This window comes from Brachyistius frenatus, unplaced genomic scaffold (assembly GCF_029030835.1).
Source record: "Brachyistius frenatus isolate BFR_SWC_R1_liver_20210118 unplaced genomic scaffold, ASM2903083v1 Contig_96, whole genome shotgun sequence".
Taxonomy (NCBI): domain Eukaryota; kingdom Metazoa; phylum Chordata; class Actinopteri; family Embiotocidae; genus Brachyistius; species Brachyistius frenatus.
This window is the reverse complement of record NW_027210695.1, coordinates 920443-983673: the sequence shown is the minus strand read 5'-3', so window position 1 is coordinate 983673 and position 63231 is coordinate 920443. Positions and strand designations below refer to the sequence as shown.

The 63231-nt window shown below is 42.4% G+C and overlaps 5 protein-coding genes across 12 annotated transcripts; 3 read left to right on the top strand and 2 right to left on the bottom strand.

Annotated features, from left to right (window-relative positions):
- The first annotated feature begins 20926 nt into the window (after nucleotides 1–20926).
- Nucleotides 20927–25933, top strand: LOC138628170 (cystine/glutamate transporter). The gene is made up of 11 exons (XM_069711043.1): nucleotides 20927–21203; nucleotides 22176–22302; nucleotides 22378–22493; nucleotides 22596–22721; nucleotides 23168–23267; nucleotides 23466–23510; nucleotides 23621–23744; nucleotides 23835–24035; nucleotides 24626–24775; nucleotides 24877–25054; nucleotides 25531–25933. The coding sequence occupies exons 1-11, from the start codon at nucleotides 20975–20977 to the stop codon at nucleotides 25593–25595; spliced, it is 1461 nt and encodes a 486-aa protein (XP_069567144.1). The 5' UTR covers nucleotides 20927–20974; the 3' UTR covers nucleotides 25596–25933.
- A 757-nt stretch (nucleotides 25934–26690) lies between these two features.
- On the bottom strand, nucleotides 26691–32273 carry foxm1 (forkhead box M1). 3 transcript variants are annotated; one of them, XM_069711039.1, is made up of 9 exons: nucleotides 32029–32273; nucleotides 30283–30770; nucleotides 30020–30165; nucleotides 29542–29733; nucleotides 29303–29431; nucleotides 29050–29109; nucleotides 28579–28627; nucleotides 28275–28447; nucleotides 26691–28109 (listed from the first exon to the last, which is right to left on the bottom strand). In XM_069711039.1, exons 2-9 carry the CDS (start codon nucleotides 30728–30730, stop codon nucleotides 27285–27287), a joined length of 2022 nt encoding a protein of 673 aa, XP_069567140.1. In that variant the 5' UTR covers nucleotides 30731–30770; nucleotides 32029–32273; the 3' UTR covers nucleotides 26691–27284. The 3 variants fall into 3 exon arrangements, with proteins under 3 accessions (XP_069567140.1, XP_069567141.1, XP_069567143.1); XM_069711040.1 differs by lacking the exon at nucleotides 32029–32273 and adding an exon at nucleotides 31369–31675; XM_069711042.1 differs by lacking the exon at nucleotides 29050–29109.
- Nucleotides 32274–32349: 76 nt separating this feature from the next.
- rhno1 (RAD9-HUS1-RAD1 interacting nuclear orphan 1) lies at nucleotides 32350–34490 on the top strand. Of its 2 annotated transcripts, XM_069711044.1 has the most exons (3): nucleotides 32397–32476; nucleotides 32633–32820; nucleotides 33014–34490. In XM_069711044.1, exons 2-3 carry the CDS (start codon nucleotides 32656–32658, stop codon nucleotides 33740–33742), a joined length of 894 nt encoding a protein of 297 aa, XP_069567145.1. In that variant the 5' UTR covers nucleotides 32397–32476; nucleotides 32633–32655; the 3' UTR covers nucleotides 33743–34490. The 2 variants fall into 2 exon arrangements, with proteins under 2 accessions (XP_069567146.1, XP_069567145.1); XM_069711045.1 differs by lacking the exon at nucleotides 32633–32820 and having other exon boundaries at nucleotides 32350–32476.
- Nucleotides 34491–35412: 922 nt separating this feature from the next.
- Nucleotides 35413–54120, top strand: tulp3 (TUB like protein 3). Of its 4 annotated transcripts, none has more exons than XM_069710994.1 (12): nucleotides 35413–35463; nucleotides 41462–41503; nucleotides 43447–43498; nucleotides 48040–48202; nucleotides 48494–48715; nucleotides 51388–51533; nucleotides 51639–51830; nucleotides 52561–52673; nucleotides 53009–53126; nucleotides 53213–53311; nucleotides 53496–53667; nucleotides 53864–54120. In XM_069710994.1, exons 1-12 carry the CDS (start codon nucleotides 35444–35446, stop codon nucleotides 53995–53997), a joined length of 1473 nt encoding a protein of 490 aa, XP_069567095.1. In that variant the 5' UTR covers nucleotides 35413–35443; the 3' UTR covers nucleotides 53998–54120. The 4 variants fall into 4 exon arrangements, with proteins under 4 accessions (XP_069567095.1, XP_069567096.1, XP_069567094.1 ...); XM_069710995.1 differs by lacking the exon at nucleotides 35413–35463 and adding an exon at nucleotides 37068–37087; XM_069710993.1 differs by lacking the exon at nucleotides 35413–35463 and adding an exon at nucleotides 38789–39075 and having other exon boundaries at nucleotides 51388–51521.
- A 1819-nt stretch (nucleotides 54121–55939) lies between these two features.
- Nucleotides 55940–59069, bottom strand: trim35-14 (tripartite motif containing 35-14). 2 transcript variants are annotated; one of them, XM_069710991.1, is made up of 7 exons: nucleotides 59019–59069; nucleotides 58335–58778; nucleotides 58109–58204; nucleotides 57754–57984; nucleotides 57620–57642; nucleotides 57401–57519; nucleotides 55940–57197 (listed from the first exon to the last, which is right to left on the bottom strand). In XM_069710991.1, exons 2-7 carry the CDS (start codon nucleotides 58755–58757, stop codon nucleotides 56665–56667), a joined length of 1425 nt encoding a protein of 474 aa, XP_069567092.1. In that variant the 5' UTR covers nucleotides 58758–58778; nucleotides 59019–59069; the 3' UTR covers nucleotides 55940–56664. The 2 variants fall into 2 exon arrangements, with proteins under 2 accessions (XP_069567092.1, XP_069567093.1); XM_069710992.1 differs by lacking the exon at nucleotides 59019–59069 and having other exon boundaries at nucleotides 58335–59002.
- Nucleotides 59070–63231: the final 4162 nt, after the last annotated feature.

Here is a 63231-nt window from a genome sequence, read left to right as displayed (position 1 = left end):
GTCTGCCCTTGAAGGGAATGACACTGAAGCAAAATCAATCGAATTGGAGGACAACTCGGTCTCTCTCTCGCTCGCTCTCTCTTTTATGTGTCAAGGAGAGAACTCCTGTTGCATCCGGTCCTGATTGGCCAAGCGAGGTCCCAGTTGCCAGGCAACCATCCAGCGGCGTATGGGGCCTAGCTGACAGACAGCTGCTAATGAAGCCGGGGCGGCGGGTAGAGGGAGCACGCTGCAGAAAAAGGGCCATCCAACCCTCCTTCCTAATGCTTCACATCCCCGGGTCCCACTACGACGGAGGTGCACCCCCAACCCACCACCACAAGCAACAATGCTCATACAGTATACACTCAATTACTCCCTTCCTGCAGTGAAGGGTTCCCCCACAGGGGCCAGAGTCAGTCACACAGACAACCCCCCCCACCTCTCACACCATCAGCCACCCTTTCCCCTCCTTACCCCTCACATACAAATAATATTTACACAGCAAAAGAAAGAGCTGGCATCCGTAACCACTCTGCAGGTTCAGAAGGTTTCAGAGAGATCAAGTGAAGTCTCTTTTATTCTGGAAGTGTAAAGACACAGATGGCAGACACGGCAACCACGGAGCAGAGTGTTGATTGCTTGCGCATGAGTCACGCTCAGGTCACACATACAGATCCCGCGCAACGAGCGTCTCACCCGATCTGTTAGGACACACTGGAAATACAATAGGAGTAGAAGCCACAGCATCGCAGTATTTGGCCAATTGATGTTTCCATTGTGATTTTACGCATAATTGTGCTTGTAAAGACAAACCTTCCGCCCCAAAGTGTTTTCTTAGTGTTTTTAAGCCTCGTGACACTTCATGCATGTAGCGTTCCCGTAATGATGCAGTGTTGTACTTTCCCGCCTCTTTATTGTCTGTCTCGATGTTCTCTGAATGTCGCTGTCAAACATTTTGGGGACGCCTGATAAAACACACCCATTCGTGCGCTCTTAATGGAGCCTCACTATGTCCCTCCGCAGAGCACTTTGGCAGCCACTCTGTGCTGCCACTGGAACAGCAGCGCCGAGCCGCCGGGCCCCCCTGTGACTCGCTGCCTCGCCTGCTCATGGTGCAAATGGAGCAAAGCTCAGATCTCACTTTACCATAGAGATTTTTTTTTTTTTTCTGGATAGATGGCATATTTCTAAATACTGGAAACACTGGGAGGATGTCTGGCAGTTTATCAAGAATAAAAAAAATGTTTGGAAAACAAACACTTGTAACCCATGAGAATGAAAACGTATCTACAATTTGTCACCAACAACCATTTGTGAGTCTAAGATTTGTAATCAGTCTTTTTGCAGCGCTCAGAAATTGAATTTGTTATAAAAACAGACCGACTGTTACAATTTCACTAATGCAGCTGTCATCCTCAATAGTTTTAGTGGCAGTGTGCTGAGTTGTCCTTGCAAAATCAACATCGTGAACAGAACAGTGACACAAACAATGAAGCGCTGCACCACATGACCGTGATCATAAAGTAAATGTTATGGGAGGAATTTCTGTCACAGAATTTGCACCAATTTTCTGCTAAATGTAGTTTTTTGGACGGTTAACAATCGTATTGTCAGGATGCTGCTTTTATTCTGAAAAATGTGGATCAGGACTCTTGTTGCCACTGGTGGAATTTTTAAGGGAAAACAAAAGCGTCTTTATTTGCACCCATATAAAATGTTTTCCTCCTCCTCTGTGGCGCCTTTGATTATAAATAAAATAAATGCTACTAATACATTAACAAGCGCAACATGAAATAATTAGAACACATGAATAAATGTGACTCATCCGCTTTAATCTTTACGGGGGAGCTCCACAGATTTAACACCTCAAAGTCTGTGTGCAGGTCTTGGTGAGTTTTACTACAAATGTGAGCAAAGTGGTGTCGATTCATTTGTGGCTCCAGAGAGAGTGATGTCACTTCAGGCAGCATCATTTAAATGTGAAAAATCTGGAGGTGTGGATTCAGAAAAAAGCGAGCCACTTCTTGAATCTGCTTGAAGCTAGGTGCTCGAGGCTACCCCGATCTCAGACTAAACTCGTTGTGGTCAAGTTGCATCCAGGTCATCTCTCTAGGTCCTTAGTGTTTTTTTTTTTTCTTAATAAAAGCAAAATATCTTCAAAAAATAGATGAAAAAACACCACTCTTTGGTGTTTTTATACACTACAGTATGTCTATATGTCCATTTGACCAGTCCCCTTCCTCGTTTTGAAACCTGCACCTGCAGACGTCCAGCTCGTTGCATCATGTCTGACATTGTCCATATGCAGTGAATCTTGTTATGTGGGATAAACAAGATTCTCGTGTCTCTAGATAGATCGGGGCCTCCCCTCAAGGTCTTTGAGCCGTCTCTCCGGGCGACGGCTGATTGATGGCGCTCCACAAAGGTTTCATGAGGCCAATGTCAAAGGGCCTTGTACTCTCACCTGCAGCGATTCCTGTGTTTCGTGGAGAATGATGTACCACCTATCACCACCTGGTCTATCATGGGAGTATGCAGCAATAGTTACTCACTCACGTCACATCATATTTTTGAGTAACAGGTATTTCTTTTATCAGAAATCCATGCAATGTCTTACAGCAAAAATGAGCCCCCTGATTGCCTTAAAGTGACAGGAACGTTTCAAAGTGTATAAAATAGCCCCCGTCCTGCTGTCTTCCAAACAATGCATTATTTCCTCCTGAATGTTGTGTGCTCTCTGTTTCATAGGCAAAGTGTCTCGGCCCTGCGGGGAGGCCAAATAGGCAGCGTGCATGAATAATTCAAGGTAGCGGTAGCGAAGGCAGGATACACATCGAGTCCTGGGAGACTGAAAAACCAGCAAAATCTCACCAGTGCTAGACTGGTTATTCAGCCTGATGCGGGGAGGCGGGGAAGACGCTTCAGCCTTCTTCCTCTGAGCCTTTTGGGAGGTCTCGACGGAGGACAGTTTTCTGGTTGGAAATAATACAGAGGAAAATCCCAGGAGCGTCAGCGGAATAAGAGCTATGGCTGCATTTGAGGTAGTAATTGGCTGGGGTTAAAGACCTGGATGGAGTATACTGTAGTTTACCACAAACAGAAGAAAAAAAAAAAAAAGTAGCAGCCTGCAGCAGGGTTATTACTTATGTGAGTGAGAGTGCTGTTTGAGTGGAAATAGGTGCAATGTTTTGATGTGAAGCGTGTCATTCACGAACCCCCTGAAATTAACTGCCTCTTTTTGTTCCCGAGGGACGGATGAAAATGGTTTTAAATGAAGGTGGGTCAAGACATCAAAACATTTCAATGAGATCTGGGCAAAAAGCATGAAAAAAGAAGAATTGGCAAACATAAGAAAAAAAAAGAAAAAACCTGATGGAGCAATGAATGAATCACTGGATTAATTAATGAGTAGATAATTAGGACTCATCTATAATGCCAGGGAAGCATTCCTTGAATCCGCTGCCAAGGAACCTCCATTCCCCTCCAACGGACCTCCAAAAAGTACATCCCTCCTACAGCATGAGCAGCGCTGGACGCTCTATTTTTGTACTCGCAGCAGAAGTATAAATAACACGCCCAGGCAGACTGATTAAGTTTTCTGGGGACTGGAAAAGTTTCGAATTAAACAGAAATGCTAATTAGCTAAAGCCTTCGGGCATGAAATGAGAGCGAAGCCCTGTACAATCTGTGACTCCGCACATGCCTGCATACGAAACTGCTGTCGACATGTAATCAAGAGATATCGGCGCAGACGGTGATCAGCACTGGCAGTGAGCAAACAAGCAAGTCACTGCTTATTGATGTTTAATCCGTAGAGCCCTGTCGACTTCCAGGTGAATATCAGAGCCATTTTTCAATTTTTATTGGTTAAATTTGTTTCAAATGTGTCAACATTTGACCTTTGTAGAGGGAGAAAGTGGGATAAGTGATCTGAATTTTGTTTGTGGTGAAAGATTACAGCCATCAGATCCCACTGTGAACAGTTTTCATTGACCACCGTTGACAAAAAAAAAAAGGTGCTACACTGCACTTTCCAAGCTCAAGAGAAAGCTGACATGACTCAGAGACAGTCAGCTGAAAGTCCATATGGTTTAAGTGAAACAAGTACACTACAAGGCAAAAGAAATCAGGCAAAAATCAAGTTCCGGATTCGCAGGCCGAGGTCAGAAACTGGCCTGAACGAATCAGGACAACGAAGGACTGGGAAGCGCAGTGTGCTTGAGATTTCAAGGATAAGGACTTTTATCAAGGATGGTCTGAATAATGATCATCAAAGGAGTGTCAGCATGATAGTTTTGAGGCAAATTTGTGGAGGGGATTTAAGACTTTTCAGGTAAACATAGCACATGTATATGCTTTAGATTAGTATGTTTGTTTTCATAAAAGATTGACTGAGACAGCAGATGTGCAGATATGAAAATGGGCTTCACAAAAAGTAATTACCGGTCAAGTTGTGCATTACCAGAAAAACAGAAAAGGTTTTTTTTTTTGTTAAATATCAGTTCTAAATTTGCGAATATTTCTTTCGGTTAAAAATGTAAAATTATGCTTATGAAGTTGCCACTTCCTGAAAACAGATGTTACAAAAAAAAAACCTCTTGGTAAATCTGATTATAAATGAATCAACAACAATGTAAAATGGTGTTTATCTGCAAACAGGCAGTACCTGTATATTTTGTTTTATTTCCCCAAACCTCATCATGCACCAAAGCCGTCTGGCTGACAACTGTGATTCTCTTTTTCCAGCTGTCTCTGGAGCTCTCCTTGCTGTCTGTGCCAAGAATCTGACAGATACCCTGGGTTTAGATTACTGCCTAGGACTCCATGCTATCAGTCACTTCCCAGTCTAAACCCCCAGTGTCCCTCTGCCATCAGCCTCGTCTGGCTCTGCGGAAGATTTTTGACGTTTGATTCAATAAGGGAAATCGACTTTTGAGCTGCTGCTGTTCTCAACACAGTCACAACCGTGTGATTTCAAAACCCTTTTAAAACAGATAAATCCCCCAAAAATAGATCATTTGAATATGTCTCAGCCCATGTTTATTGATGCTGAACATATTCAACAGCGTTACAGAAGACCGAATCACAAACCAAGTGTCCCCGTGGGGGGAAATGATTCAGAGGGAAGATCCGGGTTAAAGCAGAGCGTGACAGTCCAATAAAAGGTTATGACACACATACATGTAGTTGTGAGACTGTAACTGTATGTTTCCTCACCCAGTCACAAGCTGCATCACATTTTTCTAACCTCGTCCGTGAGCTTCGTCTCACCTTCCTCACACACCAGGCAATTCAAGTCTCTACTTTTCATGTAGTGCCCCTGGAGGACAAGTCTTCTCCTTCCCCTTCCTTTTCTCTCACTTGTGTGATCAAACAGGGAGGTGGGTATATGTGCCAGGATGTGGAAGCGGCCGGAGGCTACGTTTACGCTTTTGTTGAACTATAGGAACCAAAGATGCTGCAGCAGGCTACCAGCTGACGGTATTACATGGCTTTGAACGCACCAAAAACAGACAGTTTCATCAACAAATGAGTTATATTTTTTCTTCAAGGAATGTTTTTGTAATCCACCTTTTTCACTTGGATGAAAGTTAATGGAGGCAGCTGGCGAGGCAGTGAGACAGCTAGCTGACTGTGCAAAGGAAAATCTGCCTACCAGCATGTCTTATACTTAGTAAATAATACATATCTCATTTGTTTTATTTATTTATTTAAATTTTTTTTTGGGAAAATGAGTTAGGTCAGACTATGTTCCTCGTCTCTGTGATGAAATAAGCTAAGCTAAGCGGTCTTTGGTGGTAGCTTCATATTTAGAATCCAGACATGAGAACAGGAAATTGAAAAAAGCATTTAATAATGACTGAATATGCATTTAGCACCCAGTAAATGCCGAGCTAATCCGCAGAGGGGCAAGAAAAAGCAAATGTGAATCAATGGATCAATCAGGAATGCTATGATTTCCAATGATGGACTTGCGAGGTTTATATAGCGCCGAATCCTCAGGACGACACTGAAGGCTGCAAAGACTTCTCCAGAGGTGGAAGGTCGTTCAGCGGTGCCTCCCTCGAGAGCGTCCAGGAACACAGCAGGCAGGAATGCTAAATGCATTTTAAATTCTTCAACATTTTCCCTTAATCATGGCAGGTCAGACCCCATCGACCCGTGGTGGCATTTCACCAGGGTCAAGCTCATTCCAGTGCATTTACAAGCTGAGCTATTGACTTGTAACTCCCAGTCAGTCCGCCTTGACCGGACCATATATTACATGATCAAGGTGGTATTGACAAAGCAGTTGTATTCATAGCTTAATCACATATCTTATTGTCATGATACACAGAAACGCATTTGAGCACCTGTATGGAATTGGTAGAAAAAAAGAAAAAAAAAGTCACCAAAGCATTTAGTTTCTAGTGCACACATTAAATTATCCACCTCTTGATCTCCTGGCCGACACACTTCCCTGACTGTGCGCTGATCCAAACGGCTGGCTGCAGCTGCGGTCCGTGCTTTCAGGCCAACATTGTGCCGAGATCGCAGCTCGCCGAGTGAAAACACGTAGCTCTGGGAGTGGGATGAAATCAACTTCCTTCCTCATTAACAGCAGAATAACGTATGGAGAAGCAAAGGTCAGCTGCAGTGGCCAAGCTGAATGTCAATAATCCGCCAGCGTACTCCAGCGCCACATCGACACTCCCGGTGAAGCCTGTTGAACAGAACTGTACAGCACGCCCGGTGAGTTTGCCTCAAACGGCAAGAGCAAACCTTTAAAGGCAACTGTTTCAGTCAGCCCCTCGCAGTCAGATCAGAGGTGACTCCATTGAAACTGTGCAACCTTCTGGGACGTCCATGCTCTGAGTGTGTACAGTAGAAAAAGATAAAGCCAGATCTTGTGCTATCTCTTCACCTGTAGATATTTGAGTCCTCATTTCAATTTTTCTTTCATGCTTTGCTGCAGCATGATTTATTCATGACTACTTTCTGGTCGAGCCATCCTCACAGGAAGGCCTAAAGGAGAATCAATAGAGGCTGGCATGAAGAAAAGCTCTCTTTTTTTCTCTCCAAATGTATTCTCCTCTCTTTCCTGTGGATGACTTATTCTATTATGATGGCTTATCAGAATCAGAAAGGTATCCCCTGCAGGTGAGGGCTATTTAGCCAGTTTCATGAAAAACTTGTAAGTGTCAAGTGAAGAGAGAGAGAGAGAGAGAGAGAGAGAGAGAGAGAGAGAGAGAGAGAGAGAGAGAGAGAGAGAGAGAGAGAGAGAGAGAGAGAGAGAGAGAGAGAGAGAGAGAGAGAGAGAGAGAGAGAGAGAGAGAGAGAGAGAGAGAGAGAGAGAGAGAGAGAGAGAGAGAGAGAGAGAGAGAGAGAGAGAGAGAGAGAGAGAGAGAGAGAGAGAGAGAGAGAGAGAGAGAGAGAGAGAGAGAGAGAGAGAGAGAGAGAGAGAGAGAGAGAGAGAGAGAGAGAGAGAGAGAGAGAGAGAGAGAGAGAGAGAGAGAGAGAGAGAGAGAGAGAGAGAGAGAGAGAGAGAGAGAGAGAGAGAGAGAGAGAGAGAGAGAGAGAGAGAGAGAGAGAGAGAGAGAGAGAGCGTTGAAAAAATCCCATGACTGAACATTAGATGTGATTTTTAGCTTTAAGGTAACATACATTGAGCTTTAGGTTGGTTTAAGATAGTTGTGTCTGCTATTTCAGATTATTTGATGCACAATTCTGAGTCAAGACTGACTTCCGAAACTCCTTACCTCCACCTTACCCAGAAATGCATTTACACTACAGCTTTATTTCAGGATATTTTTTTGTTTTCAAAATAAATAGATACATTTCCAATTTGAAAAAATGGGAACAAGAAATAATGAATGTATTTATCTCATAAAAGTCTGTGTTGCAGCAGATTCTTTGTGGAAAAAAGCAGGACACTCCTGATTTTTTTTGGGTCTCCCCAGTGCAACTCTTTCAGAATTACTGACTGTCAACGTGCATTCATACTCATAATTTTATAATTTGTCAATAAGGCGATCAAACCAGTTCATTTTACCTCCACCTCACGTTAAGTATTGATTGTGGATATGTCTCACCGTCCGCCTTTAAGCCTATGTTCTGCTGTATTTCCCCAGACTGAGTACGGACAGGTAGGCCGAGACAGAGCAGACAGAGATGGAGTTCAAACAGCTGTGTTATTGATCTGAGATTGTGGAGGTCGGTGACAGGTTGTCAACTTGTGAGACTATATCTGAGATGGACAGCAAGGACAATGTATTTTCAGTGTGTTGTTAAAGGATGCTTGTCACAATAAAAAAAACTTCCCATTCACTCATATTTTTTCCTCTTACATGACTATTTTAATGGCATTTTTTTTTTTTTTTTTATGTTATCCCATGTATCTTGCAATTGGATGATTTAGGATATGAACCACATTCACAGAGATTTTGCAGAATGAGTCCATTTGACTTGCTGGACTGTCTCGTCTGGGTGAAAAAGGATACTTTGGCACCTTTTATTTGACTGGGCGTTCTGCCAGTAACCTAGAACATATTTTATTTTTTGCAGCCCAACACCAAACACCAGCAGCACACCCTCACAATATCACATGCCAGTTTGTAATGCACAGTGCTTGCAATAGTTTTAGAGTCTTCACATGCATATATTAGACTATTTTTGTTAAATAAGGAGAGTTTTCAGTTTATAGTCCCATTTTCTGTGTGCAGAACGTGGCGATTCTGTAATAAAGAGGCTCTGTGAAAGAGTGAGTCAGCACACTGGGTCAGGGTAAGAAAGCAGGCTTTAATCTGCGTAGGCTGAGGGGCAGGCTGAAAGAATTGGAGACACGACAAAACTAGAATTAGCAATGAGCTTTTGTCTACATCACACCGAAACTTGGTGCAGAGCGAGGGTCAATTTTTCATCTCTTTAAGGATGCTACAGAGGAATGAATGCACAGAAATCATGTTTTTCAAGAAATATTGCATTATTCAGTCACTCTGAAAAAAATCACCCTGTCAGAAATTATCATCTTTCTTTTGAACAACCACAACCCGCTGAAATTTTATTTACGTAATCCATCTTTATGATTTTATTACATCTATCAGTCTGTATGGGGGAAAAAAAGTATTGATTACTATGATTAGCAAAAATTGATCAATTTATTTAAAAAAATTAGGCTCAAAATGTTCCTACTTTTCAGAAATATCCTGTACTAAAACTTGGTCTTCACAAAGATATAATACCTCCAACACATTTGGCCCTATTTTCTGTACTAATGTATTGTAACTAAATATAAATAAAGTTCTCACCAATTTATACTCGTGTTCTTTTCCTTTCACACGTTCCTATCCTCCTTTCATGGAAACCAAAGATCACAAACAAAATGTTAACACCTTTGATTCATGAGAACAAACACAATATGCACTCAACGTGCCTCATTACGACACTAATCAGCTCCTGAAGCTTTCTTCTGTAATTGAGGTTTCTATAGTCATTCTATCTGCAGAAAAACATAGTCGTTTATTTCTAATTTTGTATTATTTGGATGATGACATCGTCTGCCTGGACCCATGCAGCGGTGGTGACTTTGAGTTTGAAGATAGTTCACAAAATAAATGTTTATGTGAAAAAAGTTGGATAAAAATCACATTTGCCCAGGGATTTGATATCAATCTGTGTTTATTATGGTTTATGGACGTATCAGGCTCTAATTTTGTGGATTAACACAAAGGCTGTAAACGTGGGTCAAACACAGCAGAAAGGCTAAATACTGTTCTCCTGTTGATGAATTGATTTCTGGGCTTTATTGAAGGTGATGTGGACGACTGCAACTTGCGTGAAGTCATTGTTTTCTTGCTGTGGGCTTCACTACAGCGACGGTGATTTAATCTCTGTTATGAAGCGTGTGTTTGATAAAGGTGCTCCGTGGCTTTTATGAACCGAGTCCTCCACACCGCCAACATATTTCATAAACAATATCTGAGGTGTCTCGTCCACGTAAAAAATGATTCAGCCCCTGTCGCCCGTCAGTGTGATCAAGATAAGGGGCTGCGGTGGGAATATGGTGTTAATAAATATGATCTATACTGCACACCACGCTCGAAGATCAATTGTCCCGTCTAGCTCTAACGTGGTTGGATGTCATTCGATCTCCACTGTGCGAGCCACACAGCAGTAAAAACCGTGGTAAAGAAATGCAAGGCAACACAGAAAAACATTTAAGTTGAATTACCAGCGAACCACAGCAGAAGGGTGGTGTTGGGAAACAGTGTCTTTGCAGGGTGACGACTGAATCGAGAGGTCGCATACATGACGACAACAACAGCCCACTTGTGCATCTTCCCCTACTGCCCAAATGCACTCTTTGGGCGAGTTGACTTCAGACCAAGAAAACTGCAGGAAGAGCTTTTGACTACAGTTAAGCCAGCAGATAGAGTAAACCTCCACTTCACACCACAGCGTGGCGATAGAGGAAACTGTGTACAAGCTCACAGAGACACGCAAGCGACGGGATTTATGTATGGTGGCCCTTCTGAAAATAATTCCGGAATTAAAGATATTGGCTCCGAAAACCGAGACGGCCAAAATGCCAGACTCATTAGAGAAAGCAATAGTTTAAAAAAACTGAAAGCAAACAAGGAACGAAAAAACTGAAAAACTTACAGGGGATGAAGCTCACAGATTATATACACGAGGGCGGGCAGACATTTGGATGAAGGTGCACATAATCAGGGCGGGGCGATGCAATCACAGACGGGAAACACACGAGGGCAGGAAGTGAAGACTTCTGAAACGAGACGGAGAATGAGTCACCAAAATAAAAGCGGAAATGAAATACTGAAAATGATCAATAAATAATATTTATACAAAAAGGGGTTTACAGTATAAAGTACTTGTATATAAACCAAGTCTGTTTTATTGTTACATACTCTCTCTCTCACACACACACACACACGCACGCACACACACACAAACCCACACTTTTACAATGGGCTACTCAGACATCCACTGGCCAGGGAGGAGCTGTCTCCTAGCAACTGGTTCTCAGATAAAGCATTTGGCCAGCCAGCTTTTTTTTTTTCTGGAGCAGAGTACACTGGCACAGCACTGTGGTGGGTCTGATGAACTGAGATTAATTCAACACATGCGAGGGGGGCAAAAAAAAAAAAAAGAAAAAGAAAGATTGTTAAATTTAAACCAGGAAACACAAAGCAATAAAAGCCAACAAAGCCATCGACAGACTGAACAAATTGCACTGTTTTGAATGAATTACGTCTTACATATTAGTCTTGGCGATGAGTTGAAATGGTGCCGCTGATTACATCACAGCCTTGTCAAATTAATGCAGTAAAGCAAAGCACTTCATCGTGTAGGACATAAAATCCCCCGCTGGACAGATTTACATTGATTGAGCACAGTGAGATGAGCGGAACACACCCCTTTAGGTAATAAAGTGCCACAGTCAATCACCCATCAGACTCACATCACAGCTGTATCCCTGCCAACGCGGCCTGACGGGCAAGTTCCTCCACAAGCTGTCCAGCAATATGTGGGGGGGCCTGTGTGAACTGAGAGGAATACAAAGCCTGGAGGGAGCAAACTTTGAGGTTGGTGAAATTGATCTCCGTAAGCAGAAAACAGGATGCAGGATTTCACAAAGCAGTCCTGCAGAAAACGATGTCTACTGTCGGCAGTCGTTTGGTTTATCCAAGCAATTATTTCGATGACATTTCACAGAAAATCACCTATTTCTGCACGTGTGTGTGTTTTTGCAACACCGGTATCACGGAAAAGCGTGACATAGACACGCCCATCCACTACAGCAAAAACGTGAGATAGCTACGCTTGGTGCTGTGTAAGCATGAAAGTTACACGTTTTTTAGACGAAAATGAAACCGACTGCATGCTTCGAGCCAGGCGATTTACAGGAACATTCAATAGAGTGACAAAAAACATGGTTTGGGGGTTAGGAAACTAAAAACAAAACCTGAAGAATAACATTGTCACCTTCTGGGTTCATACCTCATCGTCCCACACCGGGACAACTCTACTGACTGAAAAATGTCCTTTGTACTTGGTCTCAGTATATCTCTTGTGGTACCTTGGTCACATGTTCCTTTGCGACGTGACATTTCTGTGCTTGCAAGTTTCACGCTGTGTAACTTCCACGCATAGACAGCTCAAAGCGTGGCTATCTCACGTTTCGCTGTAGTGGACCGACATGTCTATTTCAAGCTTTGCCGAGATACAGGGTTGTGTTTTTTTGACAAAACAAAGTACCTTACATGGAGGGCCAAGACAATGAGGCCATTGAACTAAAGATAGAGGTAACACAAGGACACATAAGGACATGAAATCTCATAACATTCATATTTACCAATATAGTGGTTGGTTTGAAAAGGGCAACATCTTGTCTGTAACTAAAATCTCATGAGAAAATTTTGGCTTTGATCATGCGAAAGCAATCGGTTAATTTCCTCCCATTAAATGAGCTTTTCTCAGGAGGTGTCAGGGTCGATTTTTGCAAAAGAAAAGGTCTTTAAAAAGGTGTCAGCCCATTGAGATTCTGAACACTGTGTTCAGCGTGTTATCTGGATCCAATTCGGCGCGAAAGAACCATCCCTGTCTTTAGGGATACATTCACGGGAGCCAAAACTCTCCTGACTGCCTCTCCTTCTCCGTCTCTCTCTCTCTCTCTCTCTCAGCGGCAGCCCATCTCCAGCAGCGCCGGCCTGTGTGATCTACCTGGGTAGATGAGGCCGGTCATGAGCACTAATAGAGCAGACAGTTCCAGTGGAGGTTGTTCTCTCCCTCTGAGCCGGAGAGAGAGAGAGAGAGAGACAGACAGAGATGAACCGCAATCGTCGTCCATCGATGTGATCTGCTGTGTCTGCTGCATTCCAGATGAACGCGATAAGAGCGCTCTCATGCATCCGCCTCCGCAACGGGGCGGTTCATAGATCAGTCCTTCTTCGGGCGGGACATCGTCGTGCTGCTCTGTGCGGCGTGGAGTCAGTTTTATTCGTCAGCTCGTTAGACCAAAAAGGGAAAAGTTTTATAACGTGTAACTTTATGCGACAAAAAAAAAAAAAAAAAAAAAAAAAAGCCCCATCAGCATGGTGACCTCTTTTATTCCTGAAGCCCAACTTTTCAGAATGACACGATAATTAATTGTCTCTGAGGTCAAAGGTCAGGATCCTCTAGGCTTTTAGTGTAATTATTCGTAAAGTTTAAGGCACAAAAAGGTTTCAAAGAAGGTTTTCACTTCATGTAAGCAACTCTGATCCTGTTTTTTTTTTAAGTTGTTTGTCACACTTGTGCTGCCTTTAGTATTTGCAAGGTTGAACGGACCTGATATGTTTTATAGCTCCCTGAAACGCATTATATCATGTTTGCACATATAACAGCCACCATCTAGCCATAGACGTTTCTGACATATATACGGTGTCTCGGCTCTTCACACGCACCTCCGAGTGGGCATTTATCACCAAACCACATACTGGACATGTACCCGCTGTAAAATGGTTACAACCACTCCAGTACATCAGTGTGGCTTTTATTTTTAATGTATACAGCAGGGAAAATCAGCAGAAATCCAGACACAGTGTTATGTAATTTGATTCTGTGGTTTTCAGACGTGCTTAAACTTGATGTTTAAATGAATTACCTCAGTGTTTCTTTATGTATCGCAGTTAAATGATACTGAAGGAAGCGGCATTTACATCATTAAGGCAAATGTTAGAGGAAAATTAAATAGAGGATTGAACTCCAGCTTGAAATACCAACAAATCTTCCTGCTTCCAGTTCTGGTTTATGAACGGCCGTAACGAAGCCTCGGGTTCGGATTTTGGCCGCCGCCATCTTGCTAGTTTGGAGCTGTTTGGAGCCAGAAGTGACCATATTTGGACGAGCTGGGGGGGAGCTGACTGATCTGATTGGAAACCCGGCGATATTATGTCCCGTCCACTTACAGTGGAAACCTGACTGCACCACAGGCCTGTCAATCAAACAGATACGCCCCCAAAAACACATCTTTTTGAGGCCTATTTTTGAATTAATGACAGATTATTTTCAGATGGATTGCCAGAAAACAAATACAAAGGATCGACTTTAGCTAACTACACCATCAGAACTTGTGGAAAAAACATATTGACTTTGTATTTTATTGGAGAAGTTGAATGGGACTCTATGGAGCTGGAAGCTTTTTGGAGTGAAACCCTAGAGGCCCTCGGTGGTATTGCAGTTTAAGGCACTTCCTTGTCTGCCTCATTTTTCAGGCCCGAAGCCACGTCCACTTTTATATATTGTCTATGTTTGTGAGTGATGAATGATTGACTGTGGACCCAGGTTGTCTGTCAGTGGTCACAGCAGTCAAAATAATTATCAGGTCTGGCCCTTTACACTTCAGACCTCTTCCTCCATCACTTCTGCTCCTCTCAGGTTCACTCCTCTCTGCTGTTTAACTGGCAAATGAACTCTGGTACATGCAATACAAAAGAGTGACACTAAAGATGCCAGATCCAAAAGAGATTTCACGGTCTTTGGTCCATCTCACTTTATATTCTTGAAGTAAATCAGCTCCCGGGTGAGACAGTCACAAAGTGGATAAAACTGTATGAACAGAAATGGAAACTGCTTCTGTGTAAAAAGATAAAAGCCTGAACAAAGTTTTGAGTTTGTTTGCACGGCCGGATTTTATCCATCCTCTCTGTGAACAAACAGCTTATCAAAGCACTGCGAGTCAATTTTTATTATAGTGTTTTACAGTCTCTGTGCCACGTAGTCCATGGCAGTGTAAGTAATACATCGTAATTACAGTGTTACTCAGACCGAATCAATATCCGTTGAATGAGAATTAGCTTTGATGAGCAATTTAATGTGTTGCAATGAAACGGACGCTGCGGGTTCATTGCTGCTTTTAATGCTCTTGTAAATTCATAAAGTCGTCCCCTGAGAAATAATGTGGAGGATGTAAGTTTTCTTCATATGTAAAAGGAACCCAAATAAAACGAGGAACATTTTACATGGCATGGTCACAAATAAATATCAAAGCGAAGTCATATTCTATGCACATTAAGAATAATGTACAAAGAAAATAAAGTAATAATGAACAAAGGCTGAATTTAAAGGTCATAATGGTCCTCAGCAGATTGAAAACAGTTTCTGCAGATCTGTACATTATTTGGGGTATTTTAAAGCCAAATGGTGAAATTCTGTACTGATTTCTGACTTCAGGAAAAAGAGTTTTCACTCATGTGACATGGTCTTCATGAATGGATGGCCTTCCCTGCAAATGAAGATGATGACATGGATGTTTGGAGGGATTTCATGGGCAGCACTTTGATGATTCCTCATGCATGTTGGCCGCAGCAGCTGATGAAGATCGTGTGATTTTAAGCCCTGAACAATTCAGAGGGCTGCTTTGTACAGCATTCATTTCTATTTCATACTCATGAACATCCCATTTGAAAGCTGGTTTAGATTAATTAACTACAAGTAAGTCATAGTGTGTTGTCAAGCGTTCATTGTCATGACTGATGACACTAATATAAGCTAAAAGTGCTGATATGATTCAAAACAGTGCAAACATTTAGACGTTACATCCATAATTGATGGTGCATGGTTCATAAGAAATTACTTTGGTCAGCGCCAGCCGTTGCATTGTGAAAATGATAAATTGTTGTTTGTATTCATTATTTGTGATTAACAGTCATTACAGTGAACTTGAATCACATTCTTCACAGTGGTTGTGGAGTGATTTACTGATGCATCTCTGCAACATAATAAAGACAAAAAAAGGTCAATTCTTTTTTTAATGTATTCCAAATAAAGTTACAGCGGGTGTCATCATAATTAAGAGGGTTTTACCTTACGTACACTAACAGAACTATGACTGTACTATATGAGACACACGGGCGAACCCAGTGTCAGCGGGACGATGAGGTTCTAATCCAGGAGGTAACAAAGATGTTTTTGAGTTGTTGTTTTTTTTTAAATGTTCTTACCCCAACCATGTGTTTGTTTATAGTTTTGTTTTGCAGTTGGTTTTCTCAAAAACTACAGGAAAATGTGTAACTGTCACACCTAGGCAGCCCTACGTGTAGCTATCTCACGTCTCGCTGTAGTGGATGGGCATGTCTATTTCACGCATGCTGAAAGAATCATGATTTTTGGCAAAAAAAAATTCCCAGATTTTATAGCTCCATCAATTCCATCCTGATGTGTCACTGCATTATGTGGCAGGAAAAATGTTAGCTTTCAGTTAACAAATGGCACAATCTTCAATATGCATACACACAAAGCAAATTTACTGGACAAGATACACATACACACACACACACACACACACACACACTTTCTATCGTTACTGGACAAGATCACAAAGATAAATGTCTATCCAGGACATGAAACACACAGGATGTGTCTGAGTAAGGCTGTAAAAGGGAGAGATGAATAGAGGATGATACAAAAAAAAAAAAGAAGAAGAGTTTAAAGCAGGAGACGGAGGAGAGAGATTTACTTCTGGGAGCCTGTGAGTCAGACCAGGATGATGTATTGTTCTTTTATTATAAAAAAATAAAAATAAAAAAAAAAAAAACCTGGATTCTTTCTTTGCGTCTTGGCTTCTGGACAGTGAGGATCTGTATCAGCCAGCTACAGAGCCAGTGGTGTTTATTTACACTTCAGATCCTGGGAAGACCTCAAAATCCCAGGAAAGGCTTTGAATCGCAGGCTTTCTTGTTTGCGTGCAGGCTAAAAAAGAAGAAGCAATGCCATCAAATTTGAATTGAAGCAGCACAAAATGCAGCCTTGAGCAACACATACATATACACACGCACACACGCACACACGCACACACACACACACACACACACACACACACACACACACACACACACACAAACACACATACATTTCTGTCACCTCCGTCTCTGTATGTCTTCCTCTCTGGGCTATAATTTGAGAATGCACCGTAAACCACTTAATCAAATGTCACTCTTCTGCAACCTGTCGTTTGGTTTCATCCACATCGTACCATCCATCATGTGTAATGCACGTATCTAGTGAAATGATCGTGTTTGACACATGCTGCACCGTTCATATTTGAAACATTAGACGTGAGGTGTGCCAGTGTCAGCAGAGATGGATGGACTGTCAGGTGTGACCAGACTGCTAAAAACCAGCATCCGTGACTCTGAGCGCCGACAATTTCAAATCCCACTTTGAGATTTTGTTGGACATAAAATTAAAGTCATGAAAGTTTATTTTTTTGGTATTGATGAATGGAGAAAAATCATTCAAGGGAACATTTTCTTACACGCAAATACTTCCAGAGAGCAAACAAGTCATTTTCCATAAGGTTACTTATAGGGTCGTATTTACCACCTGATCTCAAGGCCCTACCGTTAGAAGAGACATGTGTCAAATATTAAGATCCTCATTATTTCAGCAGCCATTATTGTGACATGATGCACTCATATTACCACCCTGAATCCCAGATTACCCCACAACTACAAGCAGAAATACTCCAGCAGCAACCATAAATGCTGCCTAGAAATTGTCAGAATAAATGATGCAAACGCTGAACTAAAACACACCGTAAAAAATAAATAGCTGGGCAAAAAGATTAACATCAGCTCTGTTTGGCTTTCAATTATGTTACATGATCTTCATCAGCAGATGCATTTTCACTGTTTACTCAATTGCTGTTTCCCCACATTGACAATGAACTTAAACATATTTTTTTGTAGCGATTTCTAGAGATGTGGAAATCTACAACTGTTTGTGTCGTGCTGCAGAACACTAAGTGGTGATGGCTGACTCGCACATATCAAAATAAGACAAGAGAAACCAAGGTAAAAAAAAAAAAAAAAAAAAAAACTCATTAAATTTGTCCTTCTGTTGTCTTTCCCCTCCTGCAGGAAGTCTCAACCACACCCTTTAATCTTCTTCAGTAAAGTCACTTTTCATGTTTGATTCCACAAAAATAGTCTCACCTGCGTGTGAGCATCTATTTCTGGGTGTTTCCGCATCAGTGAAATCCCACGAGTTCTGTTTGTGTGCATGCCTGTTCACCACACTCGTATGGTGCATGTGTGCATCTGTGTGTCAAGGTTAATTCATTCCCTGGACAGATGTACGCACAGACACGGATATCACGTGATAATAGGGATTGTATTTGGGGGATTCAAACAGCCAAGAACTTGTCCCATGCATGCAAAGACCTCAGCTGGTTGCCAAGGGCAACGTTTCCATGAGGGCAGAACAACTTCTCTCTCCCTTGTTTACCTTGGGGGGGGGGATAATATCAATTGGTGCGTTTGTTTTGTTATATAGGGATGTCCACTGAGGGAGGACGGAAACTGTGAAACTCCTTTTGCAATTTTACATCTTTAAACTTTACTGTAACAGCTGTTGAACTCTTGATTGAAAGAAAAAAAAAAAAAAAGCTCCCTTGTGTGAATGGCTCACGGGAAAGGTCGGGGCACATTCCCTTTGTATTCTGCTCCATGTGAGATGAGCCTATGGGAGAAATGGTTCGGGACGGAAGCTGCTTTGGCCCCTTGCTTGACTGGGCGGGGATGCTGGGAGGTCAGGTGGAAAACCGCAGTGGGAGACGAGAGCCCGTCTCCCACTGCGGTTTTCAGCAGGTTCACCCGCAGAGAGAGAGGGGCTAAAGTCAGACCTACCCATGGGATTTCACACTGTGATGCTCAAGGCGTCTCCAGGCCATACCAGGGAGAGAATTATAATTATAGCCTTTTTCCTTCCACTGCAGGAGCCACAACTCAGAGAAGCACAGAACTAAAGTTAGCCAGCAGTGATGTAATGAGACACATTTCAGTTTTTATATGGATTGAACTGCTGCCTTTTGTTCCTGAAAGTACTTTCAAATGTAAATCCAGGTAAATGAGAGCCCTGAATCTCAGTGATAGACAGTAAACCTCGAGTGTGAGATTAGATCGTCATCTTCTGGTAGATCCGTGTAGTGTAGAGCAACATTTAGCAAGAAGTTTAGCACCATCTACTGGCCACAGGGAGAAAAACAGGAGCGTAAGCAGCTGTGATTTCACTGGACATAACACAAACATACAACATGTTTAATGTCGTTGAACGGTCTTACTACATCTTCAGAGTTTTTCCAATGACATGAATCCTACTCTGTAATAATCCTATTTTTATCCATTGAATCAGATTTAGCTTTCAGGCTGTTTGATATCTGCAACTTATTTTTAAATCTTCATTGAAGCTATGTGATAAACTCACCGTGAATAAAGTATTTGGTGTTAGTAGGTAGAGTGAGTGTGAGGACTTTGGCAAACACTAAGCCTGCTGTTTATTAGAGGAGTCTAGGGAAGAAATTCTTCTGCCTCAGATTGTCAGACCGTCAACGTACTTCACTCTGCTCACATTCCTGTTGCTTGGATTTATTTGTTTTTGTACATCTTTCGCATTCCTGTCATGCATTTGGATCCCCCCTGACTTCCAACCTCAACAGTAAGGTCTGACCATCTGAGTGAAGAGACTGGGAGAACAGATATTGGCAGACTGATTAGCGAGAGTAGCATCAGGTGAGGCCGATTGGGAATTGGAAACAGATGAGATGGGCGTCGTTGACAGAAGACTGAGCAACGATAGAGAGATAGGTAAAAAAAAAAAAAAAAAAAAAAAGCAGAAAGGTGGAAAGTCCAAAACCACAATCTTTTCACTGAACCAGCTAAACGAAAGCAGAAAGTCAGATTGAAATATGGTCCATAAATCCAAATTTATATTGTGAAATCTTTGGAAAAAGAAAATATATAGCCTACATGGAAGGCCAAATTTTTTAGTTTTCCTTTTAATCTAAATATGCCATGTCAAGTGTCAAACGTAAGAGAGATGGTAAATGCAATGCACATGGATAGCATGAAATATGCATCTGGTGCATCTTCTCTGAGGCCATGATGTATCCCCTTCAGGATTTGGAAAAAAAAAGTTACACCCTTTTGCATGTTGAAATATATTTTCTAACCATTCCATCATACTGCCCATTAAATATTGAGTCATAACTGCATGTGCATGAAGCAACAACATGTAAAATTTTAATTCCTCACACACAACCCCCCCCACCCTCTCCCCCCCCATTTCGACATCTCTCTACTACTTCTAACAAAAACTGTTCATTCTGAACTCTGGACACGAGTGCCATACAACACCAAAAATATTCTTCCACAAGTCTGACAATATCTTAAAATATGTGCTTTTTGGCTAAAAAAAAATATCATCATCCTTTGACATCTGTGGAGGTCTAACTGCAGATACAATCATTCACACTTCATAAATCTGGGACAAGGGAACCCCTCGGTATGTACTGTGTGTGGAGGAATTTTAACAAGCAGAACTCCTGCCGATGAAGTGAAGCTGACATCCATACAGCGGTCAGTTAAGCGGAAATAAAGGAAAACAATCCAGTAAAGTGGCCTCTGTCATTTTTTTTCTGCTCTGTTGTACTGAGCTATTTCTAGAGGCCTGTTTATTATTGCCATAAAAAAAAATCACAAATTTAGTTTCAGCTTCAGTTGAAGCCACGTGTGTTTGTGAAAGCTGAAACAATCAGTTAAAACACTTCCAATATGTAAAACAGAGCTTCACAAGATGAAAATGTTACACTGTGTTCCAAGCAGCCCTCCTGCAGTCGATGCAGCTGCTTCTACAACGCTGTGACCCCTTTTCACCCCCCCGAAGCACCAAAAAGGCCTCCGCCAAGCTGTGCACACACATAAGAGCTCACACACAAAACGGCACAATGCAGGAAAGTGTCGAGCCTCCAAACTGCTGTGATTACTTGCTGAAGCCTGGAAGAGTGCTGGCTTTGTTCCCCCCTCAAGCTGGGCGGACAGGGGTGAGAGCCAATGAGGGGAGAAAAACATGCTTGATGAAGGGGGGAGGGGGGGAGGAGGAGGGGAAGTGTTGTTTCTTACTACCACAGCTTCAAGCACTTTTTAGTCTGTGGACCCACGCAGCCACAGAGGAAATGGAGGGAACCCAGATGAAGAAAGAGGAAGATAACAGAAAGGCGAAGACGGATGGGGAGGTGGTGCACCTTCGGAGGAAGATCGGGCTGCTGCCAGCGGTGTCCTTCATCATCGGGACGGTGGTGGGCAGTGGGATCTTCATCGCACCCAAGGGAGTCCTGATGAACAGTGGCAGCGTGGGGATGTCTCTAGTGGTGTGGGCGCTGTGTGGCGTCCTCTCCCTGTTTGGTAAGGTGGTTGATATCACAGATTCTCTCTGCTGTCACGGTCAAAAACTTACCCTGCTTTTCTTAAAGTGGGTTCTTCATGCATTTATGTGTCAAGTATCAGATGCAACGTGTGCATCTTGACAAAAGGCAAAATTCAATCATAATAATCATATCATAATCGTAAACTTTATTCATGCAGCACTTTTCAAAAACAAAGCGTTGTACGTGGTATTTCCAGGATTAAAATATTACAAATCTGAGGTAAATTAAATCAGGCAGAAGTATGACAATAATAACATTTAACAATAAAATAAGTAAGAAGTGTTAGATGCAAGAGAATAAACTAAAAGCTTTTTTTTAAATTAAAAAAAAAAAATGGGTTAGGGTTAGTGAAATTATGGAAGCTATTTTTTCCTTTAAAAATTCACAACTTAATCATAATTTTGAGATCATTTTTTAATATTTTTACTAGTTTATTTGTTTTGTTTTTGGAGTAAAACAGACAATTGATCAATTACTGCATGAATTGTTTTAAATACCCAACATTAAACGCGGTCATTTTTCTACACAATTTTGTGTTTCATGTTGTTTTACTTTCATCAGTGGGTTTTATTGTGAAGATATGTGATTTGTACTTGTATTGTGTTCCTGTAAAGTGTCTTCGAGTAGCACTATACAAATAAAAGGTATTATTAAATCATATCGGCTGTATCATGTAAGACTCTACGGATCACCATGACTTCACAAAAATTACAAAAGTGAAAAAAAGAGTAACAGAAATGTAATCCAAATCTGGATATGTTTCATACAATATCTTAACATACATTAGCCGTTGACATGAATTATGCCAATGTTTGCAAAAGTTAGAAGACCTACTGATCCATCATATCATGTAGTGCTACTCTGATTTTGTCCGTAAATTTGAGGACAATAAACTCTTTGAATTTGTTTTTGTTTGAATCCCTGGTCCGCTCTGTCTCTGCTCTGTTAGGGGCCCTGTGTTATGCTGAGCTGGGTACCAGTTTTACAAAATCAGGGGGTCACTACACTTATCTACTGGAGACCCTGGGGCCCCTACCCGCTTTCCTACGACTCTGGGTCGAGTTCTTATTCATCAGGTAGGGGGATGTTTTTGTTAAACTGTCTCACAAAATCCCATCACGTACCCAAACGAACATATTCTCCATCTCCAGACCAGCTGTGGCTTCTTACGTGTGCCTGGCTTTCGGCCGTTACGTGGTGGAGCCATTCTTTGCACCTTGTGTGGCTCCCACGGCGCTGATCAAACTTGTCGGTATCCTCGGAGTGAGTAAGTGGTTTTAGACCTCCTCTTTTTTATTAAATCTGCAGTGCTACTCCTGAGAGCCATAAACATTTCTTTTACCGGTTATTTGTCTTTGTGTCCCCGCAGCGTTTGTCGTGGCAATCAACTGCTGGAGTGTGAGCTTGGCCTCTCGCACTCAGGTCACCTTGACTTTCATTAAGATGTTTGCTCTGGTGCTCATCATCATCCCCGGTGTCATTGCACTGGCTAAAGGTGGGAAAATTTAAATGTTACTCCTGTTTTGCTGTGTTGGACGTTGGATGTCTGTTACATGCACATGTTTGGGATTAGGAAAAACAACAACAACAAACAAACAACCTTATCACCTCCTGGATTCAAACCCAATCATCCTCTGTGGCAATCTGTGATTAATGCCCCCAATCCACCCCTCTTGCTTCCCGTTACAGAAAAAAAAAAGACCTTTGAACCTTGACCTCAAGACCTGTGATAACCCATCGTCACGTGACGTTTACGTGCGTGTAAGTTTCACGCCTAAAAAGCGTGCACGGATTGTTTATGGCAAAACGTGGCGGGCGTGTCTATTTCACGCTTTGCTGTGATACTGGATCGTGAAGAGGCAGGTGGTTTTCGAAGTGCTGATCCGGTCCAGCCAATCGGTGTTCAGCTCAGCTCAGCTTCTCTTCCTTTTCTGTTTTCAGGAAAGACAGAAAATTTCCAGAATGGTTTTGAGGTTGAGTCATTAACACTGGATAAGTTGCCGTTGGCCTTCTATAATGGCCTGTATGCCTACGGTGGCTGGTAAGCAAGCATAAAACAAAAAGCATTTTGTTGTGTATTTTTTTTACCACAAATGGAACGCTTTCATTTATATTTGAATATTAAACAATTAACGTTAATACAGATGTTAATACAATGAGATCTGATAATTTGCTGATAAATACGCACATCAATCAGAACTGTGTGCTTGTGTGTCCAAGCGTTTCCTCTTTCCTTTAGGTTTTATCTGAACTTTATCACAGAAGAGGTCACCAACCCAAACAGGTATTTTTTGCATGTGAAATCTGCTCTCCAGTCGATCCATTTAAAAAAAAAAAAAGAAAGTTCCCTTTAAAATGCTGCTTTTTGTCTCTGTGTGCGTCCCGTCTCGTTAGAAACATCCCGCTGGCAATAATCTTCTCCATGGTGACTGTGACAGTCTTTTATGTGCTCGTTAATGTGGCCTACTACACCGTGATGACCCCCGCCGAGCTGCTGCTGTCGGACGCCGTGGCTGTGGTCAGTGCCGTATTGTACAATTAAAAAGGAATAATTAGAGGGAATGTGTCAGCACAGTGTTGATCTAATCTGGTGTCTGTTTCTCTGTAGACGTTTGCCAACCGTGCCCTTCAGGGACTGTCCTCTTTGATTCCCGTTCTTGTGGCCTTGTCGTGCCTCGGAGCGCTGAACGGCGGCTTCTTTGCGGTGCCCAGGATGCTGTTTGTGGGAGCCAGGGAGGGCCACTGGCCCCCCATCTTCTCCATGATTCACATCCGGAGACACACACCTTTACCTGCAGTGCTGCTCCTGGTAAAAAAAAAAAAAAAAAAAACTTCCATCACATTATCTAAACAAATTATTTTAACTATGTTTATGGGACAAGGTGGAGATGATGGTGGGGAGGCAACAAAATCCTTCGAAATAAAAGTCCATGAAGAATATAATGTGAAATACCTTTAAATTGAACATTCCATTCATTTAAATTGAAAAGTAAATCTATCTGTGTTATGAAGTGGGTGTCTGGGGAGAGTTTTAGCCTTCCACAAAAAAAAAATCTAATCACAGACAGAAACTAAATTCTGGGAATTTTATATTTGAAATATTAAAAAAGGTCAAATTTCATATCTTTATGGCTTCTATTAAAATATGAATATTCAGAAATATCAGTTATGCAGCAAACCAATATATTTGATTTAATTTCTTACGCTGAAATTTCTTACGGTATTAATATGACTATTTAGCATATTGTTTTAAAACTTTGTTATTAGTTATGGTGGTGGTACTGGAACCCTACTGTTTGATATACTATGTGAAATTGTACTGATGAAAGGTGCTTTAATAATGTATCAACAGTCACAAAAGATGATGTTGTTGAAGCTGTATTGTCTGTGTGTCTCCAGTACCCATTGGTGGTGGTGATGATGATCAATGGAGAGATCTACCAGCTCATCAACTTTGCCTCCTTTTCTCGCTGGTTCTTCATCGCCTTGGCAACCTTAGGGATGCTCATCCATCGATATCGTTTCCCTCTGCACCCGAGACCTTTCAAGGTTAGCAATGTTGTGCTGAACTGCAGAGCATTTTGTTTTTCCTTCTGCACACTAAACTAAACCAGCTGCTGATTTTCTTTGCTCCGGTCGACAACCTAAAGGTGCCCCTGGCCATCGCAGTCACCTTCACCGTGGTGTGCTTCTTCATCGTGGGTCTGTCTCTGTACTCGGACCCCTGGAACACGGGGCAAAGCTGCGCTCTCACGCTGACCGGGGTCCCAGTTTACTATGTGACCATCTACCGCTTCCGCCTGCCCCACAAATGGAGACGCGTCTTCGGTAAGTCCTACCAATACCTGCCAATTTGTCATTGCAGTTTTACAATGAAATATATCAACCGGCCATTTCATGTATCCAACATGGAGAGGAAATGTGTAGCTCCACTTTTAACATACTCCATGCGGAAGAGGTGAAATTGAAAAGTCAGCTATTTGGAGAGAATGAAAACTCAGGTTTGTTTGTAACACTTAAAAGGAAACACGCTCACTCTAGAATTAGTACGGGACAAAGAGCCTATTGTCTTGGAATTATTTTGCATTTGTTAAACCCAAAGGCAGACAATAAAAGCACAAGCCTTCTTGGAAATGTGCTCCAAAATCAAAACAATGCAGTTTGTTGGTTATATTAATCCTGGACTATTTCAACCTCAGTCTCTTACAGCTTCTGGAGCCCAGAGTTTGAGTCAGACCAAGCTTCAGAAAAACAAGAAACAGCTTCTCAACTCTTGCATAATTCACTCTCTCTGATATTCCCAGACTACATCAGCAAGCAGCTGCAGATCCTTCTGGAAGTGGCTCAACAGGAAGTCCAGACCTACTGAGGACCCCGCAGACACCCCGCTTTCTACTGATCGGACTTCGTTGATACCAGCAGGACAAGTTCTAGAACCCTTTTTTTTTTTTTTTAGCAGCTTAAACCTATGTGTGTGTGAATAATTCATTTTATACTGAAATAACAAAATAGTGTTTAGAGAAAATACTTGAAACAAGTGCAACTTTGCTGGAAAGAGGAAACTTTATTGTAGAATCTTAATTAGAAAAAGGGGATTTTAAAAGGAAATTAGATGCAGATACGTTGCTTATCTTCACTGGTAGAGGAAGTACTTCTTGAAAAAGTCATATTTTTACCAAGAAGCAATAAAGCCCTTTTTGAATCAGAGTCCATCTATAAATTATTTTCACCTTTATTCAAATATAAATACACAAAAGCAGTCTTGCTATGTAGTTTTTCAGATACAATACACTGTACAGGGGTTTCAACATTTACTGTACTGTAGCACATGCCAGATTATAGAAATTGCACCTCGTCTATTTACACTGACTAAAGACTGATCAAAGTCAAAAACATGACTTAATAAGAGCCACCATGTTGAGATCTATTGTGCAGTCGTAGAAACACCAACCTCGGAGAACAGTTAGGAGCATGTCGCTCTCGCATGTCATTCAGCACCGGATGAACCTCGCATGTAATTACACGTAAACAAACCTGACAGACTCATTGAAGTCAAACACCTTCAACAGCAGGTGCATGCCGCGTGCTATTCTCCAAAGATGGTGCTTCTAATGCCGCTCAAATATTTCTCACTACTTCCCTGTTTGCGCTTAAAGACGAAAAGGCAGTAGATACAATCTGTGATAAACAGACACAAAATAATCCGTATTTTGTTCCCAAAGATGTCGTCACTGCATGCAAAATGTGCCTCCGTGCAGCTACACACGGAAGTAGATACTGGCACGCTAAAGAACTACTGCTGAGGATTTATAAAGTCAGGTGATGGACACAACTCTACAATTAACATACAGACACAATCCTATTGCTGTTAGTGCTATTTGTAATACTTTGTCATTGCTCATTACTATCAATCATGCAGCACAATCTACGAGACTAATTCAGTCCCCCCCACCCCCCACCCCCCGAGGCCGACTGAACCTTCCGGCACACAGGTGGACGAAACAATTTCTTTCCCATTTACAGGTGTAAAAGCTAAATCATATATTAAAATGTGCAAATCAACAGGCATATACACTCATGCATTTCCATCGAGAAGGCAGACAAATCTGAAATGCAGGATGAATGATAAAACAAACAAAGAAAACGTGGGAAGAATTTTACAGATAGAAACGGAAGTGACACTAAGGCAGTCAATCAGTAATTCAACAAAAAAATAAGCCAAAAATGGACAGAAACATCCAATTGGAGGGGACAACAAGTGAGCAGCTTGTTAATTTGATATGGTAAAGTGTGTCCCTATCATTTTTAATTCAAATGTTACGTTATTCCACATGGCAGCGAGAAACATCGAGGAGAAAGCAAAGCAGATCCAAAAAGAAAGCAAAACAAAACGAGGCTAATCATTTTGAAATTTAAACTCTTGTCTGAGCTGCATGTCGGATGGTTTGATCGTGTGTTTGCATCTGCTTTGCTGTTTCAGTGTGGCGTTTCTCACCTGTAGTGTTTTTAAAAAAAAAAAACAACGACAGATGTCATGTGATGTGTTTTGGCCCTCGGGCTACTTAAACAGAGGAATGAACTCGGACCAGCTGATGTTGGCCATGCCCAGGTCCTCGTCATCCAGCCCGGAGAAGCTAATGTCCACCAGTATCTTGCTGAGGCTGTCGTTCATGGTGTCCAGGACGAGGCCCTCTGTGATGGAGCGGTTGGGCGGCGTGGCGCCTCCCGCCTGCAGCAGCTCTCTGGAGCAGCTGCTCCGTCGGAGGCACTCGATGGGCGACTCCGTCGGTCCGGGCGCTCTGGAGGGAGCGGACGCCAGCAGCTCTCTGGGGGAGCTGAACAGCTGCCAGTCTTTGAAGGGAGTGCTGCTGAAGCTGAAGGTGGTGTAGTCGTGCCGCGGCGTGACGGCGGGACCGCCCGGTGTGCGAATGGGGCTGAAGTCCAGAACATTTTGGCTCCCTTTGCCCACGGGGGTCACTTTCCAGGGCTCGAGCACGACGTTAGAAGGGGGCTTGCTGGGGGTGGAGGACGTCAGGTGGCTGCTGCCTTTTATGGGGGTCTTGAAGGAGAACTCCCGGTCGGGGCTGTCCTGCTCGGGCCGGTGCTCGTCGAGCTCGGTGTCTCGGATGTCGTGGAATGTCGAGGCATCGGAGGCCACGCCGGAGTCAAACAACGTGTTCTCGGGGCAGAGGAGGACGGGCTCCTCGTGCAGGGAGTGAACCAAGCGCTGTTTGCGCCGAGAGCTGCTGGCCTGTCTCTTTGGAGCGGCTTTGGGAGTCTCGCATTTAAGTGGAACGCAGACCGGCTCCTCCTTCACCTCTGACTTTAGCTCGGTGTTCATCTGAGGACATATAACTGCAGCTGGGGTGTCGCTTTGTGTCACCTGTCAGACATACAACCACAACCTTTAAAAAAAATGTAATGGCAGCTTTGTTTTACATACTCTGGATCCCACACGGATCACGTAGCCAGATCTAACAAATATACCTTCTTTACTTTGTTTCTTAAACAGAAAAATAAAACAACTGCTATCCATGACAGTCTTTACCTTAGGAGCTATGCGGACTCTCTTGGCTCCACGTGAAGTGTTGTGTTTCTGCTGGGAGCAGGTGAGGGGAAAGGAGGCGGACGAGGATGGCAGATAGACGGAGGAGGTGACGGGGAGCTGGATGGGAACCAAGTAGGAATCCGTGCGAGGGAGGAGAGGTTTCATTCTTCTCTCTGAACGTAGAAAAGACAACAGCTCATAGCAGGGCATCCAAATGACCAATATTCAAACTAAATACAACAGTTAGGTGCGTTTTCTTCCAATTCAACTCCACCAAAAAGTCCTTACATCCCTCTGAACTCACCAGAGCCATTTGGTGTTTTTCTTGCATCGGGGAGCATCCTCTTTTGTTGCTATGAAACACAAGATGTGACATCACTTTATACAGTCAGAGAACACCACCTCAGTAGCCTTACTGCGCTGTCATTCCTGACAACACTTCAGCAGCAACCTGTCACTTCTGTCCATTACTTCACCTTCTCTGACTGTTCCTACTCTTTATGGAGAAAATATATCTGATGAGTGTACATATTCATCGTAAAGCACACTTGTGTTTCAGTGTGACTTCATCCTCTCTGCTTCCCTGCTGCAACAGAAACACATGCCTAGACCTTCAGACCTCCAGCTGCAGCGTCACTCTTTGGATCCGAGACAGAGCACGCAAGTGAAACTACGAAGCGTCTGACTTTTCGGTCCCTTGTCAGCTTTCTTGCCGCCTGACAGCGAGGTCAAGACAGTTCCTACGGGAACTGAAATGAGCGTAAATCAGTCTTACTTGGTGAGGAAATACAAGCATGGGCACAGGAACGGGAGCGGTCATCGGGTCACAACCGGGCTAAAGAGAGGGGTGCGGAGTGAGAGGGGGGATAAAAACATGGAGAGGAAATCCCAAATGAATCGCAAAGCACACACAAAACTGCAAATGGAAAAAAAAACAAGGACATGAAAAGGGCAGTAAAAGTGTCAACGAACATGGTCGTCCCAAAAATCCCAGAAACAGCACAAAGTGACACCACCATCGTGCTCACCTTGTACACCTGATCCAGAGTGAGGCATCGATTGGCCTCAGGCCGGATGGTCCAGAAAGAGATTTTACCATCTTGGGACGTCTCGCGGCAGAACATGTCGTGTAGAGAGAGATTATGGCGGATGGAATTCTGCAATTATAAACGAGCAAAAGAGCTTTCATCCACATCTCGTCATTTAATACTCAAAAGCAAAAGCGGGGTTTTCCTTTAGACGATTATTTAATTGGCTGTTGATGTACCTTCCATCCTGGTTTGGCCACATCTCTGTAATAAGGGAAATGGTCCTCTATCCACATGTAAATCTCTTTCAGCGTCATCCTCCTGTTCCTCCGGCTGTTGATCGCAAACTGGATCATGGCCATGTAGGAGTACGGAGGCCTCTCTGACGTGGGCTGCTGAGCAGGTTCGGCATCCATATGTGTATTCTGTGCCTGTACACACAAACACGAAAGGAGATGCAAAACACTGAATAAAAACAGACTCTTGTACGAGACAAAAATCCACATTTCCAATCATCCTCAAAATCTAAACTTTAAATTGAACCTTCGGGTCATCAATTCACCCTCAAACCCAGCAACACGACCGCTTTCTGTCATCTGAATGCTGTTCAGGGGACATGCTGAGACGTGTCTGAGATCATTAGTCCCGTCACACAAATATCTGTTTGCACATCAACAGCCAAAAATCACAAGGAGGTGACAGGAAGGATCAGCTGACCTGGAGGGTCTGTGAAGGGTTTTGGTTCTCCTTGTTGGCCATCTGCTTGGCAGGATCTGGTTCCAAGGCGCATGTGCTCATTTTGCCCAGCCACTGGATATTGGTGAGGCTGTCATCTAATGGACCGCAGTTTACGTCCTTATTTACTAGTGAAGAAAAAGGGAAGAGACGTTACTGCTTGAAAAAAAAATTGAAGGATTAAAGATAAGATTAGAGACAAAACAAAACAACAACAACAACAAAAAAAAATCCAAAATTCATACATGGTTTAATTCCAGTGAGAGGTTTAGCATCCGGAGAGTTGTGTATAGTTTCTGCTTTCTGCTGTCCGACTGTACTCCTCGTGGAATCGCATTCCCCGTCAGCAGCATCCTGACATGAAGGTTCATTGTTCCGGCTGACGTTCCCGCTCAGGAGGATGAATTTGTTCGGACCCTGGACACCGCACTCTTTGCCTTTAGCGGTGAGGGCCCCGATGACACTTTGCAGGTCTGCTGTTTTGGGAATGACAACCACCTGGGTGTCAGACATGGAGGGGTGGTCCATAATACGGATACCGTCGGGGAAGCACTGACTGTCGGCTGATCTCGGCGCATCTTTGGAGCCCGGTGCTCCAGACTGGCTTTGAGATTCAGCGGCTGGCGCTTCATTTTGCTGAAAGGGCAGTTTTCTTCTTTTGAGGATCAGGGGTCTCCGTGGGCTCCGTCTCATGGTGAAATCATAGAAAAGCCCCTTGAGGTTCACTGGTATTCTGAAACACAAAGAAAAGTACAAATATTAGGGTTTGTCAAAAATAGTAAATATTATGACAACTTTGACCAAATACCTCTGTATCAATATGAATAAATAATAATAATGAAAAGAATTGCTAACAGTCTGGTAAGTGAAACAAAAAAACAATGCAAACACTTGACTGTAATGCAGCCTTTAAAACCAGGAAAAGACAACATTTATGCCATATCATAATATTTCAATATCCAAAATCCAAGACATGATGTCATAAAATATTGATATATTCCCCAGCCCTAACAAATATTGGAGACTGAACAACATATATTGGTCTAATACCTGTTAAACAGAGGGTAAGTATTTCACTTTTATCACTACCAAGTGTTTTATATCAACTAATCGTGCTAACTTGTCTTACCGGCAGATTAACGACCTGGCTAGAAGGTAGTTATGAAGTTGGGTGCCAAATTGCAAACGTTAAATGAGCAAGTCAAACAGTTAAACCAGGCTGGATTAAAAAAAAAACCCACCAACAACAACAACAACAAAAAAACAATCACAGCTAATCAATTTAGATCGACAAGGAAGAAAACAACATCACAAAGCAGTCAGAAACACACTGTTGAGACGAGCGAGCTGTCCTCCGGATGAAATCAGGTCCACATCCTCCGTGTGTCCGTTTGTTTTGTTTTGTTTTTTTTATTTTGGGGTGGGGGAGGGGGTGGGGGAGGGGAGGGGGGGAAAGAGCTCAACAGCTGTTCAGTTTGAACTGTTGCTGATGTTGCCAGGCGACCAGCGACTTCTGGAACAACAGTCGTTACATGTCAACAGTTTGCCGCTGGTTTTAATCGGCGCACATTCAACGCTAATACCCGACATGTTCACATATAATAAATAATAACAAACTAGTCACGACACTTGAGAAAGTTGGGGTTGATAATCCACGAGGCAGCCCCCCCCCCACCCCCTCCTTCTTAAAACAGTATATATATGATGAAATACTACAAAGCCACGTTGCTTTGAATGAGTTGACACGCACACGAGGACGACGTGCGTCGGGCTTAGAAATGACTGAAATTATAACCGTTTGGTGGAGCGCAAGCAGGGCAACGTCTGCTTTGTCTCGTTAAGCCTCAATAAAAACAAACAAAAATACAGTCTCGCACCTGCCGAGCCGAGCTAACTTTCTCTGGAGCGGAATGCTAAAGCTAAGCTAGTTAGGTGGCTAGTTAGCTGATGGCGCTGTTGTAACGAACGGCAAAGACAAATAAAAGCCAGACCTTCATGTTACGGCGACGTTTCGGACGATTTCGCTTGCCTGGACCGCGGCCACAAATTGAAACCCTTGCTTTTTTTTTTTTTTTTTTATAGTCAATCGTAAATCAAAGAATCCGTGATGTCTGCAACACTCCTTTTATTTTTTTGTGTTGTTTACATTCCCGTCTCGGCGATTGAGAAACGATTTTGAATTTTGGCGCTGCGGGTGCAGCTTCCGTCACTATGATCACGTGACTGAAAAAAAAAAAAAAAATGCACCAATAACAGGCAAGGCCAAAGATGACGACTCAACCAATCACAGAAGAGAAGGGTGAAAACCGGGAAATAACAGTAAGAAGACAGGAAAGAAAAAAAAGTTAAGAGCGTACAATGAGGACGGGATGGCCTTTTAATGCATGTTGTCATTGTATTGCAGCGATGATTATGTCTTCCGTCAAGAACAACACAAAGGTGAGTATAATAGTTGGGTAGTAGCTACGAGTGCAAACATTTAAAGGTACACAGCTGGAAGTTGTTGTCTAATCAGTCCGGGTCTGGCAACAGAAACGGTTCAGATATTTGAACGAGATTAAAAATTGGTGGTGTTTTTGTTTTTTTTCCCACCAGGTGTTCAGGAATGATTTCTATTAATGCCCCGCAAAGTTACAAAGACTGAGAAGCCTCCCCTGCTCTTCCTGGAGCGGCCTGTGTGTGGCGCCAAACTCCAAAATGTGCCTGAAGTCCGAGCAGCGCTCAATCCCAGAGATTATTTCACAGAGACACAAGAGCAAAGCAGCTCAGATCGTAATTCCTGGGTACATTTCTCATTTTTTTTTTTTTCATTACTAATTCCTGGGTAAATTAAATTATCCTGAACATCCACTATGGATGGAAACACAGTCATTATGAAACACAATCCACTACTAAACCTTTTTAATAATGTCATATATGATCTTGGTTTTATCTGGCAGTTTCCCCCCCCCCCCCACTTTTCTTTCACTATTTCAGGTAAGGCCACAATTTGACAGCTCAGCTGCAGCTGCGCTTCCGGTGAGGCGAGGGAGGAGAAAATGCCAGTCTGCCACGAGCATCCTTGACAGCTGCAATCAGCCGCACAGGAAAAACAGTATGTGTAAATACCCCTCGTTATCCTTTAAGACCGGGTCGAGAGACCGAGGTCTTCAAACGAGGAGTACGTGCGCAAAGAAAGCTGCTACTGTTGTGTCCGACGTGGGAAATCAACCGCGGGCATCAGGCCGAGACAAAAGGACAGTTTCAAGCGCACAGTACTCGGACACACCGAAGAGACGTTTGGACACGGTCAGAAAAAGGAAGGCCGAAACATTTTCTGACGGTGCCGCATCCCGCAGCAGATGTTCGGATCAACCTGAAACGCCATCTATTCGCGTGACGGAGAGATGCCATATTCCAGCGGACGGTGCTGCGACGCCGGCCCCCGACGAGTTCAGCACCGCCGAGGACAGCGGTGTGGCTCCCCCGCCCGACGTGGACACCCCAAAAGCGGTAGAGGGTGGGAACGGTTCTCCCTCGTACCCCCATCTGCTACTGGGTCGGCCGCGCACGCCACCGCGTAATCGGACGCCCGACATTTTGGTGGCTGACACACCGGAGGAGGATTACGGGGTGAAGGTGACGTGGAGGAGAAGGAAGGGTTTGATGTTGTTGTTAAAAGAGAGGGGCGATCTCTCGGAGGCAGACGCGCAAATTCATAGCTGATGCAGAGAGTCTGTGAAAAGAGGATTAGACGGTGATGTCAACAGGGAAGAGACACTGATTACGTATTTGGACCAATTCTTTCTAAGAACTATTTTTATTGCTCACTGAACGGAGCTCTTCTAAAGTGACGATCGAATTTCTGTTCACATTTTTTGTTTTGATTTTCCAAATATATATATTTTTTTAAATACATTTTTTTTGTTTATTGATCAATTGACCAATTCTCACTGCTGTAAACCTCCCAATGAACCGTGCCAACTGACCCTAAGAGATGACTTTCTCTTTCACACAAACATCCTGCACAGCGCTGGAGTTTATGATTATTAGAGTTCAGGAATCAAATAAATAAAAAAAGACTCAACATTGCAGTTCAGTGGTGACGATATTTAATAGCAAGACAGCTTCATATTATACTGTATTGTTACAGATCATGTTGTAAATCAGAGCCACTCCTTATTTCTGATCCAATCCTGACCTCTAGAAATAGAAGTCAGGTTTTTTGCTTTTGCATTTTGATAGGAGATATACCGAAGAAGGTTGAATCCATATGTTGGGTAATTGATATAACATGAGCAAACACCATACTGTATAAATGCTTGAGACACTAGTGTGATAAAACAATGGATGTGCTGAAATATCATTTCATCTTTTCTTTTCATAAATGTGGTGTGTAATTAAAAAAAAAACACACAAAAAAAAACATCTGTCAACTATGCCTGAAGAGATATGAAATAAATCTATAAGTGGAAGGAGGAAACACATTTTTGGATTTATTATCGCTACAGTTAGTGATGGGATGGCAGAGTGTCAAAACTCGAGCAGGAGACAGCAACTATTTCTCCACCATCTTAAGTAAAAACACACAAAAAAACTAGCTGGACGATATGGCCAAAATGTTATGATGTAAATTTTCGTGTCAGTCTGTATCAATAATTATCACGATAAATGTCAAACCCTGATTTTGTTTGAGTTTAAAGGCTGATTTTTGCTCCTGAGAGAAAATTTGAAGAAACCAGATGTTTAACTGTGGTTTTTAAACTTGTCTTTATAGTGAGAACATGATCTGAAAAGCGAAAGGTATGTTCAGAAAATGGCATCACATTACTGTAATACAGCTTTTTAAACTAGGAAAAAAAAAAAATTATGCCATATTATGATGTCCAAAGTACAAGATGATGTCTAGTCTTATATCACAATACGATATAATAGCAGTATTTTTCCCAGACCTAATATACGGCTTTGTACACATTCTAGGTTAAGAATTTCTTTAAATAGTTTAAGAAATTAAATATGTTGTGACCATTTCCGAGAGGAAGGGGAGCAACAAGTGTAACATGCAGAATAATTGCAATCATGATGGATTAATTGAGTTTATTGAACTATTCATTGTCAGTCTGGAAACCGTAACCGATCACCTCCTTTTATATTAATATTTTCGGTGACAATAGGTTTGCTGTTCAAGCCAGTGAAGCATCTTCATATTAAAGCATAAAAAAAAAAAATCAATAAAAATCAAGAGCCCCTTTTGCGAGCAAGCCGCCCACTCCACCTCTGCAGAATATCCTCCAATCAGATTCCACCTAAATAAACGGCGGGCCAATAGCGACCGTCGTTCTTAGTGTGCTCGGTAACTAAGGACTGAGCTGAGTTTTCAAAAGTGCTCTACCTCACGAGGATCTTCCTTAGCAACCGTGGATAAACATGAGTTCCTACAGCATAAGGTGAGCAAAACAAAACAAACAAAAAAAACGTACCGCGGCTCGCACGTCGTGTTCCCAATTTTTTTTTCCGGTCTGCTCAACCGTGGAATGAGAAGCTAACCAGAGCCCGAAAAACTTTTAACTGTCGGCCACAACTTTTTTGTTGTTGTTGTTGTTGTTTTTTGTTGTTGTTGGAGGGTGTAAAAGCCCCCCACCCCCCCCTCCCCCCTCCTCCCGCACTCAGCTAGCGTTAGCTTCTAACGGTTACGAGCTCGCGACAACATTCCTCAGCTGGCGTGTCAAAACACCAATGACGGCCATCGCGTGTAATTCACACGTTTTGACGACGCATGTCGGTCGCTGGCGTGAGCGGACGGTCGTGATATCACAAATGACTGTGGTTTTCACGAGAAAAAAAGGGGGGGGGGGGGTGGAGACATTATTCACTAACTTCGACACGTGTGCGCATACTTCGTCCTGTTTGGTTTATGTTTGAGTACGCTGGAAGTGTGTGGCGTAAAGGAAAAACAAAACAAAATGTTTGCAGGTCATGTCTGAGCATGCCTTTAGATACTCTTTGTGTGTGTGTTCAAGCCTTCATGGAAGCCAGGATTCATAGTCTCCTCCCAGATGAGTAAAGCTATAGAGCTAATAACTAATAACTAATACACAACATGTATTTTTTTTTTCTTTTCCTGACATTTACACACATCAGTGCAGCATTTCCCAAATTATAATGCACCATAGTGCTTTGCAGGGCGTTGGTTTTTAATTTTTTGTTGTTGTTTATGTGTTGGTGAAATGGTTTCGTATGTGTCTGGTTGCTTAATAGAAACTGACTTGCACAATTTCAAAAGCTGGAGTCCAGAGCTTTCATTTTCCAGGGAGATAAAAATCAAAGTAGCTCCCACCCTTTCCTGTTACAGAGCCAGTCTGTTTATTTGATTTTTATCAGGTTGTAGACAAGGGCTGTCACCCAAGGCTTAGACACATAATGGAAAATATATTTTGTTATAGAGTTTTTATAAATTGCCCGTTGTGCTACGAACACGTGTGCGGCTTGCTTCGTCCAGGAATAATCACGTCTCTGTGCTACATGAAATCCATAATGTGAGTGGGGTCAGTTAGTGTTGGTCATTTTGGTTCATGAACCTGAATGAGTTGGCATATTTATTTTATTTTTTTTCCCCCCCAGATGTCGGGATAAACAACACTGTGATCTTGGGGAACTCTTGGCCTCGCAACTGTGTGATTTTATGAATGTGAACCACACCTGATCAGTAAACAAGCTGCTCTGTAGCCTCAACCAGCCCAGTTTGTCTTCAAGTTCCCAGACGGCTGTTTCAGAACTTGTAAACGATCAAGCCTGAAAGCAAATTGAACGAGGGGCTTTATTTTGCTTCGTTCTGCTTTTAATTAATCTCCCACAAATGTATTGTTATTATTATTATTCCTTGGAGCAATGAGTCACTGCAGATTTTTCTTTTTGTGTTTTATATTCACCACATATTTACTCTCTTTCTTTTTTAACTAGTGACTGTTGAGACACTTGCCAGCGTGAAGCCGTTACGAATCCCAGAGTTTGCTTGCTGAGATGACACGTTTGAGGAGCGACAGTTTTCATAACAGCATCCCCAATGTACTGGTACGAAGACTTGTTACATGAGTGTAGTGTTTGAAAGTGGGAGGCTGGTGATGGTTTATGGTTGTTTGTTGCACTGTACTAATATGGCCAGGGTTACGGGTTAGACTGTCACATGTAACATGAAAGGGAAATAGTATTTAAAAGAAACATACTTGTCAGCCTGAAGACCTCACTGGAAATCTGATGATAGTTAACTATTTTCTGGGTTGCCATTGCTGGCAACTTCAGCTTGCTCTGCCAAGGCTGTTTGACACAAACCATAAGTGGAGTGTTTTCTTTGCTAGAATATTTAACCACCAAAGATGTCTTTTTTATCAGTATTTTACTGTGTTTGTCAGCACAGTTCAAACATGTAGTTAACGGACGAGTGTTTGGCCCGAATTTATTAACTGTAATAATGTGTCCAGCACCGAAATGGAATTGGCATGACATTGAAATCAGCAAGTCATCTTCGTTGAACACTATTGCTATAAATCAGTCAATTCAAAAAAATTAAATTCTCTACGGGGATAGCGGTCGACCTCTGGGACAAAAAGCTCTGCTTGTGGTGGAGTTGTGATTTACTGTAGTTGTCCAGTGGATTCCAAACACGTATGGCTCAGCTGGCCAGCAGAGTCCTCTCTGTTTCTCATGCACTTAGAGGCTGAAGCAACATTTCTGGTATTTGTAATGCGTATGCTTCCCCCCCCCCTTGTTGGATGCTACAGCTCTGCATAAATCTAACTGAAGTTTTTGCTGTGTTTCCACGATGATTCGGTGTTTCAGCAGTGCGTTAAATATGATCAGTGCCAATAGACAGCAGCTTACATTTCTTTAAAGGTGTCTATAACGTATAGCATTTCCCTTAGGAGTCCCCCGAGGGAAATGCTATTATTATGAACTCTTGCTGCTTATTTCCATCATTTGTTTTGAGCTCAATAATTACTCCCTCTGGTGAACGATTCCCCTGCTTATCTTCGGTTGACTTAAGAGTGTATGCCATTTTACCGCCATCTCTTTTAGGACAAACATAAACACCTTACTCCTCATTTTCATTCTGATTTATTTTTTCTCTCTCACTCTTGCAGATAGGCGCAGAAAACCCCCGAATTGGAGCCTCTGGTCTCCTAGCAACTAGATTGAAGTCCGCACACCGTGTCTGTTTTTAGAAAGGGTAATATATAGGTTTCATTTTATCGAGTAACCTTTTTTTAAAACAGCCCATGTGGTGTTCAGTATTAAGATGACAAATACAGACGAGAATATTATACCCATATGTAGACAGAATAATTCAGTAATGTTGAGTCGGCACAAAGTTTTAGAGGAGATTTGGTCTATTTAAAGCTCAATAAATTCCCACTTGTTGCATATAACTGAGGCGCCAGACAGAATGTGCATCCGTGGTTTGATGTGGTAACCTGCTGTGAGTCAGAGGAAACGAGCTGTGACTTTCTGAGTCTCAGAAAGTGGCTGGAAAGTAGCCTGGCTGTAAATTAAGGGAACCTGGGTGATAGCAGCTGATATTTTGAGCAATATTTCCGACTGATGTAATGATTCCAGTCCTGCTTAAAGAATTTTGCTGACGTTTATAGAAATGTCAGACTTTCTTGCCCCGCTGCGCTCCTGGGCTGATCTTTGCAACACACTGGCATTTAGGACGGCTTCTTTCATCCCCATCCCCAGCTGGATCCTTGTGCGTTTGCCTTAAGTGTGAAGTCATGGTAACAGCATTAAGCCTCACGATCCTCAGTCCACCTCAGCGCTGGTAGCTGTCACTCCCCTGGGTGGGACATAGCTACTCTTTCTCAGTGACATAATAGCAGAGATCCTGGAGCCTGCGGGGGCTTACCGTTCGGGTAGGACTGCAGACAAACTGAGCACGAGTGTAAATAAAGATTTTTGTGATACTGTAGGAGACCCGTGGAGTGGACTAGCATTCCTGCAGCTACATCCATGGACACTGTAAAGACTGAAGGATCTCAGCCCGTCTACAGTCGCTGGTCGTACAGGTAGCTGCACAGGCACACATACTATGATCTTGGTACTAAAGATAGTGTTTTTGAGAGTCGGCTTTCTTGTGTGCGCTTCAGGATTTATTGTTTGGCTTCTACATTAACAGTGACACAGACAAATGCTTTTTTTTTTTTTTTTTTTGCTGAAAGTTCTCACAGCTCTGTTAGCGTTTTAGAGTGAAGAATTACAGAGTGGCCTGTGTCAGGACGGGGGAGGTGGGAGGGAGGAGGGGGTGGTCAGCATTACGATAATGTTTCCTCCAGTCACTGTCACAACCTTGTGGCCCGCTGAATGACTATCTTGCAGTCAAGATGCGCCTCTCGATCATGTTTCTGCCACCATGTCGTTACTTATTCAGAGCATCAGGCTGTGACTGTGTGATGTAACCAGAGTTGGTGATTTACGTGTGTCTATTCAACCTTTTTGTGTGTGTGTGTGTGTGTGTGTGTGTGTGTGTGTGTGTGTGTGTGTGTGTGTGTGGTGTTGTTGGCTGCTTGATTGGAGCACTTCTATCTATCGATGGTCTCAGAATATTCATTCAGCCAGTTTCTGTTATAGCTGAAATGACTGTGACCGTTGAATGTGTCTTATTGGCATCGAGATTGTGTTGTGATGACAGTAGCACTGATGTAACTCATTCTCAGTTTTTGTTTTTGCCTGTGGTGATTCACATGTGATTAGTTGAGATAACTTTTGTTCATTTTGAAATGCTCATGGTGTATTGTGAAGTTTAATCTTGTTTGAATTTGCTCTGCTCATAAATAAATGTAAAACGTACTATTTGCGGTTTTAGGAGTGTTTATCTATTGTACCTTTTTTTTTTTTTTGCAAACATCAGCTGGGTGCAGTTACTGTGTGCTGCTTTGAATGTTACCATGTCTGGTAACCTGCGCTATATCTGCAAACACTGCTCAGAAATAATGGGCAAATGGATAAACTGAACAATTTAACTTCCTCAATGTGGACTGTCTAAATGATTAGTTTTACACAAGTGAGCTATTAAGGCAGAAAGCTAAAGGCCACCAGAGACTTTCTAGCTTAATGCTGAGGGAGGGCATATTCTGGTTGTTTTTCACTCAATTTGCTATCATTTTTTCACCCTAGTCCCCAAGTGCGGACACACAGGGAATTAAGCATTTAATCTCATCAGCTCTCATTTTATTCTGTATCCTCTCTTTAATTGGAAGCCGTGTTGCCAGTGGCAGAAATTAAGTTACGCTCGTTCAACTTTCAAATTATTTTTTGATGTGGTAAAGTGGAAAGCTTTTAATTAAAAAAGAACAACGGACAAAACGGACAGCGGACTGATGATGTTCGAGATTCCAGCGGTTAATCTCGTGCAGTTTTTAATAGCTTTGATCTTGTCAGCTGGAGGCAAGTTTCTGGTCTACATATCCTCTTTTGTCCCCTGAACCAATAGAGAAGTTAAAGACAGTCGTCCCCATGACATTATTCATAGAAGTAAACTCATATCAGGTCCATCTATCCATCACATTGTATCGCACATTCAATATTTGCCTCACAAAGACATACTGTCTGAGTAAATATTTAGCTATATTTTGCAGTTCAACAACAATTCCACGTCTTGGACCCCTCCCTCCCCCCCCTCCTTTCCTCCTTTCCTCCTTTCCTCCCTTCCTCCTTCCCTCCCTCACTCCCTTCCTCCTTCCCTCCCTCACTCCCTTCCTCCCTCCCTCCCTCCGTCAGTCAGTCTGTGAATCTTTGCAGCACAGTGCTAAACGCCTCCGATTACATCGGAGCTCAAGAAGTGGCTGCAGGTTTTTAATCAATGCTAGTGGAGGTGTGCTGTTGACGGAGCCACAATCTCCATGGTAACCTTGGTCTGACACACATGGAAGGGACAACAGTGGCCATGTCCTTCTCTTGTCACCCAAGCTGTGACGGATTAATGAAACATTGATCACGCACAGCTGTGATGAGGCACCCTGTAACTGTGTGTGTGTGTGTGTGTGTGTGTGTGTGTGTGTGTGTGTGTGTGTGTGTGTGTGTGTGTGTGTGTGCGTGTGCGCGTGTTTTCCAAGAACATTTGCGGTAGAGGTCATTCACTCAAACCTCAGCAGATTACAGTATTTATCGTAATACTATGAGGCTTGCCTTGTATTTTACATTGCACCTGGTCTGCAGCTGTACTATTATCAGCTTGTGTAACTTTTATTAGTTGATTACTGTCCACTTAAAAGCAAAACCTCTGTTCATACGTAGCTTTCGTCTCATGATAAACCCTCAAATGAAACACCACACAGGAAGATGGAGTATTATTTATATCCCGGTGAGTTTTTGTTGATCTTGTTGCTGAACTTGTTTCGCTATTTTACTTTCCGCATGTCCTGTGCTTCTGGCTGGGCCATTTCCCCCCCGAAGACCCTCCAGCTCTGCCAGCTTCACGTCTAACTCAACAGCAAGGTACGCAAACTTCACAACACAAACCTTCTTCTTTTATATCTGCCTTGTTAAATTACCTGAAGATTAGGGATGGACATAAAGGGGGGGGGGATGGTGCTGAACTACTTAAATTTTTAGATAATCATGAATTGAGAGAATGAACAGCAGCTTTTTTGTGTTTGTGAAATCGGTTGTTTGGTTGTTTCAGCAGTTTCAACATTTTACCTGAGAAACTCACAAACCTTTTTTTGTCGAATAGCAAAAACAGGCCAATATAATGTTCATAGCTGCAACATACTGGTCCATCTTTCCCACTATCTTGTGCCATTTTTTTTTTACATTTTTGAATAAAATGGTTTCAACAAAATTGTGTGGGATAAATAGAAAGATGAAAGAGTATTTGTTATTGTCAAAATAATCCATACATTATGCCTACAGGCCATGAACAAAAATGGAAGTTCAAAACTTCCAGCAATGTTCACAGAAACCTAAATTGATAAAAAAAAAAATACCTAAGAAAATAAGTGATTTGTAATATTATAGATTTATAATGAGCTGTATTGGGGCAGTCATTTTGGACTGGGAACACAGAATTAACATCGAACGCAATAAGGAGGGTTAAGCACACCGTGCCTTGTAGCATGGAAACATTATTAATGGCACCGTCTAATGAGAAACATAAAGATATGTTTGAAGTAGAGTTATTTATGCCAACTGATGATGACTGGACATAATTACATTAGTTGGAGAATTTGCAAATCTGGCCGTCCTTTGATGAAATCCATCTACCGACTCGTCCCGGGCATCACTGCTCAGCTCACCTGCAGAAGTTTCACCCACCTCCTGTCCTCACCATCCGAAATGACAGTCTCGTATGTGTAATTAAAAACTACTATCACCCTCCAGTCTCCGGCTCTCCTCTCTGTCACCAGCACCTGTTCTCAGGTGCCCTAATGGCCTCCCTGGGGAACCATCTGCTCGCCAGTGTCAACAGTGAGGGGCACATAGAGAAGGAGTCATTAGTGATGATATGACACGCTGGTGTGAGATGACAATTTTGATGCCGGGGTGGCCAGATAATGAATAAAGCCCAGTGAAACAGATTTATTAGAGGATTTCTGTGCTTGTTGGTGTCAATGAGTTTCCAGCTGTGGAAAAGGATGCGAGAAGTGAGTGAAGGAGATGGAAATAGAGACTGAAGATGAAGCGAGTCAGATACCTAATGAGGTTGCCTAATGGGGGAGAGTTGTCTCACCCTATACCCTTAATCCGCCTCTATGGAAAAGTCATATCAGCCAAGCAGAACATGTGATATTTAAAGATCTACTGGACAGGAAAAGATCAAAGATATAAGAAATGGAGTCACACATTACATCAGCCCATGTGACTGAGAGATAGGAGTGGAGCTGCTGTAGGTCTCTGACTCAGAGGAGACGCCTGCTGTTGCCCTTCACTCTCCTCCCTGTAGCTAAGCAACATGGGCCTGGTCTCCTCATATAGGTGTCCAAGGTAAACGCCCAGAGGCCCAGACTGCAAGGCGGTTCTCTCAGCTGGAGCGTTGTCCTGCTTCTTTCTCTTGTTCCCGTTCTCTTTCTTTCAAACAACTTGCCTCCTTTTTGTTTCCTGTCATTTGCAGATAATAAGTCATGTCATGTTTCATCAACAAGCTCAGATTGATGAAAGATTAAAAAAATATATATATTGTTTTGTGTTCTACTTAATATTGAGTTACTACATTCTGGAACATTTTTTATAATTCTCTCTGCATCACTGCTTTATTCCACTGCTGTGACGAAACTTATTTTTCTGTTATTTCATAGAAGACTATACAGGATGGAAAGTCTTTATTTCCTTGTATCAATGCATCTGTGGTGATGCCCTCTAGTGGTTTGATAAGTAAATTCACTGTAGCTGCTCTTTATCAATTTGTGCTTTCATGTTGTTTCCCCTTTTTTTTTCCGCAGTGGCATTGAAGATGACGGTTCCAGTCTAATGCAACAGAAACTGGAAAAACAGGTAAGAAACTCACCTCAGTAATGAACAGCATGCTTTTTGACTGATCACACTTGCTTTTATTTTTTTATTTCATCTTAACATTTGTGGTTTCTGTTAGAGCGTGTGGCGTAGCTTACAGCTCTTGTGCACAAACTATCGGTCTGATTAAGCCGTCTAACTCACACATAGATGGTGTTTTAGGTCGAGGCCTAACCGCCGTTGTATTCGAAAGCACCTGCGAAGATTTATGAAGGTAAATTCGAGGGCCCGCCTTGTGTTCTGCTCTCTTATCACCAAGCGGTCCCTACTGTTGGCAGGAGCAGCTTCGCCATCATGCAGCGTGCATTTCAGTAATTCATGTTGTTGGTTTGAAAATCTCCTCTTTTTTTTTTTTCTTCAAACTTGCCTGTTTCTTTGGAATTTACTCACACAAGCTGAATTGTTCCCTTTTATCCAGACATTACACTGGCATGTCACACGTCAGTTCCCTTTTTTTTTTTTTTTTTTAAATATATATATATCCTTTCCTCCTGAGTCTCTGTAAGACGCTTTATCCCAAACCTCACTGTTGAGCTGCGCTTGTAGAGCTTTGATTTAAGCTGGAAGCTCTACTCCACTATCTCACATATTAGGCAGAGGGAAAACAGGAGGGCCAGATTGGTAAATTCAAAGAGAGAGGAGGATTTAGTGTGGGGGGCCTGGCTTTGTGTGTGTGTGTGTGTGTGTGTGTGTGTGTGTGTGTGTGTGTGTGTGTGTGTGTGTGTGTGTGTGTGTGTGTGTGTGTGTGTGTGTGTGTGTGTGTGTGTGTCCCAGAGTCCCACTGTGGCTGACTTGTGCTGCAAACTTTCAGCTGAGCCCAAACAGCGTCTCCGGCGAGTCCTCTGTCCTTACGTAACTTGTTGAGGACAAACACACAGGCATGTGTGGAGGGGGGGGGGGGGATCCAGGTTAGGAATCATTGAAGACACAAAAGTTAAATCTATTTCATACTGCAGTTCTACTCAATTTGGTGTTTTCCCATTTGAAAGAGTGAGATAAAAACTTTCAGAGAAAAGTAGCAGGAGCTGTGTGACTGTGACCGTATCACACTCAGAGCCAGCCTCTCCCTCCCTCCCTCCCTCCCTCCCTCCCTCCCTCTCTATCCCTCTCTCTCCTGCTTGAGCGCAAATGACTGCCGATTCAGTTAGCAACGGTGACTGCGTGTGTACACACACACACACACACACACACACACTCTCTGACACTTGGTATTTGGCTGAGAGATAGATCTTTTCTGTCAGAGGACTGCATCGTGCAAAGGACGCTGCTAGTTTATTGATTCTCAAACTGAGCTCCAGAAGAGGAACGAGGGACAGCGAGACTAGAGTGATGCCCAGCGGGAGCGCTGCTCTTTGGGGGAGAACGGATCTTCATCGGGTCTCTGGAGAAATGGAATCTGTAATGTTTGTTCTCTAGAGAAACTTGACGAGTTTGGCGCGCACTTTTTCATGATGTCGATGGAACGGGTTTGTAACTTCAGATTTTTCTTTCTCTGGTGTGTTTTCTTCATCTGTTTGTGGACAAGAGCTTGCGTGAGGGATACAGTTGTGAGACTGCCTTTGACTGCGACTGAAAGCTTTTCCAATCAGTTCTGTCATTGACAGGAAAGAAGAGCTCAGGCTTTAACTTCTCTGTATAGATAGTGCGTGACTTCTTTCCTTTACATTTTGTAAATATCAATACAAACAGATTGTTTAAAAGGACACCCATGATTATATATTATATTAAAATCAACGTATGTTTCATTCCATATACTTTGCTCCTGTTTCTCCAGTGCTTTGGCCGACACGGGAAGGAGTGTGAAAGCCTGAATGAAGTCACATCCTGATCTCAAAATGCCAAGTGCTGCAGTCTTTACAAAAGAATAGCATTTTTTTTTTTTTACAATGGACCTTCTTAAAATAGCTCACACTGGGAGACAAAACAAGTTTCACAGACTAATTTTAGGCACTCAGTACATCTAAAACTTCTACTGATAAAGTTGTGATTACATTTTCATTCAAATAACTTCAATCAATAATATGTTGATAAAAGGCAGAATTACACTCCTGTTGTGTACCTTGAAATCTGGCACCATTCCCACATCCCTTTATTACACTAACATTCATTCATTATGATAATCCGGCTTTATGTGTTATTCATTTGTCGCCTTTATTTATAGACACAAAGCGAGCAGGCAAACCTGGTCTTCTTTTGAAATGGTAACACGTCCAGTTAAAAAAGCTCCCAGACTCTTCATACACTCAATCATTAAATCACTGATTTTATTCTGTAAAACTTAATCTATTTCATTAAAAAATAAAAAAATAAATCGTTTTCCTTATTTCTTTTCTTGACACTCCTATGTTGCTTATTTCATTGTATGTATGGGACTACAGTTTCCATTTATTATCCAAGTGAAGAAAAAGTGTAAAAGAAAAGATCACATTGAGCCATTTTTCACACTTGAGTAATAATAATAATAACAATAATAATAAACTTTATTTGCAAAGCACCTTTCATACAAGAAATGCAGAGTGATAACAGTGGCAGCAGATGTTGCTATAGTTGGTCAGAGAGGGTAGAAATAGTGAAGCAGACGTTTCAGAATTCTCTCAGATGCTATTCCACAATGACTGATGAGTTATGAAAGCTTTTTGGTCTGGCAAATATGAGACGAGGCTTCCCGGTTTCTTCCAGCTCACTAAACAGCATCGCTGAACAGGGCTTGTTGTTCGGCACGCTAATTAATGTGCTTGCATAATCCATCGGCTGCTCCGACCACTCCTTTGGTTTTGGGGGTGAGGGGGTGGGAGGGGCGGTTAGTGGGGGTGAGGGGGCGGATACAACACGACCTTTACTAAAACTGCAGCACAAATCACTGTGCACTAAAGCACACTACCTAAAGCACACTCCAGTTCTGTGTGGTCATCGGTCTCCAGTTATGCTTTAGTTAAATGTCACTGGTCACATTTTGATGGATAATGATTGGCTCATAACTTTACTGAACTTTTGTGATCTGATCACGTTAGCCATTCTTCAATTTAGAACACCGCACACAGCTCAACGCCAATGAGACTGCTGCAGCACCCTCCATTTGGGCTATTCAGCCAATTTTTTGATTTATTTTTGATTTTATACACTTTATTAATCCCCGAGGGGAAATTTCTTCAGTGCATTCAATCAGTGCACTCGGAGGTATCTGGGCCTCTACTTGATTGTTGGGGTTTATTATGGCTTCATTATTTGTTCCATCACTCTCTTGGCTGCATTGTTAACCCCTTAAACCCTGTAAAAAGTTTACATTCTCACCTGGAGAAAAAAAAAAAAAAAAAAAAATCCCTAAATTTAGTCAGTAACAGCTGCAAAAACCTAAGGACAAAATGAGCAACTTTTGGAGACATTTGGGAGAATTTTTCTTAACCTCATCATCAGGCCAGAGTGAGATTTGAAAAACAAAAATTAAGATTTTTACTTCCTCCAAATAAAAACTGTAAATTAGAGAGTAAATAGCAGCATTATAATTATGATTCAGTGACACAGGCGTTATTCAACCTGTTCTTAAAAGACCTCAACTGCAATTCTCAGTGCAACAGAAATGAAGCCAAACAAACGCTTAGTACTCGTTGGCCTCGCTTAGCAACCTTTGAAAAAAAAAAAAAAAAAATGGCACCGGGTGCCTCATTATAACAGATACAGCCGGGTCACGGGACGGGGACCTCCAGTGTGGAACGCCATTTTTCTTTTGAGTGAGTTATCCAGTGTTCACTTCACCTCTACTGTGTATTTGCATTGAACATGCAACATGGGGTGCTCATCACTAGACTTATGATCTCAATTCATCAGTTTCCAGTGTTGTACACCTCGAAAGGGTTTTTCACAGTTGACATTTCTATTATGTGAAGGATCCCTACTTTTAGTTCAGTCTTTTATTTTGTTATGTAGCTCTGATAAATGTATGCTGCTGCCTAGCAGGCAGAGACAGAGTGTAGGCCTCTTCATAAAGACTGTATGCTGTGTTGTCATGTTGACTCAAGGTCAGTCCAACACTTTGCTCCAAACCGAAATATCTTTCTGTGAAATTGTATACAGCAAATTATTGGATTCCTTAATTTGTGTGCAATCAGAAAGTCAAATTTATAACTTGGCCAATATTTCAGTTTATGTCAAGGAACCTCTTAAAATAAGAAATTCCCTCCCATGCTCAGTTTGTACCTTGAGAATAATTCTGTGTCAAGCAGCCATTTGTTTCATTGACAAAGATTTGATGTTTTTGTCCGGGACTTTTGCAATATCTACTGAGACACACAGGCAGTAACTCATCGTGCAACGCATACTAATGTTATGCTTCCAGAGTTGATGTTTTCCAGCTCGGCTAAATCTTCTCAATGTCTGCTCTATTATATATAGTGTGATTTTTTTTTTTTTAATTTATTTTTATTTATTTTTTTATACATTTTTTTCTTCCATTGACATGCATCGACAGCCATGCGTATTTGTAGATAAAAATGAGCTTCATTTCTGTTCCCCTCTTGGGTCCGCAGAGGGCACTGCTGGAACAGAAGCAACGGAGGAAGCGACAGGAACCTCTGATGGTCCAGCCCAACACGGAGGTCCGGCCCCGGCGTTCCAGGGCGCGGCGCGGCGAGGAGCAGGCCCCGCTGGTGGACTCTCACCTCAGCGTCGCCAGCGATGTCACCCTGGACGGTGAGGAAAGCCCCTGTCATGCTGCAATATTTTGTTCCGTAACCCAGGATTTATTTTTGTAATGTTATGTTATCTCAAAGCTCGTAGAGTAGGTACTGTCACACACTCTTTCCGCCTTCACATTAAAAAAAAAAAAGTGGGATGCATGATATTTATATTTTAAAACAGATGCTACATGAAGGTAAGTTTTGTTCAGCTGATCACAATGCAGTTAAACGGGGAGACTATAAGCACTGTTGAATCCATTCTGTGCAGGTACTGCTAATGTGCTAATTAAAGACATAATTGCAGGTATTGACGGCCCCGCAGCTTTCCTGGGCTCCGAGGCCCCTGATCTGGGGATGAAAATCCAGATCCTGTCAGTGAGCCAGTCGCAGCCTCAGTCCCCCCAGTCTCAGTTCCAGCCTCAGTCTCAGCCCCAGTCCCCCGCTGCTGAGGAGCCGGAGAGGGACGGAGACACCGAGACGCTGCTCGAGCCCAAGACGGACATCCACGAACTGCTGCAGAAACAAGGTGAGCTCCAGAAGAGCTTAATTTGACTCTTTTTTTTTTTGGTTCAATTTCATGAAAGAGTTAGAGAGACGCTAAGTTTCTAAAACATCTCGACTTTTTATTCAGTGTACTGGGAGGATATAATACTTCTTTCTTGGTGAAGCCTACAGTCAAATGTAACGACCACTGGGGTTCGATTTGTTTGCCCGCTTATTTATTATCCTTCATACTGTCTGCCGAGTCCCCTGATGCATCAAAGATTCCCCACTGAGTGCTTTTGCTGGGACACAGTATTTATTACAGTCCCTGTCTTTACAGGCAACAATGAACACAGTCCATCGCTAAAAAAAAAAAGAAGCTGGGAATTAAAAAATACTGCATATAGAGAGATAAATGTGAGATACTGAGAAGATTTGCATGAGAGGAGGAACGGTGGGGATGACAGTCATTCATATGAAATGTCACCCTGACGAGTGTATTCAGTATTCGTCTGTTTTTTGTGAATGAATCGACACTCCAAAATCAGCAGGTATTGTTCAGCAAAGTCCGACTTTTTGACATCCCTAAAATTGAAAGCACTCGGCTGCTGCTTGTGAGTGCTGTGATTGATGGCGGCGCAATGAGAAATGAGTCGCTTAATAATAGGCGGGGGCAATTGTTCACACTGCGGTGCTCATCTACGGCATCATTAAAACTACTGACTTATCTCGCCAGCCAGCTGGCAAGACTTAATACAAATTTACGTGAGATGTATTAAAATCGAGCTCAGAACGGGTTGTGAACTTTTTTGATGCAGCTGCTGCTGTAGAGCAAAAAAAAAAAAAAAGAAAAAGAAAAGTTTCTCTGTCCTGAATGAAAAACGTTTCCCACAGTTCTACAGGTGTCACAACGGTGCCGTTGTCTCGCCATTTTTTTTGCCCTGCAGGCTGGAGACATAACATTTATTGTTTCGGTGGATTCCGATTGAATTTTCTCAAAGGCAGCTCTCGGTATCCGATCTTTTTTCGAGGCTGCAGTGCGGACGTGATGGCGCGGCACTAAATGTCAATAATGCGGGGCCTCATTGTTAATGTCAGCCCAGTTTAGCGTAGCAGTACGTCCTCAGGAGTTCCAGCAGGTATTTTTGGCTCCCTGTCCTCGCGTATCACCCCGCTGCCAAAGCAAGAAAAGGACATTTTGAGGTGCATTCATGTTTGATGTGCACGTTCACATCAGTCCAGATCACTGTCACCTTTGAATATTCTTGACTTCTTGGTGTGCACGTCTGTTTTGGGTTTTGCTTAGCGGATTGTTGGTTAGTCCTCAGTGACATTTCCAGATGGTTGGCTTTATAAGCCTCTGGCCGACACAGCTTTGTGCAGCGTTTTAATTGGAGCCCTGGAGTCACAGTTAGAGGGGAGCTAACGTTTGCAGTCGGTATTTCGCGATGGCTCTCGCTTTCCTCTCAGGAATAGCTGCACATCCGGTGGTTCACCTCTTGTGAATACCCTGCTTTAAATGTTGTGTTTGTCCGTCGCATTATTCGTCTGGTTCAATACTGCAACGCTTTCCCAACTTCCTCCAACCCGTCCAGGATGTTAGTCCAGGTGATCAGCAGCAGCAGCAGCAGCAGGTTAGCAGAGTCTCTGAGGACAGAGAGCTTTTATGTTTGCCAAGCAGAAAAGGCTCTATTTGTACAGGCTTTACAAATGCTGGGATCAAAATATGTCCTCATAAGTGAAGACTTTTGTAACATACTCTGTAATTCATAGCAACCACATTTTTTTTTTTTAGAAACTTGCACGTTAAATTCTAATCGTTTAAAAATGTTCCGACCCAACAGATTTGAACTCGTCTTAAAACTCTCCAAAGTTGTGAATAACATGAAATTCCTCTGCTCGCTGAGATGTTTCCAAACCCGCGTGGGCCACTGGCTCCCTCTGACAGCACATTTAAACTGGACCATAGCTGCAGCCAAGAGCTGCTGATAAATCCAATTATCAATGAAGAGACGGGATGTCTCGAGCTGTCCGGACCGGCTGCAGTCCGCTCGGCCCGCTTCCCGAATGCGTGAATGCACCGAGCTGTCTCCGCAGACGGCGGCAACGGCTTCATCTCTCGACATTAATATCACCCTGTCAGAAACTGACTTGAGATGCACAGGCTGTGAGATGAAGGGCTGCAGTTGAGGCTACTAAAGAAATGTGACCTTTCGGTCACACCTTGGGTGAAGACGAGGCGACGCCGAGTGATCATGATGCTTGTTTTGTTAAGAAATACATTACGGAAAAACACTCCGACTCACAAAGCTTCATCCTTTCATTTCATTTGTTTCGTTTTGGTCTTAAAGAGCTGAAAGGAGTCTCCCTCGTGGAAAAGAAAAATCCCCCCCCCTCTGAATATTTCAGAGAAATAAAAAAAAAGGAGTGCTTTTAACTGTGTAATGCTCTATTTTTTGCTCTGACTGTTTCCTAAGTATTGCGTCACATCTTGCGAGAAATTTGTTGTCGCATATCAACGGCCACAGATGAACCCAAGAATGATTAAATTCACCTTTAAACCAAAGAGACCTCCGGGCGGGAGAGAGGGGGGGGGGGGGGGAATCAAATGTCTAATGCACACGGAGCCTCTGGGATTCACCTCCCGCGCCTCTTCAAGACCGTCACGTGTCATTTAAGAGCACTCTCGCACCTTTGCGCCGTGTCTCCCGCCAGGTCTGTGTGGAAGTATGAACTTCGACGAAGCCAGCGAGCACGAGGAAGACGCGGAGGAAGAGCGGACGCGTTCCCTCCCCTCCCACACGGACACCAACAGTCCGTCCTCGGCCGCTAGTGGCAAGGACATTCCGGTGAGTGGCCCGGTGAGTTTACTCACCGCTGACGTAGACCACGTGACAATACACGTCTTATCCATACACGTTTGGTCTATCAGACCAAAGTTCACGCACTGTGTTCATCCTATCCAGGAGCTGGTGACCCCCGGATCGCCCACGGCAGACAGCTTACTGGCGGATGTGGCCAACCTGGAGGAGTTTGTCTTGCGTCCAGCGCCCCGCGGCCTCACGGTTAAATGTCGAATCTCCCGGGACAAGCGGGGAATGGACCGCGGCCTCTACCCCACCTACTTCATGCACCTGGAGAGAGACGATGGCAAGAGGGTGAGCTGTGAGCCAGGCGCCTCGAACTTAGGGATAGGAATTGTTATTTTACAGAGTTGTTAAGTAAATATGAAATGTGATTTTAAGACATAAAAAAACAAAAAAAACAAACTGACAATGTCAGGGACTTGATCCAACTTTTTCATGGTTCCCAGGATTCCCACAAGTCATGGAAAATCTATGAATTTTTACAACTCTTTTCCAGGCCAGGAAAGTCAGGGGATTTGATCTTTTTTTTTTTCAGCCAAGTCATGAAATATCAGGGAATTTTGTTTGCATGTTTCAATTTTAGTTGCCATTTATACAAAAACAACAACATTATATTATATTATTATGATACCGTACATCCATCTAGTCTTTTTGTATTAGCCTTGTACCAGTTGTTTCCCGTATTGCTCGAGTGGTTTTAGTCCCTTTCTGTTCTTTACTGAAGTGATCGCCACTTTGTTGACGATGTGTCTTAGGACAGTCAAACCTGCCAGGAAGATGTCAATATTTCAATAGCTTTGGTTACAAAAGGATGACTTCAAAGACTGGGTGATATAAATAGATGAGAGAAAGGCTGAGAGTAAAGTAGCACGGCCTGTTTTTCTGTTTATCATGGATCAGGGCATTTCAGCTTTTTAGTCGGTGAAAGTCAAGGAAAAATCAGTGTACGTGTATTGACTTGAAATACAGAATCCTATGTTTTATATGTAATTTTTTTTAATTCATTTTCTATTTTTTGCAGGTGTTTTTGCTGGCAGGAAGAAAGAGGAAGAAGAGTAAAACGTCCAACTACCTTATTTCAGTGGATGCCACTGATCTGTCGCGAGAGGCGGAGAGCTTCATCGGTAAACTGAGGTAAAACTGCGCTCCTTCCTCAACCTACCTGTGTCTACTGATGCCGACATCTTTAAACTGGCATTAGTTGACAGCATAGCTGAAGTTACATTTAACAGGCCATCCTGACATCTGTATTAAACCATGTGATGATCATGGCGGTTGAAGAGGTGCTAACCTTTTAGTTTGTGCTTTCAGACATTGAGCAGCCTCTCTCAGTCATTACTGTTGTCAGTAACTGGCCTCTCCCCATGACTCAAATATATATATATATAAAAAAAAAAAAAATGCTGCCAGCAGTTGAAAAAAATATGACATGGTGTAAACATTTCATCACCGGAGTGTTTTTCTTTCAGGTCCAACCTCGTGGGCACCAAATTCACGGTGTACGACAACGGCACCAACCCCTGCAAAAACCCCGGGGCTCTGCTGGAAGAAAGCAACACGCGGCAGGAGCTGGCCGCCATCTGCTACGTGAGTGGATGACAAAGGCTGGTCGATGTGTGATCCGCTGCGTCATTACTACAATTGTCACACTCTCCGCACCTTTTTTTTGGCAGGAAACCAACGTGCTGGGATTCAAAGGACCACGTAAAATGACTGTGATCATCCCGGGCATGAACATGAACTTCGAGAGAGTCCCCGCAAGGCCGCAAAACGTGAGTGTGTCTGTCACGGCGTCACGCAAAGCTTCACATCCGCGGCGTTGTCGAAGCGTCTGGCCCGCCGGTCATTTTGGTCCAAAGCTAAAAGTGGATGCACTCGATGTGTCGTTTCGATTCGCTCTAAACAAGAGCGTCAGCTCGAAGGCTGAAAGCTGAACTTGAATGTGTTCGTTTACAGGAGCAGGAGAGCCTCCTGAGCAGATGGCAGAATCATTCGCTGGATAACCTGATCGAGCTGCACAACAAGGCCCCCGTGTGGAACGACGACACCCAGTCCTACGTGTTGAATTTCCACGGCCGCGTAACTCAAGCTTCTGTCAAAAACTTTCAAATCGTTCACGACAACGACCGTGAGTATCTCCGTCTCCGTCTCTGTATATAAACGACAGTCCAATTTTATATCAACTCTTTATTCACTTAGTCACGGTGTAATAATTTGACGTTTAACAGGAAGCAGAGATCACGAGGATGTTTCAAACATATGCAGTATACTCTGATCAGTGATGATTACACTGTTGATTGACACTCGACTTCTCCCAACTCTAGCCGACTACATCGTCATGCAGTTCGGCAGAGTGGCCGAAGACACCTTCACTCTGGACTACAACTACCCCATGTGCGCTCTTCAAGCCTTCGCCATCGGCCTGTCGAGCTTTGACAGTAAGTTGGCCTGTGAGTAAGCCTGAACCTCCGACACCACATCTCCTTGTCCTCCGTCAAATCTCTTTTTTCACGGGACTGTTTTGGAAGTTGACTGCATCAGGAATCAAATTTTGATCAGAAGTGTCGGAGCTCCTGCGTGGCTATTTAAAAAAAAAATTTTTTTGTCTCACGCCATTTTGCAGGAGTTCTTTTTAATACCAGTTAACCCAACGTGCCGATGTGTATACTGTTTGTACGCAAGTGCACAGACTTAAAAAGGGAAAAAGTCGAGCTTCATCCGTGCTGGAGTCAGGTGCTCTTATTAGACACCAAGTGCAAAAAGAACTGATGTCATATTTATGACCCTGTTTTGAAGATATGCGATGAAACCGCATATTTTCTGTTTCTTCTGTTGCCTTTAAATTTGATTTCACTCAGTGTTTTGGGTCCAAGAATGTTAAAGTCAGCTGAGATCACTCCACAAAGCCTAAACCAGTTTGAATAATCATGGCCTTTTCTCTGGCGCCACCTGAAGGTCAAACTTTAGGTTTTGTTTTTAGATTTCTAGGAAGCAGAGAAAAGCTTTTCTATTTTCCACCCATCTGACAGTCATTTCTGGTAAGTAATGGGCATCATAGACTCAGCGCTAGTGTGGCTACATTTAAAAAAAAAAAAAAAAAAAAAAAAAAATCTGTTTACATCTTTAAATGTTGGTTTAATCTGCCATCTATGTGTAACTAATAATTTTCACGTCAATCTTTTCCTGATCATGTTGTCCTCTCTCTTTTCTCCTAATGTGGAAGGTGTTCTTCAAAGCAGACCTGTCTTATGGGTTTTGTGTTGTGGTTTTCTTCGTGACTAAGTGTCATTTTTATCTCTTGACTGTGATTTCGTTTCGTCTTGATGAGTTGGATTGTCATAAAAAAAAGAAAAAGAAAACATGACTGCAGAATTGCACATTTGAAGAGAAAAGATAAACATACTGTACATAAAAATACAAGAGAAATACCTTCTTATTTTAATCTGTTCCAGCAGAGTCCAAACAACATAAAATACTAAATGTCATTTCAACACTTAGAATTTAAAAATAACAGTTGAAAGATTTTAGCATTTATAATACAGCAGAGCTTCGTCTCAAGACTTTTTTATGAAAAGAAACCTAAAAGTCTGTCGTATCTACACTGAGTATTCAAGACGTGTGACATCAGTTTTGAGCTAAGATGGAGCCAGATTTGTACAGTTCACATTTTTAGTCCGTCTCAAAGTCTCAAAATTATAACTGCCTATTACTCTTCAGCTCCATCTCCTTACTTAAAAAAAATAATCTTAATTATAAGGAATACATGTAAATGAAAAGGGAAAGTGTCTTTTACGTGCCTTCAATATGTTGTCCATTGAGTGTCGTGTATGTTTGTGAAGGACACGAGGAAACGGAACCGAGAATATCTTTGTAGCGCTCTTATTTTGAAGGTCACGGCTGCTCTGGAGTGGCAAAAAAAAAGTTGGGAATGTTTTTTTTTTCAGGAAAAGACCCAACTACTTCAAGTTGTATTTTCCCGCTTGAATGCCCAATCAGAACCATGAATCTGTTACAGCCCTCCTTTATACGTAAAACTACAAATATCCGGTTTGTTTAAAGATATTAATGTTACAAAAGTAACTGTGTGCTCGCAGTTTGATTAAAAAATAAAAAATAAAAAAATCTGCATATTCATTTTGTACTCTAAAATGTGCAATTAAGTGTTGAAGAAAACAAAGTTATCGAAAATATTTTGAAATATACTGTTTATGCCTTTAATACAAGAGACTTTGAAACATTCCACTTCGAGGACTATAAAACCAGGTGTACGGCTGTATTTCAACGTGTGAAAATATAACTAATGATCGATGTTTGTCATTTTATTATACTGAGAGATGAATGTTTTTAGCGAAACGCTATTTTCGTAAAACACAACAGAAGTCAATTGGATCCACAACACATTTAAGAGAAAAACAAAAGTATTTATTTCCGTCTATGTAAAATCTTTAACCAAAATAAAGACATTTTGAAAAATATAAGGCATTTGACATTTTAATCCTCTGCTTACATGTCTTCACTTTTTGCACTTTTATTTTTGATACTCAAATGTAAAGTTTTGAGTGCAGGATTTTTTTTATTTGAAGCAGAATATTTTTACACTGTGGTATATTTACTTTTACTCAGGTGAAGGACCTGAATACTTCCCGCACCACTTCACACATTCATCATTTTACACCAAACATGGAAGCCATGTTACTTACAAATCATTTATTTGTTATATAGCGGTGTCAGACATCATTCGTATTTGCACATAAAGCATATTAAGTGTTTTCCATATATTAGTAGTGATGAACACCACTTGGACTCCAAAAAAACAAAGAAAGAGGATTATTCGGACACACTTTGACATGCATCATCATTTAAAAAAAAACAAAATACATAAAGCTTTAAATTTTCTTTGGTGCTATATTTTTTTCCAGTCAACAAAATGTTAAATATATGCTGAAATTCTGTTTTTAAAAATCAAAAAAAACTCCAAAGCAAATAATGCAAAAAAAAAACAACCAACAACTTTGCATTGAATCAGGAGAGAAAGTGCAGAAATGATGCAGTTTGATTTAAATCAATGTTTCTGAAAGTTTTGCGCTGAGGAAAAAAAAACATCAGGATTTGGCAGGTTGTACTTTCAACATTCCTCAACATCCATCACTGCTTCAACTGTCAAAGGACAATTCTGACATCCAACCCAGAAGTACGGGAAGACTTTCTCAGCGATGGCGTGTTTGAAGGTGTAGATCTGCGTCTTGTTCTCCGGGTCGTAGAAAGACACCCGGCCCCGGTCGCAGTCCAGCTGCACCCGGAGCCGCCGCGGGTTCCTTTTCAAGTTGAGCCGCGTCAGCGGAGAGGTGCCGGCGAAGTACATTTTGTGGTAGAAGTACACGCACAGGTAGCCGTTTTTCAGCACCGAGGACACTTTCTCTTTCCTCGCGACGGACTCTTTGGCCACGCCGACGACCCAGGCCGTGTTATCGCCCACGTTCACTTCCCACTCGCGCCTGCCCGAGCTGAAGCCCTCCCAGCCCAGGACGGCGGTGTCGGGGTCGAACCTCTCCGGGTTGTCGGGCAGCTTCTGCTTCTCGTCGCTGTCGCGGACGCTGGTGAGGTCGTCGGACAGGACGAGCCACGGGGCGGCGGTGTTGGGGTTCAGGCTGACTGCGGCTGAGGGAAGACGGCAGCGGTTACTTTTGACTGCGGCTCATGCGGAAGAAAAAAAAAAAAAAAAAATCACCCGACCGGCGCTCCGCCGCGGGGAAGCCACCGAGAAGTCAATGACGCAGCTGTAAGTTTCAAAGTAAACCACGTTTCTCTTTCTGGTCTGAATTATTATTATTATTATTATTATTATTATGATGAACTAAAACCTTTATTGATGATCTTATCCATCTTCTCCCACACGCGGAACGTCAAGGAGCCCACGTATTTGGCCACATCTATGAGTGCTCCCGGAGCCATAACTGGATCTTCGATTGGACATTTAGCTCTGCAGGAAACAGAAAAAAAAGAAGCAGTTTGCATATTATTTTAGGAAAGAAAAGAAAAGAAAAATCGAAGTTTACATTTTTTTTTTTTTTTTTTTTTACCTTGCCAGTGTTTTCTTGCTTTTCTAAAAGAAAAAAAAAAAAGCAAATTCTCTTTAATATTTGATCCATTTATATATATATATTTTTTTTTTCAGGCAAGTATCTGTGTATATATATTCATATTTCAAACTCACATGAAGGACAGAGATGCCCTCCAAAGCGATCTCCTCCTCCAAAACTTTGATGGACTCGGACACGGATGATATGTTCCTCTCCAGCTCTTCAAGCTTTTGCCTCATCTCTTCGCTCTTCTGCTCTTCCTCTCTCTTCAGAGCATCCATGTTGGCCTTCTCTTCAGCTAGCAGAAAGTTGTGAAGTTTATCATACTCCTCACGAGTTCGCCTTTCCACAAAGCGAACCTGGACCTGGAAGAAAAACGGCTGTAAGTGTGGCTTGGAGATGACCGGCAGAGCCTCTAACCTGGAGGATTTTTTTTTTATATATATATATAGGAATAGGTTTCCAAAATAAAAGAAAATGACACAACACCTGAATGTGCGCCGCAGTGTCCTCGTAGTTCTTCTTCATTTTGTCAAAACCGGCCTTCTTGTCCTGCAATGAGCTGAGGGCGGACTTCATTTTCTCCTGAAAAAGACGAAGAACTTCAGTCTTGTAACATCTTTAAATAGCTCACAACGGGGGAACTCAGGGAACTAATTCTTCATTTTAATTAATTAATTATTATTTTTTTTTTTGATGACGGCTTAAACTCTACCTTCGCATCCACCACCGCCTCGCTGACGGGGCAACAGTCGTGCTGCTTGTGTTTCCTCGACGTGTGGCAAACCACGCAGATGGGCTCCTGGTCCAGCAGGCAGTAGAGCTTCAGCTTCTCCCCGTGGACAGGGCACTCCTCCCCCGGGTCGCAGTACAGGTCCCCCGCGGTCTCCTCCATGCCCTCGCTCTCCTGCACGTAAGAGTCGCACAGGTTCTTCAGGGTGAGGCTGGGCACGGGGTCGTCCAGGGTCTGGGTTCTGCACAGGGGGCAGTCCCGGCCGTGTCCGCTTGGGGACCAGTACTGCTGCAGGCAAGGGGCGCAGAAGCTGTGGCTGCACTTCAGGACCACCGGGTCCCTGAAGATGTCGCAGCATATGGCACAGGTGAGGTCCAGCTCGGGGAGACAGAGCCTGCCTGCCATCCTGACACGTTGTTTGTTGTTGTTTTTTTACCCTGTAAGTGAAAGTAGGGCAAAGGTGCATGTATTTACTATACACAGCCTCTTTTTTTTTTTTTTATATATATATTATTATTATTATTTATCCCCTCCACCCCTCAAAATCACTCGTCTAATAGCCCGTTTACGTCTCCCTGTGAAAACTGCCGAACATAAATCGTCCTGCGCATGCAAATTGTAATCTGGCTGTCAAGTTTTACGCAAGAGAAACCAAAAGAGTCCAAGTTTACCTGACACTCCACAGCCTTGTGACAGATACGCGAGCCTGGGCGCTTCCTGCTTCCTGTTTTGATGAGTCACCCAAAGGAGGCGGAGTCTCGGAGACCGCGCAGGCGTTTTTAACCCCTGACTGACCCCTTGATGTCTTCTCTGAAGCAATAGTTCCCGATGGAGGAAGAGGAACTTCAGCGCTTTCTAAATGACGAATAAAACAAATGTTAGTTTGGCTCGCTAACGCCTTGCACGTGGCACGCTGGCTAAGATGAGACGTGGTAAACATAATATACCTGTTGTTGTTTTTTTTTTTTTATGAAGCTTTACAGTTTATCCAATGATACATGACCTAATTGTGTGTTTCAAAGCTACCTTATTCTTGTTTTATGCTGTGCAGTAGACTTTTCTCGTATTTGAATATGTTAAATTAATAAAAACAGACTTGATTATTTATCATATCTTCTCTGGCACACAGGATGCCCTCACTTGTTTTTGAAGGAACTTCTGGGCATCCTCAGTGGTACTTCCTCCAGAAGAAACCGACCCACGTGATCAATCACTGATAAACACAGAACTCCTTGGCTTGTTTTTGGATTCATCGCAGCAGAGTCGACAATTTATAACGAAAGGTATTTATCACGTTTCCTCTCTCTTCATCTTCACCGATAGCCGAGTCTGAAAACACAGCTTTGGTATCTTAAGGTGGTGGATTGTGATCTGCCCTACAAACAGCTCCCAACATGTGGCACTATCTAGTGGGGAACTTTGACCTTAACTGTACAAATAATGCCAGCAACTAAGCATATTATGGAGTTAAAAAGGACACTCAAGAAAAAAAAAAAAAAAGTTTCTTTTGAAAGTCATTGGTTAATCATCAAAACAGTCATGTAAAAAAAAAAAAAAAAAAAAAAGTTTACTTCTTTCCAATTAATGGAAATTTGATTTGATTTAAACTTGTGTGGATTTATCATTTTATTATTATGTTTGTTTGTCCTTTGTGATGCTCTTCCTCTATAAAACAGTATGCCGTCTCTGTCCAGACAGCTTTTACAGTATTTATTGCTTCTTTTTTTAACAACAAAAACAAATAGACAGACAAAAATAGCCTCCTCGCTTGGGTTATTTTCTCCTTGATAAATGTATTGCGCAACCTTAGAGCATCAGTGCGTGGGATCTGCACATCTTTTAATTTTCCATCATGTCCAATTGGAGTCCAGTTGTACTCGTCTGTAATCACCACGTGGCTTCTGAGACTGTAACTTGATGAACTGAAAGCGTCGCTATCAGTGAGCACATGTGGTGTCCCTCTCCGGTGTCTGATCAGAGCGCCTGGGCTTCTCACCGGGTCAGAACCACAAGTTCTCGTGAACGCTTTGGAGAGCAACAAAGCACTTGCTAAACTCTGCATTTTAATGGGAGGCCAATCAGGAGCTGTTTTTAGAAATGCTGGAAAACGAAGACATGAACGGTCTCATGTGGCTACTCGTGTTTGCCAGAAAACAAATTAAGTATAATAAAAAAAAAAAAATGTTTTTGCAGTTGGTGTTTAGAGGAAATGTAGTTTGTGGTGCCAGTCGCAAATATAGATATTGAATTTGTAGTTGGGATGTAATGAAAGAGGCGAGAGCTGGCTTTACAAGTTTTAAAGGTTTAATTTGGACACGGCGAAAGAATTGAACCATTTCCATACCGCACATTTGCTTCTCTCTCCCTTTATATTCCATTTATATTGTAGCTACACTGGAAATGATGTTAATGCCATAGTTTTATTATTTGTTATTGATTAGATTTTCATTTGAACAGTGAACTCAGCCGGAACCACTGATGAACAGGTCAGCGCGCCCAGAAGCTGTCGGCATGCTAAAAAAAAAAGAAGCATTACCTAGAAAACACAAAGAGGAGCTGATTGTGGTGGATGAGACGTTAAGGGATAAGCATGTTGTTATGATTGAAGGGGACATGAATATATTGTGCCAGATTTCATGAAAACAATCGGGGGACTTGTGAGAATTTCGAGGGCGGTTGGCTGACATGGGCGTCGTCAGATGATGCAGCTCACTTGGGCTCACAAAGGCCTGTCGCATTATAAAAGCCGGCCCGAGTGTTCAATCGCTCTCCTTTTACCATCTGTTACCAGCTTTCTTTGGTGTTTGCGCCTTCAACAACTCCACAGTGCACATGACACACATCCATCCACTGCTTGATACTGCTGATTTCCGCACTCCTGTCTTGGTTTGTGTTAGTTTATCTTTGACAAAATTGAACCTGTTTTGAGGGAAATCTCTTGCGCACACTCCCTAATTTTGGTTTCTCTCTTTGCCAGTTTGCAGCAAGTTGTTGAGATATTTAGGTTTGGACCAAAGCGGTGAACCAAGCGGCAGACTGACATCACCAGCTCTCGATTTGTGAACTTATTTTAATCTCGACCTAGATGGTGAATCCGCCGATTAGAATAAAAAGAGACCTCTGACTGGTGGAGCCGGCGGCCGTTCTGTCACCTTCAAGAAAAACCTTTTTGTGTAAAGTCACCATAAAAACAAGGTAATACAAATTCAGATTAATTGTCTTCAGTTGATGGCACTCATGGGAACTATGCTTCTTCTGGGTTTTTTTTGGGTGTTTTTTTAGATGTCAGACTGGCAACACAGATGGTCTGTTTGTCATCCATAAAGGAGAGTTTGAGTTTCTCGCAGATGTTCTGGTTGTAACTTTCCTTCCTGGAAGGACTTATTTAAAAAAAAAAAAAAATTTAAGACGTAGCTACTGAGCTCCACTTTACTTGCCCTCTTAAACATTTACTTTGTTTCTGTTTAAGTGCAGAACATCACAAACACGATAATGTGTTTACAAGCCTGTTTGTGTTATCACATGCATTTTTAATGATTTACTTAAATTATACTGAGTTTGAGCAAAGGTTTCAGTGCCTGGTGGAATTGTGTGACACCATGCGTTATAAAATTAATTTATATTCTTGCTCTCGTGCTCGCTCGTGACTCTCAATGAGCCATATGTCAAGTAAATATTGTCTACCAGGGTTTGTCACATCATCTGTTGCTCATTTTTTGTTGTTGTCATTTCTTACATATCCTGTTGCACTTTTGCTTTTACTTTGGAGGAAGTTTAAATAACAAACGTAACGGGCAGTAAAAGCTGACACCTTTTTATACTGAAATGAAACCAGTGAGCAACTATTTCTGTGACCATCTAACACCACTAGATGTCAGTATGTACCCACTGAAGGCAACGTCTTCAGCTGGTGAGCTGAGTACCTTAAAAAATATTGAACTTGTGCTGCAGCATTCGTGCTTCAAAGTTCATGTTGCTTTGCACCAGAATGACTCGAGGTAAACTAACTAATATGGAGTGGTGACATATAATCCTCTGGTTTTATCTGACCTTGATGGTTACTGAAAGAAGCAGTTAAACGCTCACATTTACCTGGACGTCGCTGTCTGCAGCCTCCTGCCCTGTAAATTGGTTGTCAGCCGCAGTGACCCAGGTTAATGGTGATTCATTATTGCTCACACCCAGCTAGTGCTCAAGGAGCTTCATCTGGGCTGGGGGGAGGGGAGGGGGGGGTCTGTGTCAATCTCACCTCGTCTAATGAGGACAGGCAGATGAACAAACAAGAGGGACGACCTCAGTCGGACCCGTCTCACACGTCACCGAAAGCAGCAGGAGATGAACTAACTGCTCTGGTCGCCGAAGGTATTGATGAACTCAGCTCAAAAAGAAAAAAAGAAAAAAAATGTGCATTAAAAAACACGATCAGCAATGCATAACTTTTTAGATTTTTTTTTTCTCACCCTTTTGCAAGCCTATTTGCAAATACGTGACAAAAAGTCAATAGTCTATTACTCTGCTGTTCTACGCAGTTAAGCCGGACAGTAAAACGTGAACTAAAGCCGGTGAGTTATTGCAGGCCATAAGAGGAGGGAATGAAGAGGGAGGAAAGAGGGCTGAAAGGCAGAGAAAGAGACGTCGACATTTTATTTTGCGGGTTGATGGCAAACATACAAATACAGAATTTAAATGATGGATTAACTTTTAAAATGAGCTGAAACGATTGGCTCCTCACGTTGTTAGCATGCGGTTCTGTTTTGAACCCTTCAAGTTTGGACCTAACGTGTTTGCACTTTATTGACATGAAAGATAACTATTTATTTATCAGAAAAACCCAACTGCATAGTGTGTTTTTGTGTGTGTGTGTGTGTGTGTGTGTGTG

Excerpts from the sequence above, each read along its gene's own strand:
- LOC138628170 (XM_069711043.1), top strand. The coding sequence starts at position 20,975 with ATGGAGGGAACCCAGATGAAGAAAGAGGAAGATAACAGAAAGGCGAAG. Across the intron at positions 21,204-22,175 it reads TGGCGTCCTCTCCCTGTTTG|GGGCCCTGTGTTATGCTGAG; the intron begins GTAAGGTGGTTG and ends CTGCTCTGTTAG. Across the intron at positions 23,511-23,620 it reads GAGGTCACCAACCCAAACAG|AAACATCCCGCTGGCAATAA; the intron begins GTATTTTTTGCA and ends CCGTCTCGTTAG.
- foxm1 (XM_069711039.1), bottom strand. The coding sequence starts at position 30,730 with ATGAGACGGAGCCCACGGAGACCCCTGATCCTCAAAAGAAGAAAACTG. Across the intron at positions 30,166-30,282 it reads TCTCACTGGAATTAAACCAT|TAAATAAGGACGTAAACTGC; the intron begins GTATGAATTTTG and ends TTTCTTCACTAG. Across the intron at positions 29,432-29,541 it reads TGGCCAAACCAGGATGGAAG|AATTCCATCCGCCATAATCT; the intron begins GTACATCAACAG and ends TTATAATTGCAG.
- rhno1 (XM_069711044.1), top strand. The coding sequence starts at position 32,656 with ATGCCCCGCAAAGTTACAAAGACTGAGAAGCCTCCCCTGCTCTTCCTG. Across the intron at positions 32,821-33,013 it reads GCTCAGATCGTAATTCCTGG|GTAAGGCCACAATTTGACAG; the intron begins GTACATTTCTCA and ends TCACTATTTCAG.
- tulp3 (XM_069710993.1), top strand. The coding sequence starts at position 39,020 with ATGGACACTGTAAAGACTGAAGGATCTCAGCCCGTCTACAGTCGCTGG. Across the intron at positions 51,831-52,560 it reads AGAGAGACGATGGCAAGAGG|GTGTTTTTGCTGGCAGGAAG; the intron begins GTGAGCTGTGAG and ends TATTTTTTGCAG. Across the intron at positions 53,127-53,212 it reads AGCTGGCCGCCATCTGCTAC|GAAACCAACGTGCTGGGATT; the intron begins GTGAGTGGATGA and ends TTTTTTTGGCAG.
- trim35-14 (XM_069710991.1), bottom strand. The coding sequence starts at position 58,757 with ATGGCAGGCAGGCTCTGTCTCCCCGAGCTGGACCTCACCTGTGCCATA. Across the intron at positions 58,205-58,334 it reads AGGCGGTGGTGGATGCGAAG|GAGAAAATGAAGTCCGCCCT; the intron begins GTAGAGTTTAAG and ends CGTCTTTTTCAG. Across the intron at positions 57,520-57,619 it reads AGCAAGAAAACACTGGCAAG|AGCTAAATGTCCAATCGAAG; the intron begins GTAAAAAAAAAA and ends TGTTTCCTGCAG.